This window comes from Miscanthus floridulus, chromosome 2 (genome assembly GCF_019320115.1).
Source record: "Miscanthus floridulus cultivar M001 chromosome 2, ASM1932011v1, whole genome shotgun sequence".
In the NCBI taxonomy this organism is placed as follows: domain Eukaryota; kingdom Viridiplantae; phylum Streptophyta; class Magnoliopsida; order Poales; family Poaceae; genus Miscanthus; species Miscanthus floridulus.
The window spans coordinates 47273964-47344547 of record NC_089581.1 but is presented as its reverse complement, the minus strand read 5'-3'; the positions used below and the strand labels follow the sequence as shown (position 1 = coordinate 47344547).

The 70584-nt window shown below is 46.8% G+C and overlaps 4 protein-coding genes, 1 long non-coding RNA gene and 3 pseudogenes across 6 annotated transcripts; 3 read left to right on the top strand and 5 right to left on the bottom strand.

Annotated features, from left to right (window-relative positions):
• LOC136538691 (cyclin-B2-1-like) overlaps positions 1-390 on the bottom strand; it is a 3631-nt pseudogene extending 3241 nt beyond the window's left edge.
• A 2619-nt stretch (positions 391-3009) lies between these two features.
• On the bottom strand, positions 3010-4804 carry LOC136538690 (lecithin-cholesterol acyltransferase-like 1). Its single transcript, XM_066530650.1, has 2 exons — positions 3963-4804; positions 3010-3876 (listed from the first exon to the last, which is right to left on the bottom strand). Exons 1-2 carry the CDS (start codon positions 4565-4567, stop codon positions 3060-3062), a joined length of 1422 nt encoding a protein of 473 aa, XP_066386747.1. The 5' UTR covers positions 4568-4804; the 3' UTR covers positions 3010-3059.
• Positions 4805-20171: 15367 nt separating this feature from the next.
• Positions 20172-23147, bottom strand: LOC136523327 (uncharacterized). Of its 2 annotated transcripts, none has more exons than XM_066517048.1 (4): positions 22910-23147; positions 22236-22373; positions 20642-20736; positions 20172-20467 (listed from the first exon to the last, which is right to left on the bottom strand). In XM_066517048.1, the coding sequence occupies exons 1-3, from the start codon at positions 23000-23002 to the stop codon at positions 20680-20682; spliced, it is 288 nt and encodes a 95-aa protein (XP_066373145.1). In that variant the 5' UTR covers positions 23003-23147; the 3' UTR covers positions 20172-20467; positions 20642-20679. The 2 variants fall into 2 exon arrangements, with proteins under 2 accessions (XP_066373145.1, XP_066373149.1); XM_066517052.1 differs by having other exon boundaries at positions 22916-23147.
• Positions 23148-23297: 150 nt separating this feature from the next.
• On the top strand, positions 23298-25460 carry LOC136523319 (BTB/POZ and MATH domain-containing protein 1-like). The gene has a single exon (XM_066517039.1). The coding sequence runs from the start codon at positions 23518-23520 to the stop codon at positions 24610-24612; it is 1095 nt and encodes a 364-aa protein (XP_066373136.1). The 5' UTR covers positions 23298-23517; the 3' UTR covers positions 24613-25460.
• Positions 25461-25942: 482 nt separating this feature from the next.
• LOC136523342 (uncharacterized) lies at positions 25943-26943 on the bottom strand. The gene is made up of 3 exons (XR_010776154.1): positions 26729-26943; positions 26525-26627; positions 25943-26316 (listed from the first exon to the last, which is right to left on the bottom strand). It is a non-coding gene; the product is annotated as an uncharacterized lncRNA (long non-coding RNA).
• Positions 26944-28854: 1911 nt separating this feature from the next.
• On the top strand, positions 28855-30244 carry LOC136536488 (BTB/POZ and MATH domain-containing protein 1-like; annotated as a pseudogene).
• A 14956-nt stretch (positions 30245-45200) lies between these two features.
• On the top strand, positions 45201-46369 carry LOC136536487 (BTB/POZ and MATH domain-containing protein 1-like; annotated as a pseudogene).
• Positions 46370-47302: 933 nt separating this feature from the next.
• LOC136538689 (QWRF motif-containing protein 7-like) lies at positions 47303-49725 on the bottom strand. Its single transcript, XM_066530649.1, has 5 exons — positions 48515-49725; positions 48289-48405; positions 47688-47777; positions 47474-47581; positions 47303-47371 (listed from the first exon to the last, which is right to left on the bottom strand). The coding sequence occupies exons 1-5, from the start codon at positions 49661-49663 to the stop codon at positions 47303-47305; spliced, it is 1533 nt and encodes a 510-aa protein (XP_066386746.1). The 5' UTR covers positions 49664-49725.
• Positions 49726-70584: the final 20859 nt, after the last annotated feature.

Here is a 70584-nt window from a genome sequence, read left to right as displayed (position 1 = left end):
CGTAGCCACTGGCCGGATCCGGGAGAGGGAGGGCCGGATCCGGCCGGGTGAAGAAGGGGGAGGGGAGGGGCACCCGCCGGGGAAGAAGGAGGGGGAGGGGAGGGGCGCCGGCGGGGGAGAAGAAGGGGGAGGGCGCGGATCTACTCGGTCGTCGGCGGCGGCGACGGATCCGGATGCGCTGCTCGGGTGAAGGGTGAAGAGGAAGACGGATCCGGCGTCGGGGGTGAAGGAGAGGGGCCGCGCCCGCCGCGTCGATGAAGAGGGAGAGGGAGGAGTGGCGGCGCTGCTCGGGGAGGGGAGGAGCCCCCGCGCTGAGTCGCAGAGGGAGGGGCGCGGCGCTGAAAGGAGAGAGTGAGTGAGGGGGCGCGGTCTATTGCGTGCGTGAGAGGGTGTTTGAGGGCGCGGCGGCCGACGGGTTAGGGTTTGGATTTGTTTGTGCGTGCACATGTTTTTTTGGGTGCGTTTTTAAAGAACCGACAGAATAAATTGTATTTTTCTGCGAGTGCTGATTTTTTCGTGTAATTTTTCTGTGGATTTTCGTATTTTTCTGTTGGGATATTTTGGAACCGACAGAAAAATCATAATTTTTCTGTGCGTACAAAAAAAAACGCACAGAAAAATTTATCACACGCAGAAAAAAGCGAGATTCGAGTAGTGTATGGATTGCATTCATCAGGATTCAGGAGCCGAGCAGGGGGATACGTTTGCCGAAGTGAGCGACGGTCTCCTCGACGGCGCGCCTCGACTGCTCGGTGTCGGAGACATCGGCGGGGAAGACGAGGACGTCGGGCGCGCCGCGCTCCAGGGCGGCGGCGGCCACGCCCTTGAGCGCCTGCTCCCTCCGCGCCACCAGCGCAAGGCACGCCCCTTCCTTCGCGTACTGGTAGGCAAGCTCCTGTCGTTCAATACGTATATGGGTGCGACTTTCTGTGGCCTATACAACATATATACATACAGTATAGAACTAATTCTGACCCAAAATACAAATATTTACGTGTTTCCTAAAAACACACATAGCCTGTTTTTCATCTGAAAGCATTGTGTTTATTTACGTCTCAAAGTGGAAATCCTTTTTGTCACAAGAATTTTGCAGTATTTTCGAATGCAAATCTACAACTATGACTACGTACGTACGTGTTTCAAACTAAATAATTCAGAATTCAGCCTAAAAGACGGCACTCAAGGATGTGGAAAGACGTACGACTGGGTAATCAGTTACTGAAACTCCGGTGTCCATCATTGTTGTCGGATGCTATGCAACGACGGCACCAATGCTGCAAAAATTGCCGTTGGATGCTATACAACGATGGCACCAATAACGTGTACTGAACAAGAGCCTACAATTGTTGTATCTTTATTTATTTATACTTTTCAACTCTGCTACACTAATGGTTGATACATGTACTGTCAAGGGACCCGTGCAAAGCATGATTAAGAAGCACACAAGAATATTAAAGGAAAAGCTTATGTTGCCACTAAAATGAAATGTAGATCACGTGAAGTTAGTTAGGTTCCACTTTCAGCTAACAAAAATTATTTCTCCTTTTGGGTTCTTATGTATTTATTTCCTGACACAATACATATATAAATATTTTGTAATCTCTATCCAATTGTGGTAGTCTCTATTTATCATGCCCACGTGGCACAGGCCCGTAGCCTTATAGTTCCAAAAGAGTACCCTTTTGGAGACCGCAATGATTTCCAAATAGCAGTATAGAAAGAATTTTATTGGCTATCAAGGAGAGAGATCAAATAGCTAGTCTAGCACGATCTCTCGAAATCATTTCTCTCATAGCTCACATAACTTTCCACTATAGTGTTCATTTTTTTATTATTCTTATGCCTCGTCTAGCTAGCTATTTGCCAATTGCCATTACGGACGCCATTGCTACCCTGTACTGCATCCTCGTTTGACCGCACCGCGCACAGCACAGCTTCCAGCACCGTCTCGTCTTCTCCTCTCCATGTGCGTGGTCCATGGGTGCAGCTGATTTTGTTGGCCCTGTGCGGCCAAATTTGGGACGGCCGATTTGATCGCCAAAATTTGGCCGGACAACACTTTGGCTGGGCACGGCAACGCTGAAACCCAAAAAGTCCCTAGTCGTCTCTCCCACGATGTGTGTTCCTCTTCCCTCGCTGTCTTTCTCTTTTCCATGGCCGCCGCTGCTGCTCTACTCACGCGCAGGGACACGGGCGCGTGCAGCACAGCCAGCAGCCAACGACTGCGGCCCAGTAGAAGTAGAAGCCGCGCCAGCTACTGCCCGGTGAGGAACAATGCGCGCGGCCAGCCTTCCTGGTGCGAGCGAGTAGGAAGAAAAACTAGTAGGAGTAGAATGCTAGATATAGTTGTAATTTTGTTTAAACGTGTGGCTTCAGTTTTTTTTAATCTAAATTTAATCCAAAATTCAATATATTAAGGATAGTAGCCTGTTTGATCCCGTAGTTAATAGTTATTAGTTGCTAAAAAATAGTTGAAGCCTGTTTAGATTGGTAGCTAATATGTCAACCGGTGTCTTGCCTACTACTCCCTAGGCAGCTTAAAATTAGCTGTTTACTCTAGCTAACATATCTAGCTCATAGCTAATATTTACTACCGGGTGTTTCTCTCTTGTAGAGTTGTTTCATGAGCTAATATTTAGCAGGTCTTTCCTAAGAAATCATATAAGGCAGGTCTGCCAAAGAGGACCCAGTTGTTTGGATCCAAACGGGTTTTAAATAACCATAGAGCTCTTACAGATGCAATTTCAGCTTAAGAATTGATGGGTAAACACTAATATCTACCAAGCCTTTCAAGCCTACCATTTTTTTAGAGATAAATGCACCGTAGGTTCATCAACTTTTTGTGCTGTGCCATTCAGGTCCATTAACTCTGAAAGTGCAGGTTTGAGTATATGAACTTTTAAGTTGTGCCATTTAGGTCCAAATCTGTCCGTTTAGGGATTAGATCCTACGTGGCAATGCATGACAATAGCCACCGTGCCCATAGGTCATGTGAGCAGCACGTGAAGGCCCTTTGCCAATCGTTTTTTTGCCAATAGCCCCATATACTTTCCATTCCCTCACTCTTCACCCCTTCCTCTCCCTTCCACCTCGACGACCTGCGTGGGCGAGTCGGACCACGCCTTGATCGGGCCCACGAGGCTGGCCAGGTTCATCGTCCCGTCCCCGTCGCCGTAGACCACCTCCTCGGGGTCCTCGTCGAAGCCGCCGTTGCCGTACACGAGGCTCTCCACCGTGTGGACGCCGGTGCCCACCAGGCACGTGACGGGCACGCCGGGCTCCGGCAGGGCCTCGACGAGCGGGCGTATCCGCGCGCGGTACGGCTCCACGCCTTCCTCGAAGCCGATGTCCCGGAGGAACTGCGTCATGTTCTTGGCGGAGTAGGAGCGGTTGTGGCTCCGCGACACCACCAGCGTGGTGTTGCCGAACACCTTGGGCGTCGGCAGCAGCCACAGGTTGCTTTCGGCGGTCCGCTGCTCGTCGCGGATGAGGGACGCGTCGACGAAGGGCACCCCGAGCGTGTTGCCGGAGGCAAAGGTGAGCATCTCCTGCACCGACCCGCCCCACGGCGTGGAGAGCGTTACAAGGCGCCGCACGTGCGCCGCGCGCCACTGCGGCGGGCTGCGCGCCAGCAGCTGCAGCGCGAACAGGCCGCCCAGGCTGTGCGCCACCAGGATCGCGGGCCACTGCAGGTACGCCGACTCCACCAGCAGCCTGAGCCGCTGCAGGTACGCGCTGCCCACCTGCGACGGGTGCCCCGGCCCGGCCAGCCCGTATCGAAAGTCGTACGGCGCGCCGAACAGGTCGCGGCCCTCCTCGTAGCCGGCCTTCTCCTCCAGCGTGGTCGCCAGAGTGTTCATGTACCCCGTCAGGAGCCTGCACATCACACGTCAAAGTGTTCATCATCACGTCACCGACGCGTCAACTGTGCGAATGGGAAATGCTTATCGGAGTACTCCTACTTGAGGTTGGGGTCGAGGTAGCGGAGGGTGGAGGTGGAGCCGAAGTCGGAGACCCTGGTCTCGACGCCGGGCGCGTTGCGGTAGTCGTCGGCATCGGCGTCGTAGGAGAGCGTCATCCGCTCGGCGAAGCACCTGGTGAGCGGTGCGACCAGCACGGAGGGGTCGAACCAGAGGCGGAACCAGCCGCCGCGGCCGCGCACGAGTGGCCACAGATGGCACACCAGGCTGGACGGCTTGTAGTCCTCCATCAGCCGCGCCTCCAGCTGGTTGCCGCCCGCGCCCGGGATCAGCACCACCGGGTGCCGCTGCTGCTCCGCCACAGCGCCAGCCGTCCCGGCGCCCGCCCTCGCCGCCGCCGACATGCACAAGGACGAGCTCAGCGACAGCATGACCACCATCGTGGTCGCCACTGCTGGCACGCGGGCCAGCCAAAGGCGCCTCCCCATGTCCATGCTCCGACGCTTGGATTTTTGTCTCCGACCTTTTTGCTTTTGGATCAGGTGGTCACTGCTCTTGTAACTTGTTGTGTGGTGACGACGGTGCTCTCGGAGCCTACTGACTGACGACGCTACTTGGATCCCTTGAGGCCGCTCAAGAAGGCCCATATGAGGGAGCGGTGACGGTAGTGGTTACGTCGTCCTAGCAGCAGTTCGCCGGGTCTAGGGCGCGAGGTTGTCTCCTATCGATCACACGATCCCGGCGGTTGGGAAGCGTGTACCGGAGCACGAACCGGCTGCCTTTGCTCGCCGGACACGATCGGGGCGGCGGACGCGTACCGCGTACGTACGTGTGCTTTGCATATAATTGCATCAATCATCGTCGCACGGATGACGGATCCAGCGGAGGGAGAGGAAGGGGTGAAGAGTGAGGGAATGAAAAAATATAGAGGGCTATCGGCAAAAAAACGATTAGCAAAGGGTCATCACGTGCTGCTCACATGACCTATGGACACAGTGGCTGCTGTCATGCATTGCCATGTAAGATCTAATCCCTAAATTGACAGATTTGGACCTAAATGGCACAACTTAAAAGTTCATGTACTCAAACCTGCACTTTCAGAGTTAATGGACCTGAATGACACATCACAAAAAGTTGATAGACCTACAGTGTATTTATTTTTTATTACTAGATCGATTGTGTTGTCCACTTTATTTGTGAGTGGAATACAGTTAACCGCCAGTACAAAGCTGTCTTATTTCTGTGGAAAAAAAACAATACATCTTTCTAATATGAATGCATGAACCAACTCAACGAGGTCAGGTGGTGGTGGTTGCACTACTACAGAATGGACCTGTTGTCCCGGGCGGTAACAGCCTTTAGTCCCGGTTACCGCGCCGGGACAACGATCCCGGGACTAAAGGTGGAACCTTCAGTCCCGGGTCATCGAGCCGGGATTAAAGAGGGACCTTTAGTCCCGGTTGGTAACACCAACCGGGACTAAAGGACCTCCAGCCGAGCGAACCTGGCGCACCCTTTAGTCCCGGTTGGGGTTACCAACCGGGACTAATGGTTCACCCTTTAGTCCCGGTTGGTAACCCCAACCGGGACTAACGGTTCCTTTTCTTTTTCTTTTTTTTTGTTTAATTTGTTTTCAGTTCAGTTACACGTATTTGTTTAATATATAATATGTTTTTATGTACGTATTCTACGTTACTAATATAAATACACACATGCATATAATTACATCTAATTCTCATCTTGAGCATTATTATATTCGAATAAAGTATGAAACTATATATATTATAGATATATATATATATATATGTGTATATACAACACTTTCATAATCTTGTTCTCGAAAATAACGATATCAATAAACATTTAATTTACATCATTTATTCCTTAAGATCAAAGTAGAACTCGCCGTTGGGATTTAGCACTTTTTCTAGAAGATATCCTGCTATTGACTCTTGAACTGCTTTCAGATGGTCTTTTTGCATGACCCTTCGTTTCAACCATTCAGTCTTGCATTTGAAATAAAAGGAAAAGTATTAATACACATATATGTATATATATTCTTTTAAAAATAAATAAATATTGATATATACGTACTCTGAGGACATCTTCAGGAGTTCTTCTTATGTGCGCAGTGATAAATTCACAAACGTAGTATCCACACAAGTTATTACCTGGTTCCTGCCGCAAACACCACTGTACGAGAAGAAGATTATTCTCATCATCTCACACGTAAATTGAAGTACGATATAGTAATTAAACACGTGGGGAAGTGTATATAGTACAACTTACTGGTATTTCAACTACATTAAGTGGTGCCTTGCAATCTTTGCGATGTTGCCGAATAAACTCTTTCCAAACCCTGTGCGACCAATAATGTACGATCGTTAATAAATTATGGCAAAGTCTATTCAATAATAGTTGTGCGCGAGAGATCGAAATTACCCCTGGATAATATCTATCATATCTTGGTATAGTGCCCGTTCTTTTCTCAACGAGTCAAAGATTAGTAACCGACTTGAGTTTAACTCAATGACAATGAGTATCCAGTGAAAACTGCATTGGTTTATACACACACGTACATGCATATAAGTTGTATTGATATTACATAAAATGTGTAGACTACATTATTATTAACACTTACTCAAAGTTGTACGGGAAAAGTATTGTTGTCTTGTCGTGCTGCTTCACGAAGAACTTCATGATATTCCTCTGTGCTTCAGATACCCAGTGGTCCTTGACAATAATATCGGTTTTGAATACGATATAAGGATCAATGAAGCCAACACTGGTGTCTTGTATTCTTTGGAGCTCTGACATCTGGAATCTATATATAAATATAAGTTACATGTGAGGATAATTATATACACGTACGCATGGAAGTGAGTTTATTAAATAAAAGTAAGAATCACTTACAAACAAAAGGAGCTCATGATTGATTTGTCCAGAGCGTCCAAGTGGAATAGTTGATGCAATTCTTCGAAACTAATATGTAAGATGTCATCGCCACGGAAGTAATGATGGTCTCTAAATCTGACAAAGATCCACTGCTCACCCCTGCCACACGCCTGCATGTACCACTTGTTGAGCAAGTACATTTGCGTACCCAATTCATTCAGAGCCGCAGGGTTGTACAGACTTTTGCCATATTTATAAGTCTTCCAGGTATCAACTTCCAGGTTCTGGATTGGAGCTTTGCCCGTCAATTGATCCAAGGTTAAACCAGTATCTTTAAAAAAAGCATTAAGGGCTTGAACCGACACTTCTCCAGAGTTGTCTGGTCGATAGACTTCTATGTTGGAACCATATTCATTAGCAACAACAAGATTTTGCATTGGTTGCTTCTGTTGTCCGAGCTGTGGGACATCCTTCCCTGATGCTCTTTTCCTTTTCTTATCTGCATCATGTGACTTCACGAGGGAGCGGTCATAGTCTGATAGTGGCGAAGGCTTACGAAGTTCAATCAACTTTTTCTTGTGAGCATCGACCTTCTGCCTCAGCACATCTCGTGGTATGTAAAAGTACGGCTTCTCCTTAAGCTTTGCTTGACTCTTGTTTTTGATATCTATAAAAAAATCTTTTACTTTTTTGTCTTCTTCAGCTGCTATTTGCTCATCAGTCTTTTCAGGAAGTATTTCTTGAGAAATAACTCTTTTTCTTGGGGTCTTCTTTGCCGCCGGGACCTTAGACGTCTTTGTAGTGCGTCGCTGTGGAGGGGGTGGGGGCGGTGTTGGAGATCGGCGTGGAGGCGATGAGGCCAGTGTTGGTGGAGACCGGCGTGGAGACGTTGGAGATCGTTGTGGAGGCGGTGGGGCCGGTGTAGGAGTTGGAGATCGTTGTGGAGGCGATGGGGCCGGTGTAGGAGTTGGAGATCGTTGTGGAGGCGATGGGGCCGGTGTAGGAGTTGGCGATCGCCGTGGGGATGAAGTCGTCTCGCCCCCCGCGACGCTGTGATGAGATGGGGAATGAATGATTAGGCTAGGCTGGGGAGAGACCCTGCTATAAAAACAATTTGTGTGTCAATTATTTTTGAAGCCAATAGAAAATTAATGGAAAATAATATTTCATTCACTTTCATTCGTACCTAGGGTGAGGTAGGGGAAGCGATGGCGCCCCAGGAATGATGATGAAGCGTTTGCGCCATTGAATAAATGTCTTCTCTGTTTCTCCTAGTGTCTTCTCCCCATCACCACCTTCAATGTCAAGAGGAACATTGCTGTAACCTTTGAGCACTCTATCGACCGAGACGCTAGCATATCCAGGTTGAATAACTGATCCATGGATTCTTGGTGTCTTCGTTCGGTCTATTGGAGATACAACCCCGACAGCCACCATGATTGATGCATTACCATCTGGAATGTGCAGCTCACATTTTGTTAGAGGCTCGGTAATGTCATCAACAGGGAAGCGCAACCCAGCGTCGTCTTGAATAACTGGCAGCTCCGTAGAAGCACAACTGCTTTTCATCTGACCAACGGGGCTAATGGTGACTCCCGGCGTTGATTGCGATTGCATTTGACTCATTGCTAGCTGCACTTGCCTCTTGATCTCCTCCTGCATTCTTGCCTCAAGAGATTTTTCTCGTTCACGTGATTCAAGCAATGCTTGTCGTGACTCATCAACAAATTGCTCCAATGCACGAATTCGTTCTGCCTCCTCATCCTTCTTTCTCTGGCGGCTTCTGTAGGTATCCTTGTCTGCTGGGAATGCGTGTAGCCACGGAACCGCCCCATAGCCTCTTGTTCGACCACCGTGTTCGGGATTCTCTAGGGCATATGTCAATTCATCCTTCTCTCTGTTGGGCTTGAAAACACCACTATCAGCTTCTTCCCTAGCACGAGCTAGTCTCTGTGTTGCTCTCTCAATTTTTTGGCCGAAAATTAGCTTGCCAGTGTCTGGGTCTAGGCTTCCCCCATGAGCGTAGAACCAATTCTTCGCGCGTTGAGGCCAGTTCTTTTCTATTGTTTCAGGTATGATTCCCTTGGCAGTAATCTCTGCTTCTAGGTTCTGCCACTTGGGAATAGCACTCCTATAACCACCTGATCCCATGCGATGATGGTATTGCTTCTGTCGGGCATTCTGCCGATTCCTCATCACACGTTCCTCACTGTCTTGAGATGTCTTGTATTCTACGAAGGCATCCCAATGGGACTCCAACTTGACAAACGCCTTAGCATTGAAATTCGGCGTAGCATTCTTCAAGATAAACTTTTTATACAATGTCTTCTTCCAACTCTGGAACAATGTTGCCATCTTCTTCATTGTCCAATCCCTCACTAGCTCCTTCAAAGCATCATCTGCTTGTAATGTGAAATGCTGAGTGATATCTCTCCAAGCTAGGTTCTTATCACGATCAGATACAAAACTAACATTAGGAGCGGATATCTTCTGCTTCCATTCACGAGCACTAACTGGGATCCTATCCCTTACAATGAACCCACATTGATTGACATATGTCTGAGCATGTGGTCCCAATGGTTTGCCGGTGTCGGTGTCGAATTCTGATATTATGAAACGGCCCTCTAATGGCTTTTTTGGCCCTCGGACTTTCCTACTTTTGTCGGTGGTTGATGTAGATCCAGAGACCGGCTACATGAGTAGAAACACAACGATTAACAACAAATATACGTACGCATGCATCTATAAGAGATGATAGATAATCGAATATACCTCGCCAGTATTTTCTTGCGCGACAATTTGTTGATCTTCAACCACCGGCATATTCAGGATATCCTCATAATCAGCAAAGTACTGACTCGTGTCATCTACATCCACATTGGTGCCGGCGTTGATAATATCCGCCATTATGTCATCACTCAAGTTATCATCCGGAGCAGCCATTTGTATCTTCAAGATAACACATAGATAGAATTATTATGGTACATAACATAAGTACATGTGATAACACATATAGAATTACTAAATCCAATTAAATATAATAACACATAATATTTCATAAGGATAAACAATAATAAGGTATAGGCTTTGGAATCGAATCAAAAACACTTTCGATCCAAAAACATGGAAATAAGTACATGTATATATATACACATAGAATGATACAATATATTTTCTCTCTCTCTCAACACATAGAAATAAGTGCATATGTCTATATCTCTAGATATGCATGTGATAACACATTGAATGTCTCTCTAGATACAATTTTCTCTCTCTCTCAACACATGAAAATAAGTACATGTATATATACATATAGAAATAATTAAGTACATATGTATACCATATAGAATCTCTCTCTAGATATATATAAGAGATAGAATATATAATTACTAAATCCAATTAAATAAATCCAACATGAAATTAGATAAACTAGTAATAGATAATACATTTTAAAAAATCTAACTAACTAAAAAATTACCTAAAAAACTAACATATATCACCTAACAATCTAACTAACATATATCAATTATCTAATAAATCTAACTAACTAAAAATCTAACTAACATATATCAATTATCTAATAAATCTAACTAACTAAAAAATCTAACTAACATATATCAAAAACTATCTAAAAAACTAACTAAAAAACTAAATAACTACTAAATATTGTTTATTAGTATTATCTAAAAAAACAATGAAAAATCCAACATTATAATCGATCGACGACGGCAGTGAGGCCGGGCGGGCGGGCGAGTTCGACGACGAGGCCGGGCGGGCGGGGCTCGACGACGGTAGACGAGGCCGGGCGGGCGAGGCTCGACGACGGCAGCCGATCGAGAGCGCAGTAGAGATCGAGTTCGACGGCGGTGGGCGCGCGGGAAGCCTCGGCGACGGAGGGTGGGATCGGGTGCAGCGGCGGAGACGGGATGCGGCGCGATGCGGGCCGGGAGAATGGCGCGGCCGGGTGGGGGTAGACGACGACGGCGGCGCGGCAGGACGAGCTCGACGACGGCGGATGGCGCGGCCGAGACGAGATCGAAGATGAACAGAACAGACGTTCGATATATATAGGCCGGGACCCTTTAGTCCCGGCTAGTAACACCAACCGGGACTAAAAACCCTTTAGTCCCGGCTGGTATTACCAGCCGGGACTAAAGGCCCAACCCTTTAGTCCCGGCTCGCCTTACAAGCCGGGACTAAAGGCTTTTAGTCCCGGTTGGTTTGACCAGCCGGGACTAAAGGTATTTTTGGGCGCGCAACGAAATTGCCGCCCACCCTTTAGTCCCGGTTCTTAGTCTGGGCCGGGACTGAAGGCCTAAAAGTTTTGGCAACCCGCCAGCGTAATTGGCCTGGGGTTTTGATTTTGTTTAATACTAGGTTAAACAATTAATTCCATATCAACTTCAATACTTTGCAATATTTATTTTAAAAAATACTATTGATTAACTAATTATTTATTGTAAATAGGAAAATTTTGTAACCTAAAGTTTTTAATTTCTTTTATGAATATAGAATATAAATGTTACTAATACTAAGTATTTTGTTAATGCAAAAATATATTTGTAACTTAAAATTAATAAAACTAATATTATTCGATAGGAAATTTATTATCACATTATTGTAACGTCAATGTTTCAATTTTTTTTCGGTTTTTGACCAAAATTGACAGGAAATTTTTGTTAAACCTATAAAAATAAAGAAAATATAGTATTTTTTGTTGTACAACTTTTTCAAATGAAAAAATGGCCTATATAAGGATTGTTGTTTTTTCAATTCGACCAAAATTAACAAACTTGGTATTCAAAACTTTTCAATTCGAAGTCATTTAGAGTCCATAATACTAGGGACAAAGTGTTGTTTTTTCATTTGATCAAATTTGACTTGGTCAAACTTGCTCAAATGAGACACTAAATGACCTCAGATGAAAAAACTCTGAATACCAAGTTTGATCATCTCAGCAAGATCTACAATTGTTACATAGATCATTTTCCCATTTGAGAAATTTTTATCAAACACTAGTCACAATTTTCCTTATCTCTTATAGACTTTCTAAAACTATGTCACACACTTGTGAAAATTGAACTACATTTTGTTCAAGCTTTTTCAAATGAAAAAATGGTCTATATAAGGATTGTAGATATTGATGATATGAACAAACTTGGTATTCAAAACTTTTCAATTTTAGACAATCTAGGGTTCCGAAAACTAGTTTGTAGGCGTCGAAATTTAAAAATCATAAATTTGAACCGTCCAAACTTTCTCAAATGGAAAGTTGACCAAAACAACAATTGTAGATCTTTTTGAGTTTAACAAACTTGGTATTCAAAACTTTTCAATTCGAAGTCATTTAGAGTCCATAATACTAGGGTCAAAGTGTTGTTTTTTCATTTGACCAAATTTGACTTGGTCAAACTTGCTCAAATGAGACACTAAATGACCTCAGATGAAAAAACTCTGAATACCAAGTTTGATCATCTCAGCAAGATCTACAATTGTTACATAGATCATTTTCCCATTTGAGAAATTTTTATCAAACACTAGTCACAATTTTCTTTATCTCTTATAGACTTTCTAAAACTATGTCACACACTTGTGAAAATTGAACTACATTTTATTCAAGCTTTCTCAAATGAAAAAATGGTCTATATAAGGATTGTAGATATTGATGATATGAACAAACTTGGTATTCAAAACTTTTCAATTTTAGACAATCTAGGGTTCCGAAAACATATTACATAATATCCGTCTCTAAAACATAATATATTAAACATGCATCGTTGTATCATGCGGGCACAACAGTGAATTTCTTCTTGACGTATGACCCTTGGTTATGATCTTGTCGTAACCATGGAGTGTCTTCATCATTTAACATGATGCTTGGATCTTTCTTCACTATGAAGGGTGGAATTCGGACATTTCTTTCGTAATCTTCGGACATGTCTGACTTGTCTTCAATTCCTACTATATTTATTTTCCCAGAAAGAATTATGTGGCGCTTTGGCTCATTGATCATTGAGTTGATGTCTTCGTTTTTTCCTCTCTTTGATTTTGTAGACATGTCTTTCACATAGAACACCTGACTCACATCGGCAGCAAGGACGAATGGTTCCTCTTTGTATCCAATATTGTTGAGGTCCACTGTTGTCATTCCATACTCTTTGTCGACTGTTACCCCTCCTCCGGTCAGCTTCACCCATTGGCACCGGAACAAAGGGACTTTAAAATTAGGTGCGTAGTCTAGTTCCCATATCTCTTCTATGCGGCCATAATATATTTGTATATTCCCATTTGGATCTGTGCCATCTATGCGAACACCACTATTTTGATTGGTGCTCCTTTTATCTTGGGCAACTGTGTAAAATGTATTCCCATTTATCTCGTACCCTTGGTACGTGAGGATATGCCACGATGGCTGCCTAGCCAACAAATACAGTTGCTCATCAATATTGTCATCGCCTTGACATTCTTTTCGCAACCAACCACTGAAACTTTTCATGTGCTGACGCCTAATCCAAGCTTCAGTCTTCCCTGGAAACTTGGATCGTAAGAACTCCTTATGTATCTCGATGTACGGATGCACCAATGACGAGTTCTGAAGAACTGTGTAGTGTGCTTTATTGAAATAATCGTCTTCCATGCCAATATATGTTTTCTTCCCTAAAGTTCCTTTACCACTGAGTCTCCCCTCATGTCGTGATTCGGGAACGCCAATCGGAGCAATGTCAGGAATAAAGTCAACACAGAACTCAATGACCTCCTCTGTTCCATAGCCCTGGGCGATGCTTCCTTCAGGCTTAGAACGGACTTTCACATATTTCTTCAAGACTCCCATAAACCTCTCGAAGGGGAACATGTTATGTAAGAACACAGGTCCAAGAATACTAATCTCCTTCACCAAATGAACTAGGATGTGTGTCATGATATTAAAGAAGGATGGAGGGAACACCAACTCAAAGCTGACAAGACATTGAACCACATCGTTCTGTAGAGTAGCTAGTTCCACTGGATTGATTGCCTTCTGAGAAATTGCATTGAGAAATGCACATAGCTTCACGGTGGCTAGACGTACATGTGGAGGTAGAATTCCTCTTAAAGCAACTGGAAGCAATTGCGTCATAAGCACGTGGCAGTCGTGGGACTTTAAGTTTAGGAATTTTTTATCTGGCACATTTATTATACCCTTTATATTGGAGGAGAATCCCGATGGGACCTTGATGCTGCTTAGACATTCGAACATGCTGTCCCTCTCTTCTTTGCTAAGCGTGTAGCTAGCAGGACTTAAGTAATGACGTCCATCACCTGTCTTCTCTGGATGAAGGTTGTCTCGTTCTTTCATGCACTGCAAGTCCTGGCGTGCTTCAAGTGAATCCTTTGGCTTCCCGTACACACCCATGAATCCTAACAGGTTCACACAAAGATTCTTTGTCAGGTGCATCACGTCGATTGCGTTGCGGACCTCTAGGACTTGCCACTAGGGTAGCTCCCAAAAGATGGACTTCTTCTTCCACATGGGTGCATGTCCATTAGCATCTTTGGGAACAGATTCACTGCCTTGTCCCTTTCCAAATACTACTTTCACATCCTTGACCATTGCGAGTACATCTTCCCCGGTTCGGTTATGAGGCTTCTTCCGGTGGTCTGGCTTACCTTTAAAATGCTTCCCTTTCTTTCTTACTTGGTGGTTCAAAGGAAGGAATCGACGATGGCCAAGGTACACGACCTTTCGACATCTTTTCAAATATATACTGTCAAGGTCATCAAAACAATGTGTGCATGCATTATATCCTTTATTTGTCTGACCTGAAAGATTACTTAAAGCAGGCCAATCATTGATGGTTACAAACAACATTGCTCGTAGGTCAAAGTGTTCTTGTTTGTACTCATCCCAGACACGTACACCTGGTTTGTTCCATAAAACTAGAAGTTCTTCAACTAATAGCTTCAGATATACATCAATATCGTTGCCAGGTTGCCTCGGACCTTGGATGAGGATCGGCATCATAATGAACTTCCGCTTCATGCATAACCATGGAGGAAGGTTGTAGATACATAGAGTAACTGGCCAAGTGCTATGACTAGTGCTCTGCTGTCCAAAAGGATTCATACCATCTGTACTTAAGGCGAACCTTAAGTTTCTAACCTCATTTGCAAACTCTGAAAATTCTCTATCTATCGCTCTCCACTGGGACCCATCAGCTGGGTGTCTCAGCATATTGTCTACCTTACGGTCTTCTTTATACCACCGCAACAACTTTGTGTGGTCTTTATTTCTGAACAAACGTTTTAAGCGTGGTATTATAGGAGCATACCACATAACCTTGGCAGGGATTTTCTTTCTAGGACGTTGTTCACCCTCGACGTCACCAGGATCATCGCGCCTGATCTTATACCGCGATGCTTTACATACCGGGCATTCATCCAAATTCTCGTATTCATTGCCATGGTAGAGGATACAGTCATTAGGACATGCATGTATCTTCTGGATTTTTAATCCCAAAGGGCAGACAACCTTTTTTGCTTCGTACGTAGTGGTGGGCAATTCATTTGGCTTCGGAAGCATCTTCTTTATGAGGTTTAATAAATTCCCAAATGCCTTATCGGATACACCATTCTTTGCCTTCCACTGTAGCAATTCCAGTGTTGTACCCAGCTTTTTTTGCCCCTCTTCGGCCATCGGGTATAGCAACTTCCTATGATCCTCAAGCATGCGCTCCAACTTAACTTTCTCTTTTTCACTTTCCCATTCTTGTTGTGCATCACGAATGGCATCGCCAAGAGCATCACCGAGATCATCTTCTACCGCTACCTCTTCTTCATCTCCCCCCATTGTAGTATCATCAAAGGCACCATACTGAGCAATAATGTCATCAATGTCTAAATCTTCTCCTTCACCTTCTTCCATCATGACCCCGCTTTCTCCATGCTTAGTCCAACATATATAGTTTGACATGAAACCTGACTTAAGCAAATGTGAATGAAGACTCATTGAGCTTGAATATTCCTTTAAATTCTTACATAGGGCACATGGACAGCATATGAAACCATCCCGCTTATTTGCCTCGGCCACACCTAAGAAATAGTGCAAGCCCTCTATAAAGTCTTGGGAGCGACGATCGGCATTGTACATCCAATGGCGTGACATAATCTGTATTACACGACAAATTATGAAAATCTTGAACATAATTAAGTATTTTATTACACAACATAAATGACACACACACGGTTGATTAATTAACTAAGCCTGGCTACAACGTAAGCAATCCCAACTATCACTAAACAAACTAAAACTACAATGCACTTCAGTAACATAATTATTTTGTGATCGTACGCAACTAAAACAGACAAATCATTCTTCTGTTGAATATCAATAAGCTTCTCCTGCTGGCTCACTGCCTCATCAGCAGCATCCGCTACCTCAAGCGCACCCAAATTCTGCACGTATGTAGCATAATCTTCCTCCCAGTACCAACCATCGCATCCATTGCCCTCCCACTGAAATTAAAGCCAAAAAATATTTAGTCAAAAATATTCAAGAAAAGCAGGTCAATTAGCCATAATTATAAAATGCGTAAGAAACTCACATCGCGATCCGAGCACTTGTAGAAAACACGACCCTTGTTGGGTCCCTGTCTCTTGACTCGGTACTCCATCACAATCTTCTGCTTACACTTGCCGCAGATAATGAGAGGGAGTTCTGGCCTCAGTCGTTTCGCAACCGAACGAGAGGCCGAGGATCCAGTAACAGTTGTCATCTACTTTCTATACTTATTTTTGCAAACTAGTGTAAATTTCATATTTTCAAATATTCATCAAATTATAGCTCAAAAATATGTTTCAATAAATAACCATCCGTACTAGTTGACCTTGCTTACGTGATCATCTCGACGAGCATTTCTCCACTGGACGGCACCGTACTTGGCCAAGGAAGAGCTCCGATTCTACGAGAAAGGGAACACGGTCTTCCACGACCGTTGCCGCTCTCCCTCGTAGAATCAAAGCTCCTCCTTGACGTCCGTTACCGCTCGGCAGAGAACATGCTCGCCGACATGAACACGGTCCGCAAGTTCAACTAGTGCGGATTTTCTACAATTTTCTAACAATTTTCTAAGTTTTTCATTTCATGGAAAAATTAATTCTAAGATCACGTAAGCCACCGGGGACGAGAATGGCGCGTGCTCCAGCGAGGACGAGCGAGGCGTGATTTTGATGAACTAATTTAACTTTTGTTTATCCAAACATATATGCAAATCATCATGTGATTTTGAGCTAAAAATGACATATAAAATCATAATAAAGTCCAACATATAAAATTACACATGCATCTACATCGCAAAATGAGATAAGCTACTGATAAAACATAAGAGGATTAAGTTTGTTACCTCCAAAATCGAAGAGCAACACCAATGGAGGGGGAGAGTGCAAGAACAACAGCAAGCTGAAGAACAGAGGCAGTGAGTTTGAATAATGGAATGGCTCGGGCTCGGGGAGGAAGAATTGAGCAGAATTATAGGCCGGGATAATTAGTCCCGGTTAGGGGTCCAAACCGGGACTAAATATTAATCTTTATTCCCGGGGCATAACCCAAACCGGGACTAAAAGCTTTAGTCCCGGCTGGTAATACCAGCCGGGACTAAAGATCCCTGCCCCGCGGACGACCGTTGGGCAGGGACCTTTAGTCCCGGTTGGTAATACCAACCGGGACTAAAGGGTCCTTTAGTCCCGGGGGCAAAAAATGCCGAGGCTAATGCTAAATTGGGACATCGTTCTAAAGTCTGTTCTCTAGTAGTGTTGTGCATGCGTATATAGGATAGTCGTCGATAGATAGATAGATAGATAGATAGATAGATGTTATTATATGCCGTACTGACCTCGCCGATGCCGGAGGAGGCGCCGGTGATGAGCACGACCTTCCCTCTCAGGTCCTCCTTCCTGAGCGGCTTCACGAACGCCCGCACCAACAGCTTCACCGGAACGGAGAGCGGGATGTAGACCAGGATCACCAACGCAGCTGTGATATGCATCACCACGCTGTGAAGCAGGAGGTAAAGCTCCATCTCTGTCTATCCTTTGCGACGATAATGTCGACGTGAGAGCTAGCTGCTATAGCGCGCGCACAGCCTGCAGGCGATGGACTCATCCATATATGGTGGCGCGGACTGCGGAGGCACGCCCCAATCATCTTGGAGTCACCGCTTTGCTTCCCCACTAGGCCACTACGGCAGATGTTGTCTTTTATCTTGCATTTTTTTTTAATCTTTCAGGCCCTGCCCCGGATGTCGTTGCTGGCTTGATGCATCCGCTGCCTCTTGCTTTAGCTGTGATCCCAATAACGTGCGTCCATGTATTTTTGTGCGTGTATGTGTGGAATCAGATGCTGCAAGGAATATAAAACATAGAAAGGAAAAAAATGCAGGGATTGGATGTGAATGTACTAGTAAAACCGAGGATCGGGAAAAATGGAGGATTTCCGCTGACCATGGTGTTTGGAACACAGGAACGAAACACACAGAAATCGGTGAAAAATAGAAAATAAACACATACTATTATATGTACAACAAAAATGTTAATGTTCACTGAAGAGGTCAAAAAAAAAAAAAAAAACAGGTCCTGCCGGTCATGTGCAGTGATGGGGTAGGAATTAGCGTTCTCTTCATGCATGCTTCGGATTGTTGCCTCGAGCTTCCACGAATCGATTAGGTCCGACTGCATGTTTCAGTTGTGAAATTGATGAATATGCAACCTTTTCCTCTGTTTTACTGTTTGCATTTCTTTTGTTCCAAACGGTCATCTGTCAAACCTTTCCAAAGGAATTAGTTCCATTGAAATTCGGAATTCCTTTGAACCAAACTGGGCCTAGAATTTTTAACCATTGCTTCACATAATCAAGGTTAAACTTTGCCCAAAAGATCTCCTGAAAATATAATGTCTTTACCATGAATTTCATGGATTTTGGCAAAACCATAAAGAAGGGAATGAACTCAAGAAAAAACTGAAATTGGAGATGCTCGTGGGATTGTTGTGGGATCACTCTATAGATGTTTGTCTACGTCCTAGCATCCTGAACTAGTATTCCACTAAGAAATTGCACCAAAACTGAAGAACAAAATTCACCACAATAGAGAGAAAGAATTTAGAAAAAAAAAACATGAAGTTGGTTTCGTATTTTTTCAAGCTACAACAAAATATCTGTAAATTTTCTAGATTAAATCTAGATTTTGGATTTTTAATTGCACACTTTTTCCAAAATATATTTTGATAATTTTCTTGAAAAAAATTCTAAATCCCAATGAATATTTGAACTAGCCTGATTTACCTCTTGCGGTTGACATGATGCCACATAAAATGGTTAACATATGTCCGATTTACCTCTCTTGGCGCCATATTGTGGGTGATGTGGTGTCACACAAGACAGCAAACATCTGATTTACCTCTCATGGTTGATGTGATGCCACGTAAAATGGCTAACATGGCACCATGTAAGATAGTTGATATGGCACTACGCCAGTCAAAAACGATGAGGGGAGAGAACCGCGCTGGTAGGGGCCGGTGGCTGGCTTCCTACCGGCCAGTGTTCGAGTCCTACTCGGCATTGGTCTCTCACCGGGGTTTTTCCCCACTTTCTTGTTGCAGGATCTTAGGCGCCTATGGACCACAATGGGAGGCGACACGCCCGTCGCTTGCGAAGCTAATTCTTCATAAATCTCTTGTAGGCTTATGCGTATGGTAGTATAAGGTTCTAGGTCTAGCGTACACCTTAAGTGGTGTGTGTCGAGTGTGTGCGTGCGTGTGTTGTACGTTCAGATACTATAACTTGTACTACCAGATCTGAGGAATAAAAAAAAACCCTTGAGGGAGAAAATTCAGATGGTTTCAAAAACTGAGGGGGCAAATTTAGATGGTTTGAAAAGCTGGAGGTCAGAAAATAGATGATTTTTCAGTTGGAAGAGTTAAATCGGACTTTGATAAAAGTTATGAAGGTCAAATGGACTTTTTCGAAGTTATTGCCGATTGTTCCCCAAAGCATTGTGAATGAACTAATTAAAATAAATTGACTTTCAAATTTCTACCAAAACTATCACTACGGAAAAAGCCATTTAATTTGAACACTGCCCCACAAAATAATGGTCATTGCTCAGGAAACATACTGCATTTGAATTTCACATGAATAGTTCACTCTTTTTATTTTTCGAAGGATGAATCCTTCACTCTTAGTTGTGATATCTTGCGCTGCATGACCTTTTAACTCGTTTTGGCTCTAGACTAAATAGTCCCATTATAGGAAGGATGAACCATGTTTACCACCAGATATTAGACCCAGCACTTTCCTAATAAAAAAAAGAAGGGTATCAAATCCAATGAGCCAACAAACAATACCATGGTTATTTGGCTAAGTATATAATTCTTGTCCGTGACAGCAAGTTCACTTATGGTTACAACGGTCCATTCGCATACAATACAATACTAAGTTTTTTTTTTCACCATTCCACATCGTCCAGGTCCAGAGGAGCAGAGCACGCAACATCCTCACACAAAGTTTGTCAGGAACCTATGATACAGAGAAGTAACGGGATCTCCTTGCACTTCAAAACTATAGGAAGCACGTTATGGGAGCTAACGACAGAATAGTAGATACGTCAGAACAGTGGGCTCCCCTGCACATAAATACAATCACTCGCAAGTAAATACTTAGATGATAATTTTGGCCTGAATGAAACAAAATTAGACATATAAAAATGAGAAGCAACCCGGTCTGCAGAACCAAAAGGCTCCGTACATTCAGAACTGTATAGGGATGAAAAAAGACGCATTATCAAAATTCAAGTTACCTAGCAGGGTTAAAATACTGGCTTGTCAAGGATACACTTTAGATCGAAAGGCTTGCAAAAAGAAGTTCAAGCTCCTCATCTTGAGATGTAGTCCTCTGCATTGGAGAATGTAAGAAGTGAAAAAGAGAATTGTCAAACGAACTTGATAAACAATCAAAAAACAGGGACAAAACTTTCTCATCACCAGAAGTTGAAAGTGATGTTTCAGATCGTAGGGCTAGATAAGCAGATTCTATGCTATTTAAGTTTTTGGTTATAACTATTATAAGTTTCGTTGCATAATAATGGAAAAACCGAAAACATGGAAATGGCTTTAGCAATTTTGAGTTTTGGGGAAACAAGTCAAAAAGGTTTAAAAAAATCTGCTCTTGTTAAAGGGAAAACCTAAAGAGTGCAATAATAATGCTCAAAAGAAACCATATTCTATTCATGTGTGCAAATAGGGCAACTGGTTTTTTTCTAATCCAACATTTATCGCACTGTACAGAGCTAGAATTTAGTGAGTTAAAACTAAATCTTTTTGGCGCAATACAAGATCGGTACTCATGGAATACATTTAGTCAATTCGATGATTCGATCATGTTTCCATGATACATCAACCATATTTCCACCACTAACACGACACAGGCTACAAGCCCACAATCACAAAAAACCTGATGTATGAACATGCTCAAACGAGGTGATTAAAACATCACAATTTATCTATTAATATGTTGGATGTGCTATTTTGCAGCCTATAACACAGGAAAGAACTAGGTAGAATACAGAAATTACGTGAGGCTTCTAGTTGCCTCCGTCCCCAACTGGTCTAGCTGATATATTTTGATGTGGAACACTCTGACCCAAGCTTATTGTAATTTCAGCCCTATCCTCACTAATCTAAACAAGGCTAATGAGGACAGCATATACTAAAATGCCATGCTTACACTTCTAATCATAAGTTTGCCACTTGGCTGACAGAAAATACAATTATTAAACATTGGCCATCCCCTTGTTACATCCAATTGGTTTCTTTATATATTCGTTGAGGCCAGACGTATTACCATGAAAGAAAATGGGTAGCACAACTATGGTAAATTTCAATAACCACTACTGGGCATGAGACATTTTCATTTGTAGGATGGTTGAAAATTCTGAGGTCTGTATTCGTTCCTCGGTCTCGCTCTTCTGTGATCATAGACTTCATGTTTATATTATGATCTGTGATCATAACTTCATGAGAAACAGAACATAAAGATGCTTCCAGTTCTACAAAAAACATATGCAAATGTAATGTTGATGCTCATCACTGTGATCAACTTCATGAGAAACAGAACACAAAGATGCTTCCAGTTCTACAAAAAACATATAAATGTAATGTTGATGCTCACCAATTAATCACGATATTTACTGCATTTTACCAACATTCAACTCTTTGAAAACTAGGATACATGAAACAGCAGGTTGAACTATGTGCTATACTGATGAGATGGGCACATTTAGTAAGACAATGGCACATACCACCAGCACAGAGTTGTTAAAAGGAAGTATGAAATTACAACAACATTTGCAAGAATTACTGAAAATCTCTCGTTCAGAAAGCAGATTGGCTCACCTTGATGGATATCAGATGGCGAAGTTTGTTTAGCACCTTCATGCGGTGTATCGCGTAGGAACTATGAGCTGGTAGGTTGTTAACCCTCGCTATCTCGGCATCGATGGCAGCCTCCCTATCCCCTTTCTGTGCCCCATTCTGCTCGCTAGCAAAATCAGCTTTTGGTCAGTGAACTAAAAGACAGACCCACCAGCTGAAATTAGATGCAGTAATATGCAGTTGTGTGCTTAGAAATTCACACAGCCCAGCAAAAAATCCTATGGGCACAAAAAATTCAAGCCACACAGGATATATAAACTTAACCTTACCCTCCAGAATCTCTCTCACATAAGTTTACAAACAATTTTACAAATGGAAGCATAAATGAAAAACAGAACCGAGATTTCACTCAGAGTAACCGTAGTGCCCCTTTTGCAGTTTTATTATTATGTATTAACAATAACGGCTCATGTCTCGATCCACAGTTGCTTGAGTCCCCAAAAGCTAGAGGGGTGGAATAAGCAACGGCGCAGAGCCATACTGCATAGCAACAAGAGATTTCCCTAGGAATACAGGCATACAGCGAGGCAAAGAGCACAAAGACCTAGATTCCAGAAAACCCGTTGCGACGAGGCAACAAACTCACATCATGGAGATTGGGGCTAGAGAGTAGAGAAGGCAAGGAAGAGGAATACCGCAGCCGCAGCCGCAGCAGCAGCAGAAGGGTTGGTGGCGAGGGTCGTGGTGTTGCCGTGGTAGAAGGGCGTGGTGCTACCCCCTCCTTCCATGATTCGATTCTCTGTGAGCGGTCGAGTTGCCTTGCCTGTGGTGCGCGCAACGAGGAAGGGTGAGGCGAAGGGACGCAGGAGGAACTCGGAAGGCTCTAGAGTCCCGCCGCCGCCGCTGGAATCGCGATTCCCGAGTCCGAGGCTCCGAGCTAGACGAGCTGGACGAAACAGAGGACGGGGCGAGCCTGATCGACGTGGCCCATCTTTTGGCCCAATAATTCAAACTGGGCTGCACTTGTGTACTATGTAAATCGGCCTAGAAAAAAAGAGCCCAACAGGCAACAGCAGCGGTAGGAAGAGGACTGGAGGAGTCAAGCCGGCGACGACCCATCGCCTCCTTCACCGTTCTGTCTTCCCCTTTCCCCGCCGCCGCTTCGTGCCAAACCCTACAAAATGCAGTGGCGCCTAAGCTGAAATCAGTGAATCGTGGGCCGCGGCGAAGAGAGAACTCAACAGGATTTCTGGGGGGAGGAGGGGAGCTGGGTCAGAAAGGGAGAGAGATAATCAGGTTTACCATGTCCTCCATGCCTGGCGGCGGCGCGCCGTCGCGGTCTGCCTCCACCATCGTCGCCAACATCGCCAGTGGGTACCACATCCTCAAGATCGATGGCTACTCCCGCACCCTTGCGACCCCCACAGGAAAGTACATCGCTTCCCTCCCGTTCACCGTGGGCGGCCATCGCTGGTACATTCGCTACTACCCCAACGGCAAGAAGTCAGACGACAAAGAGTACATCTCGCTCTTTCTTTATCTCCACGACAACGTCACCAAGCCAGTGGAGGCGCAGTACAAGTACCGATTCGTCGGCGTCGTGGCGAAGCAGCCGTTGACACTGGGAGAACTGCATAGCTTCAGCTTCGATAGCGGTTGGGGGTACTCTCAGTTCATCAAAAGGGAAGACCTGGAACAGTCGAAGCATCTCCGGGACGATTCATTTGCCATTCGGTGCGATGTGGTCGTCGTCACCAACGAATTGCGTGTCGAGGAGGCAACGGAAGCCACTGCTGCGGCCGATATGATCACCGTGCCCCCATCTGACCTGCACCAGCATCTTGGCAGTCTCCTGCGGACCGAGAAGGGAGCCGATGTGGTGTTCGACGTCGCCGGTGAGACGTTCGCTGCACACCGGTACGTGCTCGCAGCCCGTTCCCCTGTCTTCAGTGCAGAGTTCTTTGGTGCGATGAAAGAGAGCAACACCGGAGGTGTGGTGCACATAGAGGACATGGAACCTCGTGTGTTCAAGGCTTTGCTCTACTTCGTTTACACCGACTTATTCCCAAAGATGAAACAAGTGGAAGAGGGAGACGTAGGCGACGACGATGAAGACGTTTTGTCTCAGCACCTACTGGTCGCTGCGGACAAATACAACTTGGAGAGGCTGAAACTGTTATGTGAAAAGAAGTTGTGTGAGTATATCAATGCAGGCAATGTGGCAACCATCCTGGCGCTAGCCGAGCAACACCATTGCCATGGACTGAAGAAGGTGTGCTTCCATTTTCTCAGCTCTCCTGCAAATTTGAGGGCAGTCGTGGCCAGAGACGGCTTTAAGCATCTGAGCAGAAGCTGCCCCTCTGTTATGGAGGAGTTGGTTGCCATGCTCAGCAATTAATGTAGATCTCCATCTAAGCACTAACTGCAGTTGGTGTTTTTCTGGATCGACTTGTATTGTCAAGCGGTTTTGAAAAATGCTACTAGTTCATGTTTTCCACTTTCAGTAGTTGTGCATCCGAAGTTTCAAGGAGATTATGAAGTAGTTGAATCTGTTAGTGCTTTTGTTAGTTGACTGCATCTGTGCAGCTCTACCAATTCGCAGCGGATGATTTTGTTATCTGCTAGCTTTGAATCTCCACTAGAAATCCGTCTATGTGCTTGACATATAATTCTCAGAAGTTGGAATGCAATGGTTCTTGTTTTTTTTGTTAAGTTAAGTTACCGACCAGAACTCGTTTACTTCTATGCTTGTTAGGGGGGGTGTTTAGGTTCATTCTAAACTTTAGTCGTTATCCCATCAGATGTTTGGACATATATACGGAGTATTAAATATAGACTAATTACGAAACTAAATGCACAGATTGAGACTGTTTTGCGAGACGAATTTTTTAAGTCTAATTAGTCTATGATTTGACAATGTGGTGCTACAGTAAAAAAAGGTACAAATGACGGATTAATTAGGCTTAATAAATTCATCTCGCGGATTACTGATAGATTCTGTAATTTGTTTTTTTATTAGTATCCGAACACCCCCCTCCTAAACTTTAATCGCTGCATCCAAACACCCCCTTAATCCAGATGTATATATACATTGTTGTCAGATCATCATATATACAGTATCACGTTGAAGTTGGTTGTGGTGTGTCCTTCAGTCGAGGTTGCCTATGGAGATGGAGATCTATGGCATGTTCGTTTCGCCGAAAAAACAAGCTGAAACACTGTTCTGGCTGATTTGTTGTAAGAGGAAAACACTGTTCTGATTAAAAATAAAAAATACGAATTATAAGAGAAGTGAACAGGCCTACACTGGTTTCGCTGCAACATCTTCGCTTTTGATGTATTTCTGATTGTAACACTGAATATGCATGCTGCAGTAAAATTGAAATATATATTCAATCAAAACAATGTCAAATCATATGCATGGCATGGACCATGTTTAAAAGATATTTTGCTGTGGAGAATGACGATTCCAATCAATCTTAAATCTGATTTTCCATGTCATTGTGAGTATCTTTTTTTCTAACTATAGATATTATTATAGGTGTTGATGGTCAAGATTTTATTTACTGTGTAAGCATGGTAAATTTAGGAAGATTTTAAGACTTGTAAGCATGGTAAATTTAGGAAGATTTTAAGACTTCAAGGGTAATTCGATCTTAGCCTTCTACCTAAACTGCTAAACATATATGGCTATGATTGTATTCTAGCTAGTTTTAGCGCGCGTTTAGTTCGCGAAAAGTGCGAAATTTGGTTACTGTAGCAATTTCGTTTTTATTTGGCAATTAGTGTTCAATCATGGACTAATTAGGCTCAAAACGTTCGTCTCGCAATTTCCAATCAAACTGTGCAATTAGTTTTTATTTTCGTCTACATTTAATGCTCCATGCACGTACCGCAAGATTCGATGTGACGAATACTGTAGCACTTTTTGAGAAAACTTTTCGCGCACTAAACAAGGGCTTACTGGAAAAGTCGAGCACGTTTGCAGCTGGTCCTGCAACCAAAATGCCTGTGTACAAGCGCTTGCCTCCACTATTTCACGATCACAGCAATAATTGATGTCGACTGCAGTAGATGGCTGCTCTAAGTTCTGTTCCTCCACCTGCAGATTGTTATCAAATACTGTCGAGTCTCGTTCGGCTGGTAGGTTAAACAGTAAATTTTAGATTATTTTGGATAATTTAATAGTGTTCTGTGAGAGAAAATAAACCGAAACAAGCTGGAATAAGCGAAAAGTAGTACAGCCGGACGCCCTGAATGAGAGTCGGCAGGAGCCCGTGCTACCATGTAAACCCAAGGCATGCTATTACCTGCAGTGGAGAGACCTGGCCAAGCAGCTGGACACACTCCTGCAACATAACTTGCTCGTCTCTTGCCACACACACCAGCCTTAAATATTAGTAACGCCGTGTCCTGAGCCCGGAGGGAAAGATAAAGCTCCATTAATTAGAGCAATGCATATGAGTCAGCATAGGTAAAATTATGAGCTTATTCTCACATATTTAGTCTGTTACCATCGGACTGAATTATCTCTTGTCATTGTCTTGGCCGTCAACGTGAGCACGAGAGCTTGCTGAAGAATGCTTGCCAACGGCGCTAGGGATGCCATCATGGGCATCGAGGTCTAGGATAGCTGGACCTCGGCTACGCACCTCGTAGCCTCGATCTGTAGGGTTGGGTCAAGGTTTTCCTCTCGGCGCCATATTCTTGAAGGGGTTGAGATTAGGAAGAAGAAAGCAGTTTAGGAATAGACATATTGTTATTGTGTGACCCAAACCGAGTGTGTTATGAAGTATAAATAGGCTCACGGCCTCTACATCATGCGCGGCCAGTAACAACCTGGAGATGGAACTACATGCGCAGCCACCAGAGATGAAAAGATTCCTAAGGCCTCGTTTGGCAGGGATTCTCTACCAACTTCAGGAGTTGTTTGGAGATGTTTTCTGCCAAACGGAGTAAAGTGAAATGACTTACTGGTGAAGCCCCTAAAAACATACTCTCACATGGGTTTTGGGTGGGATGAAACAAAAAAAAAAAGCTTCTCCTGGCTTCTTCTCTAGGCCCATGCGCCAATACCCTTAGGATTTGACGAAATTACGCAATCTGCCACTGGGAAAAAGAGCCGCGCCTGAAGTTCTGTTCGGCAGTCTATACGGGCATATTTCTGTTCGTCTTCCGTGAATACGCGCATTTGCATATTTGCATGGGCATATTAGTTGCCAATACTTCATGTTATCTTTAATTATTAATTTTAATTTTTAATTTTGAAAATTTAATTTGCTCGAATGAAAAAATATAAAGAAACGTACAGCTGCAAATGTTACTGCACATGTATGTCTCAAGACTATCTTGGACAATTGATTTCTCTCGGCCATGTATGACTGACAAGTGAAGCTATTTTACCGATCGATTTACTAAAATAGCTTCAGCTCCACCGGTAGAGCCATTAAATTTAGCTTTGTGCATGGTCTTCTCTTGCCTGGTCTCGCGTGGTGATCGCGTCCAGCCGCATGCATGGCCTTGCCCGCTCTTGCCTGGTCTCCGCATGCATTCTGGTGAGCGCGTCCAGCCCGCTTTTGCCTGGTTCGCATGTGTGATCTTCCATTGCCCTCTTCTCGCGTGGCATCATCTTCGCCTCTTCGCTGCCATGGCCCCATATGACAATACCTGGGTGGAATTGCATGTTTCATGTTACTGTCTGTTGAAATTATTTTTAGAGGAACAAGCATATTCCTTGTACACTTGATGCAAATATTCACCGGCACGTACATATGTATCGAAGACAATAAGAAATCCATTGCTGAAATGCATTCAAATACCTTAATTGGCACCATTGATGACAGGAAGCCTGCAAACGGCTGCTCGGGCGCAAGCGCAACCCACTGTTGAGGTCAGGGTGGAGTCATGTCCGGTTTCGGCTGAGAGTAAAGATCTTTCTTTGGCTGGCGTTCTGGGACGACACTGGGACGAGTGACCGGCGAGCAAGACACGGCCCGGAAGCGAGAGAAGAATGCTACTTATGTGACCAGGCACCAGAAACGATCGACCACTTCATCTCTTGCTTGCTGCCCCTTATCTGTCAGGCTTGGCTGACAGTTACCGACGGCGGAACACTCGGTGATCGGCTGGTGGCGATGCTTGAGAGCCGCTTGGCATGGGTTGCAGAAAGACGACATCGATTCACTGTTTGCCCTAGTCTCTTGGCAACTATGGAAGGAACTGAATGGTCGCTGCTTCATGGAAGCCTCAATCGCTGATCCCTTGTAACATACAACTTCTTCATTCTTAATACAAAGATGCGCAAGCCTCCTTGGTATTCGAGAAAAAAAAAAATCTTTGCACCGTCGAGGAGCTGCACAGAGGAGATGAGAGGCCGAGCCTGTTCGATGGGGCCATCTTTCGGCCCAATTTAGAAACTGGGCTGCTCTTGTGTAAACCGGACTGGAAAAAAAGAGCCCAGCAGAAGGAAGGCGGCGAGAGGCAACAACTCCAGTGGCTTCGGCCCCTTCGCCATCCTGTCTTTCCCTTTCCGCGCCGCCGGTTCGTGCTAAACGCCCAAACCCTACGAAAAGCAGTGGCGGTGGCGGTGGAGGCTAAAGCTGAAATCAGTGAATCGTGCGCCGCGGCGAAGAGTTTGGCCTCCATGGCTGGCTGCGGCAAGCCGTCGCGGTCTGCCTCCACCATCGTCGCCAACATCACGCGTGGGTACCACATCCTCAGCGAAGCTCGAAAAAAATTTAGAAGGGGCTGAAAAAAAAAAACGGAGCCTTTTTCATCTTCTTTTAACTTTAACCTCTCATATCTAATATATATATATATATATATATATATATATATATATATATATATATATAATTTTAAAAAAGAGCTGAGAGAGGCTACGCGGGTCCAGGATCGGTAGTGGAGCTAGAGCACCCTAGCCCACCGCTGGCTTCGTCAATGTTGGTGGCTACTCCTGTACCTTGGCGACGACGCCCACAGGAGAGCACCTGACGTCGCTCCCGTTCACCGTGGGTGGCCATCGCTGGTACATTCGCTTATACTTCTACCCCAACGGCTGCACGTCGGAGGTCAAAGATTACATCTCGCTTTTTCTTTATCTCCACGACAGCGTCGCCAGTGAAGGCGCAGTTCGATTTCCGTTTCGTCGGCGACGTGGCGGAGCAGCCGTTGGAACTGGGAGGACCGCATAACTTTACGGAGTATTGTGGGTACCCCAAGTTCATCAAAAAGAAAGATTTGGAAGAGTCGAAGCATCTCCGGGACGATTCCTTTGCCATTCGGCGTATTCACCAACGAATTCCATGTGGAGGAGGCGCCGGAAGCCACTGCTGCGGCCGCTAGGATCTCCGTGCCCCCATCTGACCTGCACCAGCATCTCGGCAGTCTCCTGCTGTCCGAGAAGGGCGCCGATGTGGTGTTCGACGTCGCCGGTGCGACGTTCGCCGCACACCGGTGCGTGCTCGCAGCACGTTCGCCTGTCTTCACTGCAGAGCTCTTTGGTGCGATGAAAGAGAGCGACACCGGAGGTGTGGTACACATAGAGGACATGGAACCTCGGGTGTCCAAGGCTTTGCTCTACTTCGTTTACACCGACTTATTCCCAATGACAAAGACAGCGAAAGAAGTGGAAGAGGTAGACTTAGATGTAGATGACGATGACGACGAAGAAGGCGTTTTTTTCTCAGCACCTACTGACGAAAGAAGCGGAGGAGGGAGGCATAGACGACGATGAAGACGTTTTGTCTCAGCACCTCCTGGTGGCTGCGGACAAATACAGCTTGGAGAGGCTGAAATTGTTATGTGAAAGCAAGCTGTGTGAGTACATCGATGTGGGCACGGTAGCAACCGTCCTGGCGCTAGCCGAGCAACACCATTGCCATGGACTGAAGAAGGTGTGTTTCCATTTTCTCAGCTCTCCTGCAAATTTGAGGGCAGCCGTGGCCAGCGACGGCTTTGAGCATCTGAGCAGAAGCTGTCCCTCTGTTATGGTGGAGTTGGTTGCCATCCTCGGCAACTTAGTTCCATGATGCCTGGTTTCGTTTAGCAACTGTAGTTGATGAGTTCTTGGGTCGACTTATGTTGTCAAGCGGCTTTGAAAATTGCTAGTTGATGTGTCCCATCTTCTGTAATCAGTAGTTGTGAATCCTAACTCCCAATTGTCAAGGAGATCCTAAACTAGTTTAATTTGTTAGTTGACTGCGTCTGTGCAACTCTACCAATTCGCAACGGTTGATTTTGTTATCTGCTACCTAAATTTGCAAACGGATGATTTTGTTATCTGCTACCTTTGAATCTCTACTATGTCCGTCTATGTGCTTGACATATAATTCTCAGAAGTTGGAATGCAATAGCTCTTTTATTTTAGTTATGTTACCTAAAACTCGTTTACTTCTCTGCTTGTTAATCAAGATACCAGATGCATATATACTTCTCTTTATTGATTGAGAATAGTTACATCATTTGATAAGAAAGTAATAATAAAACTAGGGGGATCATCGTCCCAAATATAATTCTTTTTTATAAGCATAGCTCGCCTAGCTAATTCATGTGCCACCTGGTTTGCTTTCCTGCTTGAATGCTCAATTCATGTGCCACCTGGTTTGCTTTCCTGCTTGAATGCTCAAAGAAATCTCCTGGAGTCCGCCCCAAACAATGTCTTCATCATATATTGCAGCAGCTGAATTAGCAGTGAATCATTCATTCATCATAATTTCAATCACTTCCATACAGTCGGTGTCGGTGCAGAAAATGACCAACTAGTAAATATTTGTAGTTTTGCTGTACGTTGTGATCGGAGGTGGCCTAGCACTCAATGACACAGGATCTATACTGGTTCGGGCAACGTGCCCTACGTCCAGTTTGGGTCGGTCGGTGACTATATTCCTGAGCCCAGGTGCTCGAAATCTGTAGTGGGGTTACAAATGAGAAGGAGAAAGAAGGGGTGTTCAAGAGGTCCGGTCGGCTCCGACCGGAAGGGTTGCGGTCGGAACTTGGAGGTCCTGCGGTTGTGAGCTATCGATCTAGTGAGTCTGAACTTGAAGTAGTCCGTCCCCCTCGTAGGAGGGGGCGCATCCCCTTTTATAGATGAAGGGGATGACTTTATAGGTGAGAGGGAGAGAGTACGGATGTTTCTAAGCCTTGTTGCCCACGCTGATGAAAACTGGATAATGGTAGGCGCCCTCAACACTGTTGATGTCGCTGTAGAATGTCAGATGCGCACGGGAGGTCGAGCTATCTTCTTCAGGAAGGATGGACGTCGGTACCTGCAAATACTTGATGCCTAGTGGCATGTGAGGAGCCGCGCTATGTTCACCCGGTATGGCAAATCCTGAAACCCATACTGCGATCGATGTCCAGAGACACGCGGGGGGGGGGGCTTACCGTATGGGAGTTTTTAGCGGCCCCTACAATACTTTGTGTCAGGGTGGCTGCAGAACACTGTTTCGTGCAGGGTATGGTCCCTGGTATAGTGGTTTTGACTTGTGAGCCATGCCTTGCCTTTCTCCGCACGTCTTCTGGTTCCTTCCGAACGAGGTGTCCCCGGTCGGACGGCTCCAGTCGGCTCTCAGTGCGCCGGTCAGAGAAGAGCGATGAGCAGGGTTCCCATGAGCCCCGGTCGCGGGGTCGGAGTAGGAAGCAGTGTTTTGGGCCAGGCCTTCCGATTGGAGAGACTGCTTGGAGATGGCTGGTGCCTGAAGCGAGTGCTCCGGTGGAGAGGTGGGCCGAAGAAGTTGACGAGCAGGCGCTTGTTCTTTTGGGTAGACCTTCCGGTCGGCGATCGGACTACCCTTTCGGCCCGCTGTGTTTTAGATTTTTGGGCCGGCCCATAAACTATATGTTTGTTTTTCTGGGCCGAGCCCGGGCGTGGGAGCCGGTCCTCGAGGGACCCCGGGTTTATGAACCCGACAGGAGCCCCCGAGCCCCCGGGCGATTTGAGCCGAATCATCCGGGGGATTTTTTGTCTTGCTGGCGGGTGCGTGCGAGCGCACCCGCGGGTGTAGCCCCTGAGCCCCCGGGTGGTTCGGGCGGAACCGGATGGGGGGTTCTTTGTGTTGTGTCTGTGGGTGCGCGTGTTTTTATTTTTGAGATGGAATTTTGTTTAACCATGGCGTCGTTGTGCAGCCGAGGTGTTTTTAAGTGTGGGGATTGGATTGAGACAGAACTTACTGATCCCGGCGTCGGTGCGCGCCGGGGATCGGGCGAGGAAGTTTAGTTTGAGACAAACCCTGGCGTCGGTGCGCGCCGTGAACGGAGATAGCTTAGTTTGGACGTGACAGAGCCTACTGATCTTTGGCGTCGATGCGCGCCGTGGGGTCGGGTGAGGCAGAATCGTGAGTAGACCCAGGCGTCGGTGCGTGCCGTGGGATCGAGAGAGTTAGTTTTAGTTAGTGAAGCCGTTACGCGAGTTCGGAGTCGCGGTCCCAAGAGCCGTAGCCGGATGTCACCGATCCAGTCGACGCGAGTTCTGAGTCACGGTCCCAAGAGCCGTAGCCGGATGTCACCGATCCAGTCGACGCGTGTTTGGAGTCGCGGTCCCAAGAGCCATAGCCGAATGTCACCGATCCAGTCGACGCGAGTTCAGAGTCGCGGTCCCTTGGCATTTGAGCCCTCGAGCCTTGTCGGGCCTTCGTGGGGGTTGGTGTGAGTCGTTTTGCGCTACCTCATTCGGTTACTCACAATGGGTGTGATCAAGCGGAATCCGGGTCCATCGTTTGTGACGGGGTCGGCATAGCCCTCTTATGGCATTCCACTACTCCTTTACCTGTAGCCCGGTAGATGTCTAGGTCGTTCCGGAGACCAACCCGGATGGCCTAATGGCCTCCCCTCGATGGAGATTCTGTGGGCTTGGCAAGAGGTTTAGGATCGAACGAGAAGGTTGAGATGACCCGGTTTGCCAGACCGGGCGAAGGCCGCACAGTGCTCATCTCTGGTTTTCTCCCCTGGCTCTGTTTGGTTGCTCATATCGAATGAGGCAAGCCGCCGCTTCGTGGCGCAACACGGAGCGTTCTGGTGCATTTCGTTGCACGTGCGATGCTTAGTTCTCGAGCCCCCGGGCGGTTCATGCCTAACCGTCCGGGGGGTTCAGGCGTATGAGATGAATGCGCGTATGGATGTATGAATGATTTGTAATGAAATAGAGGGGGTTTTGGTAACATTTACCTTGACGACTGGAGTGACGGGGCTTGGAGGGCTTCAGTCGGAAAAGTCTGACTGGGACCTTGTCGACCTGAGTGACGAGGTTCGGAGAGCTTCAGTCGGAAATGTCCGACCAGGACCCGTGCTCGTCGTCCGCGACGGAGTCGACGTGGCCTACATGGGGCGCCCCTTCGCTTCCTTACGTGTCAGTTGGTGTCTATCCTTACCTGTCATTCGGGTTCCTTTAGGTCTGGCCTGGGGAAGTGGGGAGCTACCCGCGTGCGGTGGCGCTTCGATTCCTGTGCCCGTCGTGTGGTAGTGGTTGATCGTGTGGTAGTGGTGGGCCACGGCCAGGCCACATCCCGTCCGATCAGGAGCCATTCCATCGAACAGGGCGTGTCTTATCTGCATTAAATGAAAGAAAGAGAAAATCTCGCCCCGTTGTTTCGGCTTCCTCGATCGGTGCGTCCCTCCGTAACCGCTGCTCCCTTTTCCTTAAGTAGAAGAGGGGAGAGGGTTTTCGTTCCGCTCTTTTGCCTTTTCTTCGTCTGCCGCCGCCTTCTCTCCTCCTCTTTGCCGTGAGCGTTCCTGAGAGCCATGGAGGTTTCTAGGAAAGAAGGGGAGAGAGCAAGGAAGAAGAGAGGAACTCACCGAAATGTCGGACTGGAGGTCATCCACCGTGAGGGCGTCGGTGCTGGAGGCGTTCATCGCGAAGGGGTTCCTGCCGCCGCAGGAGGTGGCGCACTAGAGGGTCCCCGGGAAGGAGGAGTTCCCGCAACCTTGTCCTGATGAGATGGTTTCTTTCTTTACCTTCCACGAGCGTGGATTAGGATACCCCACGCACTGGTTCCTGCGCGGGCTCCTCAACAAGTGGGGTCTGGAACTGTAGCACCTCAATCCGACGGGGGTGCAGCACATCGCTGGCTTCGTCACCGTCTGCGAGGCTTTCCTCGGGATGGACCCACACGTGGACCTCTTCCGGCTCTTCTTCTCTGGGAGAGCTATGGCGGACTGGAGTTCGGCCGAGATCGCTCCGGTCGGAGGCTTCGCCCTACAGAGGAAGCCACACGCGAGAGGCTCGTATCCCACGTACTCGCCATGTGACTCCAACCGGGGATGGCATGGGGAGTGGTTCTACATTAGGAATCTGGTGGGGGCGCCGTTTCTGCCGTTTACCGGTGGGATGTCGGTGAAGTAGAAGAGTTGGTCGTGGGGCTGCGCCCACGCGGAGAAGCACAAGGTGGAGGCCATTAAGGAGGAGCTCTGGAAGCTCGTAAGGGGCGGCCTCGACGAGGTGCGGGTGTTCCACACCCTTTACCGCCGCCGGGTCGCGCCGTTGGCGAAGAGGACGCACCTGATGTGGAAGTACGGCGGCCGGTCGGATCCAGACCATGCGTCGCCGGAGGAGCTGCCGGACGACGAGATCTGGAGTCGCGTCGGCCGAGTGCGGCAGCTAAGGCCCAAAGAGACGGTGGTGGAAAAACCCATACCGTTTAATGCCTCGATCGTGCACTCGCTGGTATGCTCCCTTACTTTGCTCGTGCTTTTTCCTCTGCCCCTCTTCTTTTTTGATTTTGGTTCATTCGTTCCGTAGGGACTTGGGAGGTACAAGTCCTGGCCGCACCTTCCCAAGGGGCCGGCGGGCCGAGCCCGACAGGCCACCCAGAAGGAGGCGGCAGACGCCCGGAAGAAGAAGAAAACCAAGGAGGTTTATCGGAAAGAAGAGAAGAAGAAAGAGGTCGCCCGACGCATGAGAGCCGGGGAACGTGCGAGCGACGTCGAGTTGGAACTCGCGTCGGATGATCCTACGGATCTGGACGCCATGGTCTTCTCCGACAAGGAGGGTCGGGAGGTCGTTGCGACCTCGGCGGTACGTCGCGACCCTACGGCGACGTCCGCTGGTGAGGAGCAGGAGGCCGCACGACGTGCGGAGGTTCCTTCATCGAGGAAGCGTGCTACGAGTGCGGATGCCGTCGGTGAACGGGTGGCGAAGCGAACACGGTCCTTGCGCCCCTCGGCAGCGTTGCCAGCTCTGTCGTCGCCTATGGCGGACGTGGCTGGACGAGCTAGGTAGTCCGAGGAGCGGACCGACGTTCGTGCAGCGACAGAACCGGTGGCAACGCCGGACTTACGGCCGGAGGAGGCCCTGCCTGCCATGGCTGTGGCCGAGCAGTCCTTGCGGTTTGAGGGGCAGACTGGCGCTTGGTCGACGCGCGACTCGCAGTCAGGGAACGCCCCGCCCGTTGCTCTAGTTGGGGAGCCCTGAGCCGGAGGTCGTGGCGACCCGCAGGCTGGGCAGGAGCGGGTTGGGACGACTCCAACCCCATCTGAAGTGAGTGGGCACGGGTCACTGTCCGGGAGCGGTCCTCGTCCTGTGGGCCCGTTGTCGTCGGAGCCTGTCTTCAGGGTAGTGCCGCTCGCCACCCGGTATGTTTCCTTTCGTTGCCTCTTCGACTCTTGGTGGTTGAGTCTTTTTGGAGTGTGGCTTACCCACAATTTTTGTCAGCGGACGGGGTTGAGCATCGCCTCGGCCTCCGTGCAGGAGGTTTGGAGGCTCACTCTGTAGCGTGCTATGGTGAGCGAAGGGGGCAGCAGGGCGGTGGCGAAGCCTTCCCTCCCAGGGGTGGTGCCCCCCGGGGCAGCTGCTGATAACGTGACAGCGGCGGCGACGTTGTTGGCAGCGATTCCGATGCCGATGGCGGAGGTGGCGTCGGAGGTAACCCTTGCGGCCCCTCCTCCACCGGTTGCGGTGGAGGAGACGAGGTGGGGGGGGCGAGCTCCCCATCTCGCCGGGTGGAGGGATGCATGACCCAACCTTGCCGTCGGGGCCGAAGTCGCGGGAGGGAAGCGTGGCCGGGACGGAGTTGGGACGCCTGGCGGCGTCCCATGCGAACGCGGTGGTGGAGATCCCGTCTGACGACGAGGTGGACACCGTGGCGGACCCGCCGGTGTCGCCGTAGGAGCTGGCGGTGTCGCCACGGGAGCTGGTGGTGGTCCGATTGGAGGCTAGGCCCTTCGGTGGTTCATCGAAGGGTGACCTAGAGTGGCCCTTCCCCGAGGACCCGTCGAAGGCGAGGTTCGTCCTCCGGGATTCCTGGGAGCACCAGCTCTGGGAAATTTTTGGGGGGCAAGGGCATGCCGCGGTGTCCGAGCTCACCAAGTTGTCCACGAAGCTAGAGAGCGCCCGAAAGCAGGCTCAGTTTGCCCGGCAGCTGGTTGAGGTCGACCTACAGCTCGCCATGGAGGTGAGTTTCTGGTACTTCTTGCCCTTTGAATGTTTCATCGGTTGTTTTTATAGTGCCTGTTTTCCACAGGAAATAAGGAAGGTGTCGTCCCGCAAGTCCTACTTCCTCCGGGCGGAACATGCCCGAATGGCCGAGCTTGAGCACCGGGTGGAGTCCGCTTGCCGCGAGTCCCAGGTCTGGGCGGCCAAGGCAGCCGCGGCGCAGGCGGAGGAGCAGCGTGTGGCAAAGCGAGCGACTGCTGCCAAGCGAGGGCTCGAGGCGGCAAAGGTCCGCCAGGCGGAGATGGAGGCGGGGCTACGGACGTCCCTGGCGAACACCGAGGCGGCGCTCCAAGAGGCCTTGGCAGCCCTTGAGCTGGAGCAAGCCGCCCTGGAGTCGGCACAGAAGGCCCTAGAGGCGAAGCAGAGGGCCCGGTCAGAAGCGGATCGGGAGGTGCTCACGCTCTGGGACCAGGTGATGGGGATGGAGGACGTGAGTGCCTAGCTACACGAGCAGGCGGCTCAGTAGGCAGAGGATCTCTCCACCCTTGAGGCCTCTCGCATCGGTGCGTACCTTTTTGTTTTCTCGTGGTGTTGATTTCTTTTCCCCCTAGCCTGTTTCTGAGGTTGTCGCCCTTCTTGCAGAGCTGGGTGAAAAGGTGAAGGCGCTGGAGCAAGACCTGGAGACGACCAAGGCGAACTTCAGCCGGAATGTCGAGGAACTGGCCAAGTCCCGTGAAGAGCGACGCGCTCTCGAAGGGGAGCTTGGCCAGATCCGCAACGCTGCCCAGCTCATCGTCTCGGAAGTCTTCGGGTCAGCGCCAAGTACCAGTGCGCCCGCGGTTCAGCTGGCGAAGGTCCCGAACATAGTTAAGGACCTTGTCAGGAGAGGGCTATTTTATGGAGCATCGGGGGTGCTGACCTCGGTGGCGATGTACCACCCGAATATGGACTTCGCCACTATCTGCGGCGGGTATGCTGAAGGCCTGAGCATGGAGGACATCCAGTCAATCGGGGTGAGCCTGCTACCGCACACGCGGTCGGTGTTAGAGCAAGTCTCCGCTGAGTGGGTGATGGATGTTCGCCGTCAAGACATGGCCCGAAGCATGCGTGGAGAGGATGCCTCCGAGCCTGCAGATAGCATGGAGCCTGGTTCGGGGGGGGGGGGGGGAACGTCGCCTCGGCCCTGATCGAGTCAAACGTCATGTTGCCAGGGAGCGAGCAGCCTGCGCCTTCGTCGGTCGCGCCATCAGCAGATGCCGCCGGGCCGGTTTAATACCTTTTTAAATATAAGTAGTGTTAGTAAATGTAAGAAGTTTAAGTTCATGGGGGGGAGAACCCCTGTGTAAAACGTTCGTGTGTGTTTTAATGACTACAATCGGTTTTTGTTTTTGTGATGGAGTTGCTCTATTCAGGGAAGCTTGTTCCCTTTCGTTCCTTAGTTCTCCCTTAGCATAATTTTGTTTTTAATTTCTTTCTCTCTCGTACCTGCCCATTTGTTCCGTGGGCTGCAACTTCGCAAGCCCAGGGCGTGGCCCACGAGGCTTGGCCGGTCGTAGCCGTAGGAAAAGGCGGAGTGCGATTAGTCAGAATGTTCTAAAGTAGAGTTACGTAAGGTAAATCAAAGGAACGAACTGCCCTTTCGTTCGGGTAGGAAGGAATTTCTCCATACAAAAGTAAAAAGAGTACTTTAAGGAAAAAACAAAAACAGAGGGGTAGTAGAGCCCCCTAGTGGAGCCCCCGAGCGCCCCGAGCCGAAGAGTGTTCGGGTCGGGGTGCTCTTATAGGAGCGTTCGCTAAGTAAAGGTAAGACTGAAACTTAGGAAAAGAAGAAAAGACATAGCTGTTCCAAGGTCCTCGGAGAGAGCGTCGTCGTCGTCCTTCAGTCGGTAGGCTTTCGGTCAGATCACTTCAGTCTTCTAGATCCTTGCCCGCTGCGCCCCCTTCTTCGGTCGCGGCCTCCTCGCCTTTTTCTTCCGTTACCCTGCCAGCCTACCTCAGTAGGCGCTTGAGGAGCTGGCAGTCCTTGTAGAGGTGCTTGACGGGGTAGTCGTGGTTGGTGCACGGGCTCTTCATGAGATCGTGGAAGTGGCTCGGAGGGTCTTGCTGGGGCTGCGTGCCTGCGTGATCGGCCGCGGCGACCGACGCGAAGTTAGCCAGTTGGCGGCGATCCTTTCTGTTCGTTTTCCCCTCTACGTGGAGGGGCCCTCGTCTTGATCCTGGCGCTTGGCCTTACCTTTGTCACGGCCCTTGTTGAAGCGCGGCGGAAAAGGCGCTTGCTGGGGGTGTTGGACAAAGGTTCGTGGTTCCAGGCTGTTAGGGCTGGGACTCCGGTCGATGCTGCGTGCGTCTCGGTTCGGCCCGAGCTGCGCGTAGATAGGCGGTCAGCATGGGGCAGTCGTCAAGTCAAGATGAGGTGCGATTGCGACTTCTTGTGCCGCAATCAGTGGTTGTGGCGGTGATAGGGTGTAGTGCCCCATCTGCTGTGTCCCTGTTCCCCGGACGGGGAGCGAGGTCACGAGTCGACGTCGCGATATGGAGCACTCCGCTTGTTGAATGGCGGCGGTCTCCACCAGTGCCTGGAGGTTCCGGTGGATCGCCTGTTCGCGAGGGTCGTTTGGCTCGGATAGGCTGCGTAGGAGCATTGCCGCTGCGGCAATGTTCTGACTGGCCCGAGCGAACTGTGGGGGTCGATCCCCCGAAATGGGGCGTTGTGCTGGGGCTGACGGGCGTGACCCCAAGCACCGCTCGCCGGTCTATGCGCACGGGGCACAGTGTGGTGCGCCGAGCGCGTTGGTGCAGTTGGTGTTTGATGCGGCCACTGTCGTCGTAGGCCCTCCCCGTGCTCTCGTGTGAGCTCAGGGGTCTCCACGTGAGGGCCCGCGCGGGGCGTGGGTCCGGAAGGACTCCGTTATCCCTAGCGGCTGTTTCAGGGCGTCTGCCACAGCGTACTCCCAGGACCGACGGTGGCTAGGCGCCATGTCTCCAATGCTGGAGCCGTCACTCCCGATGTTGTCATCCATGATGTCGAGGAAATAGGTGGGAGCATAGCTCGCCATCCCCACAAACTCAGATGTGAGAGGGTACGGCGCCAGCACCTTTTGGAGTCCCCAGGCGTATGCGTCTGCGGAAGACACAAGGCCATAGGGGAACCGGCCGTATGGCGGCTGCGACGGGGACAATGGTAACCCACCGGGTATTTGGCGGAAGATAGAGCGTAGTAAGTAAACAACAGCATGTGTATTACTCACAGCGGGGTTTGAGCAGAGAGTTTGCTTGGAATGAAGCGCAGATGCCGCGTCGTCGAAGTCACGTGTCCTGGAGTCGACGGAGGACGTCCCTTCGACGGGTGCCGGGTCGCGAGTCTCCTCGCGGTGGTGGAGTACGCCGAGCCGGTTGGTGACGAAGTCCAGGCTCCCGAAGCGGAAGGCCTAGGATGGCTCAAAGACGGGTGGAACCTGCATCCCGGCGGGCGAGAGTGCGGGGAACTCCAGCGAGCCGAAACGAATCGTATCGCCCGAGCCCGCGACGGCGGGGGTGGCAGAAAAATGGGTCATCCGATGACCAAAAGAGTGTTGAACATACAACGTCTTCCCCACAGACGGCGCCAACTGTCGGTGCAGAAAATGACCAACTAGTACATATTGTAGTTTTGCTGTACGTTGTGATCGAAGGTGGCCTAGCACTCAATGACATAGGATCTATACTGGTTCGGGCAACGTGCCCTACGTCCAGTTTGGGTCGGTCGGTGACTTTATTCCTAAGCCAGGTGCTCGAAGTCTGTAGTGGGGTTACAAACGAGAAGGAGAAAGGAGGGGTGTTCAAGAGGTCCGGTCAGCTCCGACCGGAAGGGTTGCGGTCGGAACTTGGAGGTCCTGCGGTTGTGAGCTATCGATCTAGTGAGTTTGAATTTGAAGTAGTCTGTCCCCCTCGTAGGAGGGAGCGCATCCCCTTTTATAGATGAAGGGGATGGCTTTACAAGTGAAAGGGAGAGAGTACGGATGTTTCTAAGCCTTGTTGCCCACGCTGATGAAGACTGGATAATGGTAGGCGCCCTCAACACTGTTGATGTCGCTGTAGAATGTCAGATGCGCACGGGAGGTCGAGCTGTCTTCTTCAGGAAGGATGGACGCCGGTACCTGCAAATATTTCTTGATGCCTAGTGGCATGTGAGGAGCCGCGCTATGTTCACCCGGTATGGCAAATCCTGGAGCCCATACTATGATCGATGTCCAGAGACACGCGGGGGGCTTACCGTATGAGAGTTTTTAGCGGCCCCTACAATACTGTGTCAGGGTGGCTGCAGAGCACTGTTTCGTGCAGGGTATGGTCCCTGGTACAGTGGTTTTGACTTGTGAGCCATGCCTTTCCTTTCTCCGCACGTCTTCTGGTTCCTTCCGAACGAGGTGTCCCCGGTTGGACGACTCTAGTCGGCTCTCAGTATGCCGGTCGGAGAAGAGCGGTGAGCAGGGTTCCCATGAGCCCCGGTCGCGGGGTCGGAGTAGGAAGCAGCGTTTTGGGCTAGGCCTTCCGATTGGAGAGACTGCTTGGAGACGGCTGGTGCCTGAAGCGAGTGCTCCGGTCGGAGAGGTTGGCCGAAGAAGTTGACGGGCGGGCGCTTGTTCTTTTGGGTAGACCTTCTGGTCGACGTCCGGACTACCCTTCTAGCCCGCTGTGTTTTAGATTTTTGGGCCGGCCCATGAACTATAAGTTTGTTTTCCTGGGCCGAGCCCGAGCGTGGGAGCCAGTCCTCGAGGGATCCCGGGTTTATGAACCCAACAGTCGGATTGAACAATTAGACGGTTGCCTCCAATATGTTGGGCTAACATCAACCCTTACTTTAGAGCATGCCGGATTGAACAATTAGACGGTTGCCTCTAATATGTTGGGCTAACATCAACCCTTACTTTAGAGCATGCGCTTCCGGCATTGGAGCATCTACCTGGTTGAGGGATCTTATTATTATTGTTATAATAATCCACATCTCATCAGGGAAAACAAATATTATTGAGGCAGAGTCCGAGCTAGACAGAAGAGAGGGTCGGAGCCTGTTCGACGGGCCCATCTTTCGGACCAATAATACAAACTGGGCTGCTCTTGTGTTTTTGGAGAAAAAAGTCTACATTACTCCTCTCAACTTTTGCGAAAGTCCGCTTTTCTTTCCTGAAATTCAAAATCGAGCAAAACACCTACCTCAATTTTTAAAACCGTTCATCTTACCTCCCTGACCCTGTTATAAGCAGTTTTAAAGTTGGTTTTGTCTTTTTCTTTTTTTTTATTTATTTTGGCTGAATCTTTGAAAAATCATAGTAAATCATAGAAAAATCATAAAATCGAAAATCTAATTTTGTTGGACTCCACATGATTAGATCTACACAGTGAACATATAATATGGTATGCTTTAGTATAAAATTTTTGTTGTGGTTTTAGATCTATGCTTTTGTGTAATTAGTTGGAATAATTTATAGCTGCAGTTTCTATGGTCCAATTGTAATGAAATTTTTATGATGGGCTAATTATTGTCTGATTCAACTGTAGTAAAAATTTCATACTCATTCGATCATGTATAGCTTAGTTATAGATTTATTTATATTTAACAAGCATAAACATAAATAAAATATATAACTAAGTTATACATGATCCAATGAGTATATAAATTTTTACTATAGTTTAAGCATACAATAATTAGTCCACCATAAAAATTTCACCATAATTAGACCATAGAAACTACAGCTATGAATTATTCCATTTAATTACATAAAAGCATAGATCTAAAGCCACAACAAAAACTTTATATTAAAGCATACCATATTATATGTTTACTGTGTAGATCTAATCATGTAGAATCCAATAAAATTAGATTTTCTATTTTATGATTTTTCTGTGATTTACTATGATTTTTTAAAGATTCGGTCGAAATAAATAAAAAAGAAAAAGATAAAACCGCCCTCAAAACTACTTATAACAGGGCCAAGGAGGCAAGATGAACGGTTTTAAAAGTTGAGTGAGGTGTTTTGTCCGGTTTTAGAGTTTGGGAAGGAAAAACGGACTTTCGTGAAAGTTGGGAGGTAATGTGGACCTTTTCTTTTTTGGAAAGAACTATATAAGTCGGCCTAAAAAAAAAGAGCCCAACAGTCAACAACAGCGCTAGGAAGCACTCAAGCCGGCGACGACCCATCGCCTCCTTCGCCATTTTGTCTTACCCTTTCCGCGCCGCCGGTTTGTGCCAAACCCTACTCCCTACAAGATGCAGTGGCGGTGGCGCCTAAGCTGAAATCAGTGCGTGCGCCGCGACGAAGAGAGAACTCGATAGGACTTGTGGGGGAGAAGACGTCTCGTCGGTGTCCAAAGACGTCTCGTCGGTGTCCAAGTGGTATTCCCATGATCAGTTCAAGCCTGAAAACCAAGTTAAAAATGTCCCATCACGGGGTTCTGAGGAGGCCGTCAGTAGCAAACTTCACCAAATTGCAAAGCAGTATCCAAATGTTGATGCCATCGAATGGTCAAAGGATTGCCCGAAAAAATATGAAAGAGGCAAGCCCTTCCTACCAAACCGGGACATCCAGCGCCTACCACTTGGAATGAGAAGGTTTCATGATTGGTACTTGCGTGTTCTCCCAACGAGCATAGATATCATATAAGCATGCTTTCCCACCGGCACATTTGGAAGCCCAGCCGGGAAAATTGTCTTTGACTTCAATGACATGCACACATGCTTTCACCTGGGAGAAATGGAGATGAATCTAATTCGCACGTGGTGCCTGTAAGTCCTTGTCCTTCCGATATGATATGAATGTAATCTTTGAATTTTGTTGTAACTAACCCACGCCGTGATTTGTAGAATGCAAGTGCACATTGTCAAACAAATGCCAAGTGTGAAAGCCGGGTATGTAGACCCTCAAGCTATAGCCCAAACAAATTTTAATTACCCTAAACGGTGGACACTGGATGCCAAAGAGCTAGCAGCTGCAAAGACTCTTCGGGAGAAAGAGCGCATCCGTAGTGCGAAGCTAAGGGAAGAGTCCCTTAAGGTTGCGGCATACATTGCTCTGGCTTTCAAAAATCTCCAACAACACTCTACTATATGGCTACCATACAACTTCGAGTAAGTTCAACTATAACTTAAAGCTATGTTCGATATATTTTATTCGATGTAAAAGAGCTTATCTAGTTCTATGATTAAATCCATGCAGCAACCACTGGATTTGTATAGCCGTCGATGTCGGGAAGAGCATGGCATGTGTCTTTGATTCAATAGATAAGGACCCGGCGACATACAAAGACTTCATATCGATTCTCAAGACGTATACATATCGACAATCCTCATTAGCTTATATGTCTGTATACATACTTGTAACGTTCACTTATGCATACTAACAAGTTGTATTTGCTAAAATAATTCGAACAGGGCATTTAGGTTCTATGTCTCGCATCATCACGGAAGGCATGATCCAGCGAGGAAGGAAAAGCTGGCTATAAAAACACTATGTGCGGTAAGTGTAACTTACTTCTTCAGTACTCCGTTACATGGCTGTTAAAAGCATTACCTAATATTTTCATATGCAAAACACACAGTGCCCCAAGCAGAGGCCTGGGAGTGTACATTGTGGATACTATATATGTTCTATGATGAGTAACACCGGTGCCTACAGGAGACACCCCTTAAGGGTAAGTTTGAACCTCTTCACCCGTAGTATAAAAACTTTATAAATGGTATGAAATACTAAACTGAAACTTGTTTTCTTGTAGTGGAGAGAAGAGAAAGGAATGAAAAGAGACCCATACAAGGATGACCAACTCTTAGAGCTCGTCGGCGACCTTTGCAACTTCATATTGGACCAGATTGTACACGTCAGAGGCGCCTACCATGATCGAGAGTCTGACTTAGGTACAAATCCTCAGTACCAACACCTTCGTGAGACTGAAAGGCTAGCTCTAGGACGTTGATAACAATGTGTATGAAATTTGTATATTTAATGATGGATTGTATATATATATCATTACGAATTGGACTTGTAATTGTACTTTATATAGTCGCGTTCGGAACGTTGGTCGCGTGGCGTTCGGCAACGCGAACGCAGTTTGGAACGTTGGTCGCGGGCCGTTTGGCAATGCGGATGCTGGATGGAATACGCAGAAATAAACAGTTCTGGTCGAATTTGAATTGTAAATTTGAATTTTTTTTTTGCGAGAAAATGTACTGTAGGGGCGGTTCTAGATTGAACCGCCCCTACAAACAGGTATTATAGAGGCGGCTGGCACTACAGCCGCCCCTACAAATAGATTTGTAGGGGCGGTTCGTAATACCAGCCGCCCCTATAAATCTATTTTTAGGGGCGGCTCAATAACCAACCGCCCCTACAAATAGATTTGTAGGGGCGGTTCGTAATACCAGCCGCCCCTACAAATCTATTTTTAGGGGCGGCTCAATAACCAACCGCCCCTACAATTTGTAGGGGCGGCCTGGGAACCGCCCCTACAAATGCACGATTTGTAGAGACGGTTCGGTAGGGGCGGCTGGCCAAACCGCCCCTACAAAGGATTATCAGCCGCCCCTAAAAATGGTTTTTGTAGTAGTGAGGGGAGCGGGGGGTCAGAGAGAAATAGAGATCATCAGGTTTGCCATGTCCTCGATGGCTGGCGGCGGCGAGCCGTCGCGGTCTGAATCCACCATCGTCGCCAACACCGCGAGTGGGTACCATATCCTCAAGATCGATGGCTACTCCCGCACCATTGCGAAACCCACAGGAAAGTACATCGCGTCCATCCCGTTCACCATGGGCGGCCATCGCTGGTACATTCGCTACTACCCCAACGGCAACAAGTTGGAGGCCAAAGATTACATCTCGCTTTATCTTCATCTCTACGACAATGTCGCCAAGTCAGCGAAGGCGCAGTAAGTTCCGTTTCGTCGGCGACGTGGCGGAGCAGCCGTTGGCACTGAGAGGAGTACATATCTTCGATGACCAGAGTGGATGGGGACGCTCTGAGTTCATCAAAAGGGAAGATTTTGAAGCGTCGAAGCATCTCCGGGACGATTCTTTTGCCATTCGGTGCGATGTGGTCGTCACCACCGAATTCTGGACGGCGGAGGTGCCGGAAGCCACCACTCCGGCCGATAGTATCTCCGTGCCCCCATCTGACCTGCACCAGCATCTTGGCGGTCTTCTGCTGACTGAGAAGGGCGCCGATGTGGTGTTCGAGGTCGCCGGTGAGACGTTCGCTGCACACCGGTGCGTGCGCGCAGCCCGTTCGCCTGTCTTCAGTGCAGAGCTCTTTGGTGCAATGAAAGAGAGCGACACCCGAGGCGGTGTGGTGCACATAGAGGACATGGAATCTCGGGTGTTAAGGCTTTGCTCTACTTCGTTTACACAGACTTGTTATTCCCAAAGACAAAGACGATGCAACAACTGGAAGACGACGATGAAGACGTTTTGTCTCTGCACCTACTGGTCGCTGCGGACAAATACAACTTGGAGAGGCTGAAACTGTTATGTGAAAAAAGAAGTTGTGTGAGTACATCAATGCAGGCAATGTGGCAACCATCCTGGCGCTAGCCGAGCAACACCACTGCCATGGACTCAAGAAGGTGTGCTTCCATTTTCTCAACTCTCCTGCAAATTTGAGGGCTGCCGTGGCCATCGACGGCTTTAAGCGTCTGAGCAGAAGCTGCCCCTCTGTTATGGTGGAGTTTGCCATGCTCGGCAACTTAATTCCATGCTGGCTGGTTTCGTTCATAGCAACTGCAGTTGATGATTTTTTTGGGTCGACTTCTGTTGTCAAGAGGCTATGAAAAATTCAAGTTGATGTTTCCCACTTTCAGTAGTTGGTGAATCCTAACTTCTAAGTGTCAAGGAGAGTGCTTTTGTTAGGTGACTGCGTCTGGGCAACTCTACCAATTCGCAACGGATGATTTTGTTATCTGCTAGCTTTGAATCTCCACTAGAAATCCGTCTATGTGCTTGACATATAATTCTCAGAATGCAATAGCTCTTTTTTTAGCTATGTTACCTTTTTTTTTTCCTTGACCGTACCACGAGGTACATATTTCTTTAAGAGGAAGTAGAGTTGTTAAAGTACATACCTAGAACTCGTTTACTTCTCTGCTCGTTAATCCAGATGCATATGTACATTGTAATCAGAGCATCATACAGTATCACGTTGAACTTGGTTGTGTTATCCTTTAGTCAAGGTTGCCTATGGAGATGGGAGATCTACACTGGTTTTGCTGCAACATCTTCGCTTTTTATGTATTTCTGATTGTAACACTGAATATGCATGCTGCAGTAAACAATGTCAAATCATATGCATCGACCATGTTTGAAAGATACTTTGATGTGGAGAATGTTGATTCCAGTCAATCTCAAGTCAGATTTCCATGTCAAAGAAGTGATATTTCAATACCATGTCAAAGATGTGATCTCTCTAGACCTGAGTAGCTTTTTCTACCTACAGATATCTTGATAGATGTTGAATTGTTGATGGTTAAGATTATTTACTATGTCTTACCATAGCTTGTAAGCATAGTAAATTTAGGACGATTTTAAGAGTTCAAGATCATTCTCATTCAGCACCAATGTGCTCACATGACACATCCTTTTGTTTCTAATTTGATCTTACCCTTCTACCTAAAGTCGTAAACTGCTAAATGTATAATGATTCTATTCTAGCTAGTTTTACTGGAGCAGTCTGTTGCTAAATGCCTGTGTACAAGCGCTCGCCTCCACTATTTCACGATCACAGCACTAAGCGATGCCAACTGGACTAGATGGCTGCGCAAGCTCTGTTCCTCCACCTGCAGGTTGTGATCAAAACAGTGACACTTCGTAGGAGTCGGAGCTACCATAATAAGCGCAAGGCATTTGATCAATGAAAGAAAATATCGATGCTATTATACCTGCAGTGCAGAGACCAGCCTAAGCAGCTCGACACACTCCTGCAACATAGCCTGCTCTTCTCTTGCCACACGCACCAGCTTCGAGATCAGTAACGCTGTTTCCTGAGCCTAAAGAGAAAGATAAAGCTCCACTAATCAGAGAACAATCCATACAAGTCAGCACAAGTGAAATTATGAGCTTGTTTTCACATAGGAGTATTTCGTCTGTCATTACCATCGGATTGAATGATCTCGTCATTGCCTTGGCTGTCAACGTGAGCTCGAGAGCTTGGTGCAGAATGGTGGCCAATGGCGCTAGGGATACCTGTGTCGAATTCAAGGTTTTTTTTATCGGCCGATATTCACCGAAATTTCCGAAATTTCCTTTCTATCCACAGGGTCCGATAAAATTTGACATAGGCCAAATTTTTCCCTTTTTTCCTGCTCTCACACAGACAACCCAAATTCAGCCGTGCGACGGTCCCACACTATAATGTTTTATTCTTGTTTTTATCGGTAAACAAGTGATGTTTAATAGCTTAGGAATAGTTTCAAGTCAAATTCTACGAAATTTTTTTAAAACAATTTGAATTTTTTTTTGAATTTGGTCCGATATTTCCGATATATCCTGCTTATCCTGTTTATCCATGACCTCCGATAAATTTTTATTTCCGATAATGAAAACCTTGGTCGAATTGCATGTTTTATGTTGTTGAAATTATTTTTGGAGGCAAGCAAGCATATTCCTTATACACTTGAGGCAAATATTCACCACCACATATATATGTATATATTGAAGACAAAAAGAAATTCATTGCTGAAATGCATCTGAATACCTTGGCACCATTGGTGAGAGGAAGCCTGCAAACGGCTGCCCGGGTGCAGTTCACTGTTGAGGCCAGGGCGGAGTCATGTCCGGTTTGCAGCTGCCCCCAGCTCTCCAAATCTTTCATCTGCAGGTTTGTGTTTATCCACCATCTCATCATAAACAAAAATACCAAGGCAGAGTCTTTTTAAATTCTATATACAAAATTGCAAACTTAAAATTGTAAGTAACTGAACCTGGAAAGACAGCACGGTGTTTAGTTTAATCTTCTGCTTCTCCTTCTCAAGCTGCACTAGCTTCCTGGCCACCTTCCCTCTCATCTCCGACACCCTTGCCCATGTACCCATCAAGTCCAGCTCGGCGCTGGCCATCTTCCTCTCGCGGACGGCGTCCGCCTTAGCGTTGGCGAAGCGCCACTGCAGGAGCCGGCAATGCGCCATCCTCATGTGGTGGCCGGCCTCCCCGCCGCCTCCGCTGCTGCGCGACGGCACCGGCGAGGACAGCAAGGTGGCCGTGACAGCGGCGATGGACGCGTCCTCGGCCGCGTGCTTCCGCCGGTGGAAGATGTGGCCCCACCCGAGGCTGATCAGGCTCTTCTTGCCTTTGCTCTCCGGCACCGTGGGCAGCATCGTCGTCGCCTTGAGCGGCGGCGAGCCGCTGCGCCGCCCTGGCGAGAGCGCCCACTGCGTATTGCTCGACCCGAGCAGGCGGACGGAGCCCGTGCGCGGGAGCAACGGAGAGTGCGGCTTGGAGGCCGTCGTCCTCGGCGTGGTGGTGGCGGAGCCCCTGGAGGCGTCGCTGCACTCCGAGCCGGAGCTGGCGACGTCGGCGGCGGCGTCGAGGGACGCGGCGTTGGCAAGCCTGCGGAGGTCCGACGGCGCGACGCGGCCCGGCGTGAGCGTCACGCCCGCGGGCCTTGTGGACGGGAGGAAGCGCATGGAGCGACCGAACGCGTGGCCGGCGACGCCCTTCGTCCCCGACGGCTTCCCGATCTTCCTGGCCTCCGCGTCCGCGTCGGCGAAGCGCGGCAGCTCGATGCAGCTGCGCTGCCCGGAGAGAGCCCGTGGCGCGTCATCTCTGACGAGGTGGTCCGCGAGCGTGGCCACGGACGGCGACGACGGCGGCGGCGGTGGCGCGGGGGACAAGGGAGACGGCGCAGGCGGGGCCTTGCTCTTGCCACTCTTGTTGCCGGTGGAGGAGGAGGAAGGCCAGAGCGAGCGAGCGATCGAGACGGCGACGGGGGATGTTGTCGTGGCGGGTTCCGATCGGGAGACTGAGCGCCGGGCACTCTGGCGGACTGGCGAGAGCGCGGAGGCGGGGAGGAGCGACGACCGGCCCGGCAGCTCCGTGCCGGAGATGGACGTCCACCGCTTCGACGACGACATGGCCGCGTGACGCGATGGCCAGGCCAGCTAGAGCTCGCCACGTCCAGTATGCGCGTTGGATAAGTTACGACATATATGATGCTTTCGCGTTGGACGTAGGCATTAGCACTTTGGCCGTTTGGCGTAGCAACGGCCGGCCGGCCGCTAGCGGTCGAGAGCGAGGCCGGCCGGCGTCCGAGGCGAACGAGTCAGCTGCGTTTTCCGCCGTGCAGGACAGCGGACGACGCCGTCGCCGCGTGATGACTGATGAGAGATAAATGGAAGAGCTTCGGCGACGTAATATAATCTGGATGGAAGATGGCGTATGCGGCGGCCGCGTTTACAAGGCGCTATCCACGAACACAAAGAAGTGGCATCCTTGATGGCTCGACGAGACGACGACGCTTGGAGCTCTGTACGCCGAGACGTCGACACCAGAATCGAAGCAATCAAGTGAACAGGAGATTCGACGACTGACGGAAAGGGAAACAAATCATATTTCAATCAACATGCTCTGATATGATATCTGTAATTTGTAATTTGATATGCGTGTGTATATAGTTTCTATATATATTGTGCTGCAGCCCATGGACTTCGAGATCAGATCATGTATCCCACATGAAGTTACACTTATTGTTAATTTAATTTTTAGAAGTACGTGCTAGATGTATTGCAGTTTTGTTTATAGATAGAATTGTTAAATTATGAAGAAAATTAGAGACATTATTGCATATTGTTTTAGGAACACATGGCAAATAATTAAGTAGTATTACAAGCTTTTTTAATTCATAATATTTCAAACTCAACGTAAAAAAAATATTTCAAACTATTAGTATATTGGAACGCTTTTCTAGAGTATCGGTCACCATATACCTTAATTCTCGTGTACTCCCATCCAGCTGACACCACTCCGTCCATTCTTATGCACTCAATTTATCATCCCGTGCGGACCCGTATATCATCCTCTCTCCTCTCCTTTCCCCTTCGTCTTCCAGAGCACGAACGCAAGAGCTTTCTGCTCGCATGAGCGCAAATTCTGGGCTGCTGCCCATGGCCGTCGCCGTTGCACGGTTTCTCCAAAGAAAATAGCGCCGCTTGCCTTCTTCATCGCAGGGGCCGCCTGTGAGACCCAGCTCATGGCCGGTTGGGCTGGGCTACTGTAGTTGTAGCGCTGAACTGGGCCAGGCTGAATTCGGGTCACTATATGTAGCTGCGGAAAACATCGTGCAACCAGAAGTTTAGTACCATACCGTGAATTCTGAGTTTACCGAACCAGCTTAAATAGCCAGGCCAAGGATGCGTAGTAACTTTTGGTTAACCATTTTACGCGAAGCAAGGACGAAAGCGCAAGCGGGTTGCTACGTAGGTGGGACCCACCCCTCGGCAGAGTGGGCCTTTGGGCCGTGTGCTGGGCCTGGGATGTTACAAATGGTATTCAGAGTCAACTCTCGCGGTTTCACGGTGCGTATGGTCTGGAAGCTTGGATAGGCTGTGCATGGCTCTAGAGAGGACATGATACCTAGGCTGAGTCAATCATGAGCATTTATCCCATATGGGTAAGCTGGTTCGATACCTCGATGAGAACGTCGAACCCATTGAGGGTGGGTGGATATGAGACCCAGCTCATGGGCCGAATTGCGGTTGGGTCGGCCTATTGTAGCGGTAGCGCTGAATTGGGCTGTAACGCCGAGTACTGTAGCTACGGAAAACACTGTGCAACAAGAAGTTTAGTACCATACCGTGAATTCTGAGCTCACCGAACCAGCTTAAACAGCCAAGCCAAGGACGCGTAGTAACTTTCGGTTAACCGTTTTGCGCAAAGCGAGGACGAAAGCGCAAGCGGGTTTCTACGTAGGTGGGGCCCACCCCTCGACAGAGTGAGCCTGGTCCATGTGCCGGGCCTAGGGTGTTACACCACCCTTCGCGGCCTTCTCCAACACGGCGGCGCTGCACCCCGTACTGCTCCGTGCACCCACGCCGCGCCACCATCGACCTTGCCCGTCGCAGTAGGGGAGGTAGGGGAGGCCTGCGCCCCCATCCACCTCGCGCTGTCGACAGGAAGGGGAGGCCCGCGCCACCGCAGTTCCCCACAAAGGTAGGCCATGGACGCGTGGCGACGCTGTGTTTCAGGCGTTTTCAGACATGTTGCAAGCATATGTTTCAAGTATTTCAGTTGTTTTAGATGTATATTACAAAAGTAGATCAGGATATTACATATGTTGTAATGGTTGTATAAGTATGTTATAAGTGTGTTTATCTGGATGTTGCATATGTTTTACACATACGTTGCAAGTGTTTAATCTGGATGTTGTGTATGTTTGCAATGGTTTTGAGTGTTTTTAGGTGTTTTTGTAAGTATTTCAAACACATGTTTCAAGTGTTTCATGTATCTTCTTTTGTATATTTTAAGTGTTGCATCTGAATATTTCAAAAGTAGATCGGGTGTTGCGTGTGGGAAGTGTGTGGGAAGTGGGAGGGGCGTGAGCAGTCCTCAGGCGTGGTCTAACAAAGTGAACGACGTCTAGGGCGGCGCGGTCCTGCTGCTGGGGTGCTCGCTCGCAAGTCCAATGCTACTAGGGCTCTCGCTCGCTCATTGGACGAGCACCGTCAGATGCTATTGCCTCGGATCGAAAGTTTCGACGCTAGCAAGTCCGTATTAGTATATTGTACATGTGCTATTTTGTCTATTGTAATATTGTAATAGAGATGCATCAAACTTAATTGTTACGACGTGGCGGCCGCATCGAGGCGCCGAGCGCCGAGGAGCACAACACCTATAAGAACGTCATCACGGCGTCCGCGAACCGCTGATCGTATCGTCATCTGCGCCGGCGCCGACGTCAACCTTGCTTTGTCGTGTTTGACGTTCAATCGCAAGCAGAAGATCGGGTTGGGAATTTTGAAACGGCAACTCGATCGATCATGCACTCCAGTCGACGGGGTATCCACGAGCACGCTTTCGCGGTGTATCTCCCTCCGACACTGCTCTCCCTCTCCCAAGTCCAACAAGGCAAAATAACCCTACTTAATCTGTTTTTAAAAAAATCCTACATAATCTTTTCTTATTATATACTACATCCGTACTAAAAAAATAAAGTCGTTTTGACAGGACTTGGGTTAAACATTGGGAATATAAATCATGAATAACTTTTAAGTTGTTGAGTTTGGAAATATGAAAGCCATATAAATAGATTTGTCTTGAAAAATATTTTTAAAAAAAATATACATATATCACTTTTTGATAAATATTTTTGTAAAAACAAGGAGTCAACGTAATACTTTAGAGACCGTGTCGCTGTCCTCTAAAGATAGTGTTGTCTTCCTGAAATCTTCTCTGATCTTCGGAGATATTTTCCTCGGGCGAGCCAACAGTGATCCAAAACACTTTCATAGCCTCTAGCCATAGCGTGGCCTGAACTCGCCACCTCTTAAAATGCACACCAGAAAACTTTTCCAGCCTCGGCGCGTCAGTGAAACCAGCCATACTTAAATCAGGAAAAAGCCAAAAATAAGGTTTTTGGATTGTTAAATAATTAGGAAGTTTCTAGATTACAAACAGAATATAAATCATGACAAATTCAAGAACTAGATTAAGCATAACTTGTATACTAGCATGATTTAACAGTAGCATAAACATAACTACTGGTGTAAGCATAGCTCGTACAACAGTCAGATTAAATAGCTGAAAGAAAGACATCGGATCACGAGATGTGTACCTTTCGACTATAGCAGGAGACAATGTCATCGGTGATGGAGATGCAGATGGTGGTGGCGCGAGGTCGTCGATGAGCGGCAGAGGAAGAGCTCGAAGTAGTTGACGATGGATACGCTAGGATGTAGTGCTGTTTGACTTGGATGGAAGATGACCCGTCGTGGAAGTTGGGAGCAGTCGCGTAAAAAGCGCTTCCCAAAAATCTTATTCGTCCTCTCTTGGTGTAGGATCGCAAGGACGAGGGTTTCGGAGACCTGCTCTCCCAAACGCTGGTGCACGCAAACAATCAGGATGGGGAAACTACGGTGGCAGCGCAGTAGCGAGAAGAGAAAAATTCTATTTGACTACCTTAGGATTTTTCAACTGGAACTCCCAATAGTAATTTTTGATGTATCTTTTCCTAGGAGGATTGGTACATATATATAGGAAGAAAAACTCACTACCTCCACATCAATTAGCAATATGGTACTAATAGATGTTGCACCTCCCACCTCTACTTAAGGGTTTAAACATTAAAGCCCATTAGGGAACACAGGTATTGGGCCTTTGAAATTTATTAGAATTCTTCATATGGATTTAGGGAACTATCCATACAAATTCTTACAGTATAACCATTGCAACATGTGCAACATCATAATCTATTTTTGCAACATCCATATGAAACACTTGCAACATACCTCTGAAGCATCTAAAACATACTCTTGCAACATGCGCTTTCAACGTAACATCTCCTTATTGCTTGGCAGAATAGAGGCTCGTCGGTGTGTGGTGTTTCCCGGAGGCAGCGGCCCGTCGGCGCTTGTAGGTGGCAGGCCGGCGGCAGTGGCTGCACGTCGTGGAAGGGTGGCATCGGCCACATGAGCGGCGGGGAGGCCGTGGCCACATGATTTGGAGACGACAGCAGCGCGCCACGCCTGGCAGGGCTGGCAACCGAGCGCTAGTGGCTGAGTGGTTCGCCTCGGAGGCAGCCACGTGCTGCGCCTTAGAGGGCCTGCGGCCGTGCGCTCGGAGGCGGCAGGCAAGCAGGTAAAAGCGATAGGAAGAGGAACGCGTGGATACGACGAATAAGTGGACGAGCAGTTTTTTTTTGAGAAACAAAGGAGCATAGGTTGTTGAGCTGGCGTCGTGGCCCAGCAATGGAGCGTTCGGGCAGATGGACTCCCGATTTAGAGCATTACCGTTATTATTATCAGAGATGCTCCAGAACACCATCTATGCTCTTCCTCAATATGTGGGACCTATCCGTCAGAATACAATTATTTATTTTCTTTTCTTTTTTCCTTTATTTCCTTTCCTCTTCCCTCGTCTCATCTTCTCCCACACATCGCATGGACCCCACTGCCACCTTGCGAGAGCATCGACCCCGCCCTAGTCCCCACACCTCGTGAGAGCATAGCCCACCTCGCACAAATCCCAACCCATCGTTGCCTACTCCGGTAGCATCAGCCTCGCCCTTCACCGCCCCGGCCTCGAATCCAGCCACAACGTCTGGCCTATCGTTATTGTCCCTAGACGAAGTCCCCTGGCGGGGCACGAGTGGCTCCAAACAGGGGGTTGTGGTGCGATGAGCTAGGGCACAACGGCGTGTAGGCTCAGCTGGCATGGCACGCAGTCCTGGCCACCTCCCGAGCATGCCCGACGCCATGGCTGCAACCGGTGATCGAAGCGGGGAAAGGCACGAGGGAGAAGGGCGATGGAGAATAGTAGTTGGGGTGGACCTCAGCTTATTGGGGGAGATAAACTTCCCCTTTATTTAAGGGGAGATAGGGTAGATATTGGTGGCCACAAAAAAATAGGAAGCTATTTGGGATTTGCTGGAGCAAGAATAAAAGAATATCATGCCCAATATAATATAGTTTTATGGGGATGATGAATCATATTGGGGAACGGTTGAAGATGCTATAACAAACACGACAAGTTTGGGCCAATACTGTGCATTCTGCAACTAGTTTAATTGCACACTTGTCACTTCAACCTACATCCGTGCAACCAGATATTTCATCAAAAAAGTCGTAACTCGCCTAGGGCATAGCCGAGGCCACCACCTCCGCCTCCACCACCGCTGGTCCCCCTCCCTTCCCTCTCTGGCAACTCACCGGAGGCCGGAGGGAGTGGGGAGCCATCTCTCTAGTAAGTTTTCCAATAGATCAAGTCCTGTTAGGGTTAGGGTCTCTTCATGCCAACTTTCTTGGTATTGGGGATTTGTCTTATCCTCCTCCTTTTCGGCAACGATGAAGAGATATGGTGGATTTGGTTTCTCCATGATGACTCTAATGAAGATGAGGACGACAACTATGACATCAACAACTTCCTCGGTATGACGACATGGAGAATTAGGTTTTCGGACAGCGACATCAAAGCGTTGATGATGTGCCACCATGGAATAACTTACTCCGGTCTCTTCTTCATTTTATTGTGGTTAGATCTGACCACGATAAAGGACTAGTGATAATAAGTCTGCCCCTCAAGATGATTATTGGTATTGAGTTGGGAAGATTCAGGCACTACTACATAAAACTTAATGGAGGTGGTCATTTTTTATTTTTGGAGGCGGGCATTGCAACCGCCTCCAACCAAAGATCACGATAAATGCGAATTAATGGAGGCGGTTGCTTTGCCTGCCTCTGGAAATCAATTAAAATAAACAAAAAAAGAAAAAGCCTGCACTAGCCTGGATTTGGGCCGCATGGGCCTGGATCCGCTCACCACGCCGCTGCGGTCGATCCTCTCACCCTGATCCGCCGCCTAGATCTGGGCCTCGAGAGCGCCGCTAGGAGGACGGAGCTGGGTGGGAAGGAGAAGGCGATCAGATCCACCACCGGGGAAGATGGGGCTAGATCCATGGCCGAGGAGGAGGAGGCCAGATCCACCGCCGGTAAGGAAGAGGGGGCCATATCCGCCGCCGGTGAGGATGAGGGGGACAGATCCAACGCCGAGTAGGAGGATGGGACTAGATCCACCACCGGCCCTGTGCTTCATGCGTGAGAGAGTGCGTGAGGGAGGTAGAGGCGCGCCGGCCGCCGCGTCCACCCCGCGCGAGCCAGCTGCCGCGCTCCACCACACGCTTTGGCCGCCATGTCCGCCCCGAGAGAGAGAGAGGGCAGAGAGAGAGACGCAGCCGAGGGGACGCGAGGGCCGAGGGTGAGGGAGTTCAGTGCTGCCTCCATGGATGCAGAGGAGAGGGAGCCAGTTGCTTAGGGAGGGAGAGGGAGCCGGTGGTTGAGAAATGAGAGGTGAAAACCCTAAGTCCGAGTTTTTATACGCGAACACAGCTATCGGGCCTCGCCTGGGCCTGTTGGGCCTCGGTCTTTTTGGCGGTGGGTGTTATAGCGTGCCCGCCTATGAAAATATATTTACGGAGGCGGGCATACTGCCTCTGAAAATAGACGATTAACGGAGCTGCCCGCCTTCATAAATAAAATGACCGTCTCGGTTAATCGATTTTGCGAGGCGGTTATTTTTTGGTGCCTCGGTAAATAAAACGACCGCCTCCGTTAATCGCCAGGCATTAACAAAGGCGGTTGGATTTTATGACCGCCTCGGTTAATAAAAGAGCACTACCTCACAAAATCATTTATGTAGTAGTGAGATCAGTTTTCCTTATTCTTTGGTGGCAAAAGGAAGAAGAATGAAGAGACAAGAAAGAAGAAGTTTACGCTCAATTCTGCCTACAGGAATATTGGCCGTTGTTCATTGGGCACCTGTTCTCAGGCCTTTTGCGAAATGTTTGCATGTGTGGTCATCCATATGAATCGTCATACATGTTTGGGATTGAGATTTAGAGCTATGCGAAGCGTGGGTACAATATAGATGAAGAATAATTTCTGGGTATACGCATTGTATTATAGAGTGCTTGTAACACGATGATGTACTCAACTATATTTTAATATATCATCTAAAAAACCTACATCCACGCAACTACTAAATTTCTTTCCTTCCTCTCCTGCAGCATGCAAACGACTACTTTTCTTCTTCGCAGCCACCAACAAGAGCGCCTACTTACAAAGCTTTTCGACAACTTCTCTAATAATATTAACTTTAGCGCATAACTTATAATAAGGAAAGTCTCATGTAGCAACCTCACATGATCTTTAAGTGTGTACATGAGACTAATATAAAAAGCCCCACGTAACAACCTCCCGTGATCTTTAAGTGTGTACATGAGACTGACTCTTAATCGAGAAATAGCTTTTATCTCTCTTTTGTTAAAATGAAATAATATGCCTAGCTCATAATACTGACCTACATGGCATTTCTCCTACGAAAGAGCCTCTAGCCTAATGGTTACAAGAGACAGTGAGGCGGCCGGGTATGAAGCTACGTGACACAAAACTCTAAGTGCCATCATTAATTGCCTCAAATTCTTAAGGAAATGCGTCATCCTCCTTGCAGGAGCGCGCCGGGCATTAAGCTTGTCACACCAAACTCTAAGTGTCATCATTCATTGCCTCAGATTCTTAAGGAAATGCGCCGTCCTCCTTGCAGGAGCGCCAGCGGCTTTCTTCGCCGAGCTTGACGTTGCAGAACAACTACCTTGTGACGCTGGCGAGGGTGGACTTCCCGCACAATAGTGTTGACGTTACTACCCAGGGCATGTGGCCACCGGGGGATCGGACTTCCCGCACAATGGCCTCAACTACCCAGCGCATGTGGCCATCACCCGGGAGATTCAGCAACAGCTGCAGCTTCGTCGACTTCCTTGATAGAATAATGTTTGAGACGAATATGCATGCTCCCGATGCCCCTGAAAAGCTTCTCATGACGTGAAATGAAAAGGAAGTTATTAATCTCACAATTATTGTAGGACTTTTCTGAAAAATGAGTTTGAATCCCAACTTTTTTTTATCTGAGTACGTATTTTTATGCATTATAGATGTGCCAAGTTTTAAAATTTTTCAAATGATCAACACTATGCCAGAAAAAGCTTATTAGTGACGCGTCCAGACGGTCATTAGTGATGCGGAAAACACGCGTCACTTACATTGCGTCTGTGATGTGAAAAGATCAGTGACATGTAAAAGTGTGTCACTATGGATGGTCCACAGTGACGCGTATAGCCGAAACGCGTCTCTAATGTGAATTATCAGTGACGCGTATAGCCAAAACGCGTCTCCAATGTGAGTGACCAGTGACGCGTATGGACAAAACTTGACTCTGAGGAAGCTCTCATCAGAGACGTATTTTGGTTAGACGCGTCACTGATGAAAATTTACAAAAAAAAAAAAAAAACCCTCCACTGGGGTCCTACATACATAAGTCATGTTTCATCCATTCCATTAATCAAATTCTTTATACAATCTTTACATACAAAGCAATCAAACTCTTTATACAAACAAGTACACTTGAGGAGCTAAGAAATCACATCCACCTAGCAACAAAAGCAGTAGTGCAGACTGTACAGTAGTTACAAGAGAAAGCATTAATTTCCCTGGGTTCAAATTCAGTGCAGCCCCATAGGATGGTTCTTTGACTTGGCCTTCCTTGCTAGATCATAATCGGCATTGCTGACACTCAGCTATTATTTGCTGCAAGCCGATACACGCAAACACCAAGAGCATAATTAAAAGATGAAGGGAGAGAGCATAACATTATTCAAAAATTGCAGACTGTTTCTACTGACATGTACACAATGCTAGAAATAACAATAGCAGTTACTATTTCGGTATTTCCTCATGACAATTGGGTATGTACACAGATGCTGCAATCATTAGCTGACTTTTCTAAACTCAGTATAGCAAAGTGATACAACTAATTACACAATAACAGCAGATGTACACTATTCAGCCAAACGTTGCTATTTTGACTACTGATGAGAGGATCCAATGATCCATAGTTGCAGACTAAAGGGAAAAAGGGGAGTACAAGTGGAAGGCATCAGATAGAACACATTTTCAAATACATTATTAATAATTTAATACTCAACTTCATTTTTAAGAGCAAAGTTCTATTTTTCGTTGTTAGATGTACAGAATACTAGATCTCAGTAGTGGTAATATATATAGGCAAGGAAAAATGACTTAAAAAACGATAAAAGGATAGAGTACACAACAATCAAATTACTTGCAAGAAGAGTTAACATGGTACTTGCCCATCTGCAATTATCAATAGGTCGTGATATATATTGCCCACCACTTTGCAGCCCTCATCCTCATTGCCCAACTCAATGGATTTGTCTCCCCTGCCACAAATAACTAGTTAACCACCATGAAGATAAAATGCAACTATCAACTTTTTTTAACACAGCAACTATCATATATTAGATTGATAACCCACTACCCAGAAGGGTAATTTTCTGTGTCACCATACAACAGACTGGAAGGGTAGTTTTTTTCTTTACCTAGCATCATATTGAGCAAAATTTCAGTTGTACCAGTGAAATATATACCCTTTAAAAAAGCACATGACATAAAACTCAACTTGGGACATGCTCCTGTACTAGACCTTCCATTCCAGGTACGAATCAAGCTGAAACTCCAAGTATTTAACCAAACATCTGGAGAAACAGAAGAAAGTTTTCAGAAAAAGATTTCTGAACTCGAACCAGCAATTACAAAAAACAGGAGTTCTTATAGCATTATGTTTCATCCTCAAAACAAGCTGCTTATAGAACATGATAAATAAGTTACCAGATCGCTGCCACTAATTAATGTGAGCCAATTTACATTCAAGCATATTAGTAGCTCTGAACATGTAGTCTATACTCAAAACTACTAATTCAGATCATACTTTAATCTGTCATGACAGTTCTAGGTGCCACTGTAAAGCAACACAGCAAAAAGATAGTGCTAGGTGCCACTGTAAAACAACACAACAAAAAGATAGTGCACCAACTATGAAGGTTTGCAGCAGTACTAAAGCACTGGCCATAGCATACACATGAATTTAATCCAGGCTATCTAAGAACCCAAGTCCAAGATTAGAAGTACCTGAGTAATTGGGGTCGAAGCAAATCGATGAGTAGGTACAGACCTGCAACATCTGTAGCATATATCAATAGACACATAAAATAGATAGATTTGGGTCTAGTTTCCATTTGAAGGGCACAATTACAATAGAAGGGTTCATGAAGTAGCATACCTACAGCAATCACTCCTAGGTCCTAGTGGCTTAGCCAAACCAGAGCCTGCTGCCATATAAATGCCCAATGTTTGCTGTTATATTTGAAAACATAAAGTGTTACCTACTTAAAAAGAGGTCCAATAAATACAAGGATGATTAAAATATTTTGTTCAAGCATTACAAACAAAACAAGGAAATGTTAGCTAGCGTTTGCCTTCTTTCTAATGAAAGATAACTTCAGAATTTGCTGCGTAGTGCACCATCTATAATTAGCTCAAGTTCTCAACTTGTACAGCATGTCTCACGAATTCATGGCAGATTTGAACTGATGATATATTAGGATTTATTTTAAACTTTTTGCCCACAAATTAGATATATTCAACACTAGATTCATCTATGAAGGTTGCTGAGAAAAATAAATTTCATTCACCAGATATGATAAGTATATCAGAGATTCAGTGACTATATGCTTAAGCATCATGTGAAACTGAATTTGTTCTCTATAATTTGCACTAATAAGTAGGTGAATAATCTGTACTAAAAATACAATACCAAGCCAATGGCGAACCTGTAAACTAATTGACTTCAGTGCACATCCAATTGCAGTGTTCCAAAGACTAGCGTTAGAGAAGCTGTGACAATGGAAAAATAGGTATGAATGGAGTTACTGTGAAGTTTATGGTAGTCAGTACATTAACCTTGTCAGCAAGGATGTCAATTGTGCCTCAAATTGTAGTCAAATCAACAGAAACAATAAGAGGGGGCAACTGAAACTGCACTCATTCAGAAGAATATAACAGTCACAGAGCAAAATAATAGAATAGGCAACAACTGCAGATTTACATTATGGTCAACTAAAAATTTAAAACACTTGAGCACATCCAGAAAATACTGCTAAAAAGTATCATTTATAGTCAGTCACTCGATCTGTTATAACATTTGAGGATAGGACAGATAGATATTTTTTTATACTTGGAGGTACTGCCAGATAAACATTTGAGGATAGGACAGAACTATCACTTTTCACTCTTAATTAAAAAGTTGCCCTTTTCACGAAATTCTGGGTTCAGTACAGTTTCAACACATTTCCACTAATATTCTACATCAGAACTAATTTGATGGTTCCATCATTTCTTTTTCTAGCCAAACAGAAATTATAGTTGACAATCTATTTGGCTTTACAAATTTGAGCAAGTGATCATATAGACTCCTCGATGTCAGTACTATACATCTTTTTATAGCTAGTTGTAGAAATACAAATTCCTTTTAAATAGGAGTTTGCTGAATGAAATGATGCTTACATGGTTGATCTATTGCTGTGAAGTGTCAATGCATCAGCTAAAGAAAGAAGCCTGCCAGTAACTTGTTATGAACGACGTATAGGAATATGAAGTAAAGAATCAAGCCACAGAGGAGACATACGATTTAACGTGGAAAACCCCTCCGATGTGAAGGGGAAAAACCACGGGCACCAGCCAGCAACAATCTCACTATCTCAAGAGTTTTGGGTTACACGCCTATGGCGGCTTACAAGAGAATCAAATCTCCACGAAACCCTAGCAAGGGTGTATATACCCAAGCCTCCGGCGACGGGCCTCCGCTTCGCTCCGTCAGAAGCCCGGCCTATATCCTGGAGTGAATTTGGAACAACTCCAACAAACTCCACCTTGAGACAAATTCATCTTGTATCATAAATCAACCCTTCATCCTGAACATAACAAAGATAGAAAACCACTGGTGCCAACAATAGTCTCTTGGACTATCCAATTAAATCAACTAAGCTTGAGCACAGCTCAAACTTAGCAACAGGAACAGGCTTTGTCATCATATCAGCAGGATTATCATGAGTACTAATCTTGCATACCTTCAGCTTACCTTCTTCAATCACATCACGCACAAAATGATACTTGATATCTATGTGCTTAGTTCTCTCATGGAACATCTGATCTTTAGTGAGGTAAATTGCACTTTGACTGTCACAGTGCAAACTTATGCAAGATTCAACTCCACAAAGCTCAGCGTATAATCCTTTCAGCTAAATTAATTCTTTGCACGCTTCACAAATAGCCATATATTCTGCTTCAGTAGTAGACAAAGCAACAACTGACTGTAAAGTAGCCCTCCAACTCACAGCACAACCGCCAACAGTAAACACATAACCTGTAAGTGATCTTCGCCTGTCCAGATCAGCAGCATAATCAGAATCCACATAGCCAATAAGACCCTTATCAGTTCTTCCAAACTTTAAACAGGAATCTGCTGTGCCTCTGAGGTACCTGAAAATCCACTGAACTGCCCTCCAATGTTCTTTGCCAGGATTAGACATATATCTACTAACAAGACTCATAGTATATAACAAATCTGGACGAGAGCAAATCATGGCATACATCAAAGACCCAACAGCACTAGAATAAGGAACCCTTGACATGTATTCAATCTCTGCATCTGTACTAGGACACTGAGCAGCTGACAACTTAAAGTGAGGTGCAATAGGGGTACTAACAGCCTTAGCATTTTGCATGTTGAAACACTGAAGAACTTTCTTGATATAATTTTGTTGGCTAAGAAATAGCAAACCAGATTTTCTGTCTCTACTAATTTCCATACCAAGAATTTTCTTAGCACTACCAAGATCTTTCATATCAAAACCACTACTCAATAGCTTCTTTAACTTAGTGATTTCAATCTTACTCTTGGCAGCAATCAGCATATCATCAACATATAACAGCAAATATATAGGTGATCCATTAACATGCTTGATGTAAACACAACTATCATACTTAGATCTTTTAAAACTGTGTGCTAACATAAATGAATCAAACCTCTTGTTCCACTGATGAGGGGACTATTTCAAACCATACAAGGATCTCTTCAACTTGCACACATATTTTTCCTTGCCATGCACTATGAACCCTTCTGGTTGGTCCATGTATATGTCCTCCTCAAGCTCTCCATGCAAAAACGCAGTCTTCACATCTAACTGCTCAAGCTCAAGATCATGTGAAGCAACAATACTAAGGAAAGTACGAATTGAACTGTGTTTTACCACTGGAGAGAACACATCATTGTAGTCAACACCCGGAATTTGACTGTAGCCTTTAGCAACTAACCTTGCCTTATACTTTGGAGGCTCGTTTGGAGATAAACCCTCCTTTCTCTTGAAGATCCATTTGCAGCTGATGGTCTTCTTATTCTTAGGCAAAGGTACAATCTCCCATGTACTGTTCTTCTCAAGAGACTGCATCTCCTCATGCATAGCAGAAATCCAATTCTCAGTATCACCACAACGAATAGCTTCTTTATAGGTTGCTGGCTCATGAACATTCTCCACCTGTTCAGCACAACTCAAAGCATAGTAAGACAAATTACACTCTTCAATAAGACGCTTAGGAGGTGCAATTGTCCTTTTTGACTTGCGTTGAGCAATAGGTAAATCCTCCTCTAACTGCAAAATAGGAGGAGTTTGCTGAACATCATCATGAGCATCATCCTTAGCAACATCATTATCATGGTCACCATGCTCATCAACAGGCTCCACCTGCACACCTGTATCATCATCATCATGCTCCACCTGCATGCGCATACGCTGCAGCTCTTTTTCTGGAACATGATCTGAGGGCAAACTGTCAGTAAGTATCACAGATTCATTGAAAACAACACTCCTGCTCATAAAAGTCTTTTCTGTTTCAGGATTCCACAATTTATAGCCTTTGACTCCCGAACTATAACCAAGGAAAAGACACTTAACAGCTCTAGGCTCTAATTTTCCATTATCAACATGAGCATAAGCAGTGCATCCAAAAACTTTCAACTGTGAATAATCAGCAGGCGTACCAGACCATACCTCAATGGGAGTTCTTTTATTTAGTGGAATAGAAGGCGACATGTTTATCAAGTAACAGGCAGTATTAGCAGCTTCAGCCCAAAAATGCTTGCTCATCCTAGCATTAGACAGCATGCAACGGGCCTTGGACATGATGGTTCTGTTCATGCGTTCGGCCACACCATTCTGTTGTGGAGTATGGGATATGGTGTGATGCCTAACAATGCCTTCCGATCTGCAATAATCATTAAATTCACGCGAACAAAATTCTCCACCATTATCAGTACGAAGCAATTTTACCTTCCTTTCAGTTTGCCTTTCTATCATTACTTTCCAGTCCTTAAAAGCAGCAAAAGTATCATCTTTCTGTTTCAGAAAATAAGGCCAAACCCTTCTACAGTAATCATCAATAATTGTAAGCATGTAACGAGCACCACCAAGTGAGGACTTACGGGAAGGACCCCATAAATCAGCATGAACATAATCAAGAGTACCTTTAGTGGTGTGAACAGAAGTGTTGAAATGTATCATTTTATGCTTCCTGAAAATACAATGCTCACAAAACTTTATTTTACTCGAAGTGCAGCCATCCAGCAGGTTTCTCTTCATCAATTCTGCCATACCATGGTGACTCATATATCCCAAACGCATATGCCAAAGGTTAGTTTTACTAGGTTCATCATTAGTAACAGCAGCAACAGCGGAATCAGAACCAGGTAAAGTACACCCTCTAAGGACATATAACTTTGCAGAATTAAGATCACCTTTCAAGCAAACAAGAGAACCTTTTGATACCTTCAGAACGCCATCTGAACCGAAATATTTGTAACCTTCTGCATCAAGCATGCTCAATAAGATAAGATTTCTAGACATCCCTGGTATATACCTGACGTTTTTCAGCGTGCGTGTCATGCCATCATCAGTCTTGATCTGAACTGATCCAATCCCCACAATGTCACACGGGTTATCATCTCCCATCCACACAACATCCCCTTTCTGCATAGGCTTATACGAGCTAAACCAATTTCTGTTAGTACAAATATGAAATGAACATGCAGAATCGAGAATCCATTCATCATGACCAGCAACACAACCAGCAAATACAACCAGACAATCTCCAGAATCATCATCAGACGCAGCAGCAGCAACAGAGACCTTACCAGCCGACTTATTTTTCCTCTTCTCCTTATTCTGTACTTTTCTGCAATCCTCAACATTATGATTTGTCAGCTTGCAATAAACACAGAACTTTTTATTACCATGCGGCTTGGACTTTGAACGGCCTCTCCTTTCGTAGTTCTTTCTACCATCATTGCCATCATTGGAGGATCTGTTTTCAGTTCTGCCTCTCACATGCAAAGCATCGCCCTTGGAGGACGACGTCCCGTCATTCTGCACCATGCCTCTCATCTTCTCCCTAGACTGGAGAGCCTCATAAACTTCCTTTAGGGTTAGTTCATCACGGCTCAAAAGTATGGTGTCATGAAAATTTGCATACGAATTTGGCAAAGAACATAGCAGTAAAAGACCTAAGTCCTCATCATCATACTTCACCTCCATCGACACTAGGTCGGCGACGATCTTCTTGAATTCAGCGATGTGGCTCATCACTGAATCATCCTCCTTCATCTTCAGGGTGAACAGCTTCATCTTCATCTGCATCTTACTGGTTAGATCCTTGGACATACAGATCGATTCCAGTTTCAGCCATAGTTCTACAGCAGTTTTCTCTTTTAGACACTCCTGCAAAATATCATTATGAAGATGCAACTGAATTAGGGCGAGCGCCTTCTGATCCTTGCGGATCTCTTCTGGAGTCCACTCGGCCTTCCTCTTTCCGAAACTATCCAGCGCCTCATCATAGTCATGAGTCTGTGCCAGAATCCCCCGCATCTTGACTTGCCATAGCGAGAACCGCGTGTCGTAGTTCAGCAGCGGAAGATCGAACTTCATCGACGTCGTCATGAACCCTAACAGCAGCCAAAGCTCCGGTACCACTTGTTATGAACGACGTATAGGAATATGAAGTAAAGAATCAAGCCACAGAGGAGACACACGATTTAACATGGAAAACCCCTCCGATGTGAAGGGGAAAAATCACGGGCACCAGCCAGCAACAATCTCACTATCTCAAGAGTTTTGGGTTACACGCCTATGGCGGCTTATAAGAGAATCAAATCTCCACGAAACCCTAGCAAGGGTGTATATACCCAAGCCTCCGGCGACGGGCCTCCACTTCGCTCCATCAGAAGCCCGGCCTATATCCTGGAGTGAATTTGGAACAACTCCAACATAACTAATGCTGCCCTCGATTGTATAACAGAATCAACTCAGGAAACACTGCACAAGGACCAAAAGAAAAGACAACATATAATAGCTGAAAACATAACAGATGGAAAAAAACAGAGTATACGTGAAAGTGACCCTATAAATTGGTTGGTAGAGGCAAGTTTCTTAGGATATGAACTCTGAGTCCAATAGAGCCTGTTTTGTAATGGTTTTTTAAAAAATGTGTACACTCATAACAAAACCATGCAACCTAAAATGAAATGAGTAGCTTTTTTGAGAATTGCTTATGTCCTATGATACTTTCTTGGACAGAACATCAGGAGTGAAGAAGAGCTGTAGAGGCCAGTCGACAGAATATTCAAGAACAATACTATCCCACCCATCAAGTACCAATGCTGATGTAGCTTTTCCTTGTGAAGGAAGCTCTGAAGCATTAGATTTTTGGAGATATTTCTGAGACGTGCTACTTTTCATACCATATGATAGCTCCTACAAGACATAAGCTTACAACGAGCCATGGTCTAACAATCCAAACTGACTACTCAGTGAACAGAAAGCACAGGCAGGTCGGTATCTTACTTTAATATAATGGCACAACATCTACCTGACTAACAAAGTTTTCAATGGCAACAAAAAGATCAGTGATATTGCTACTTGGCCAGATATACTAAGTAAAAAAACAGAGAAGCCAGTGATATGTATTTCAGTATGTGCCAACATGAAAAAAAAGAGAGGTTCACCCGATTATGTAGGTCTAGTGCAAATCTGCATGGTCTGATGTGTGATATTGCTTCTAGTACGATAAACTATCATCATTTAATAGATCAAAGGAAGTGACTGTCCAATTAGAGTGGATGTTGCAGTGTAGAACAGCCATCCAGCATTGGCAAATTGTGATCATGCCTATATCTAGGTACATGAAGTAAAGTTTTTATGTACAGATCACAGGTTCCTAATGACATTACTAGACATTTGTTGATTTTTTTCTCCATAGCAAGTGATGCACTGAATAAGTGATGAACCATTCCTAGACATGAAGAATGCAAAGTCTAGAACTCAAAATTATCACAACAAAATGTAGCAAGCAGTTAGTAACACCATGCCCAGTAGCCTAGCGCAGCATATTGGGAAACAGGGATAGGTCAAACAATAAATAGGAAATTAATAATCCTTAGCATGGGAAAACCCATGACAATTGAAAAGCACCAAAGACAGAAATTAGATCTGACACAAAAATTAAGGCTACCTACTAGCTAGGGAAGAGATGTTCTAATCACATCGTAAATTGGATGTTCCTAGCTCCACTGCTTGATCACCAACGCACGTCCCTGACAAGCTAAACTGAACCCAATTTAGTCACCTGCATCAAGCGAGGGGATCGAGCGGCCGGCCAAGTCAGGTGGTCTTGCCGTCATTGTGCCGAACACCTGCTAGGCATGCGCGCTGCAGACAGTGCGGCTCTAAGAAAGCATTCTGCGTCGGTGGTCTGGGTGACCCCACATGAGCAGAAGCTGCTGCTGGGAGGGGGGAGGGGAGGAGGAGGGTGCTCACCACCGCCGATGGATGGGGCCCACCCGTCGTCGCTGCTGGTAGGGTGTGCGCCATCGTTGGAGGGGGTTGTACACCATCAGCGATACGGGCCGGGGGCACACGCGCTGCCGCCGGTAAGAACCCCCACCGGTGTTGCCTGGAGCACCCCGCTTGCTCCGCCTAGAGCCGCCCCGGCATGCGCCAATTGTCCTTGCTACAAGGGAGGCAGCGGCTTCGGCCAGATCTAGAGGAGAGAGAGAGAGAGAGAGAGAGAGAGAGAGAGAGAGAGAGAGAGAGAGAGAGAGAGAGAGAGAGAGAGAGAGGCAGATGAGGAGTGGTGCCGGTGGAGGAAGAGATGAGAGAGGTGGCAGTGGCGGGCGGAGGAGGAGGGCGGACTGGGGGGAGGCGGGGCAGGGTACCGTGGCGGAGGCGAGCGAGAGAGGATGGGTGGGTGACGGGGTGAGGGCCTGAGGGGGCACGGCTGCACGGCCAAATGGGAGAGGACAGACGGAGCCAGACTCCACTCCTCAGCTTAGCGCGTTTGATAATTTTTCTAGGTCCGAGTTTTTTCAGGAGTGACACGTTTAGACCCAACGAGTCACCGATAATATCAGTGATGCATGATGTTATGAAGAGTCTCTAATAACTTATCATTAGTGACGCGTTTTGATTTCTGAGCATGGGCAACTTCTAATGAGTGACGCGTTCCATTTACACATGTCACTGATATGAAATTAGTGACGTGTTTTAATTGCAGGTCACTGATGAAGGTGTCTCCTTTTTGTTGTTTTGGCATAGTGCGAATTACTCTTTTTAAATTTAGTTTCTATGTTTCCACCTAGCAGGTGGTTTCCAGTGTATATTTTGGATATGTATGGGAAACGATATCCCTCTTAGGGTGGAGCCAGAAGTCAAGATCCCAATAAATCGAAACTTCTTTTTATTACTGGTGAAATAACTTCTTTTTTTTTACTTTGGCTCCACGAGTAGCTTCACTAATGTAGCTGAAGCTCTTTTAATTTATTAGAATGTTTGGTAAGATAGCTTCACTTGGTAGATAAAAAAGTGAAACAAACCACAATACCCTTCTCTTTTTATTATTTTTTATTCCTTCCTTTATTTATCTTCTTTTTTTCTGTCCTCTCTTATCCTCTATTTCTCTTCCTCATCGCATAGTGGAAAAAAATTGAGTGGGGACTATCCCCACCATGCATCCATGGGCACCTACCATGGATTCCTGCCACGTCTCCATGCATAATCATCCAACGGTGGATTGCTGCATAAATTAAGGAGAATTAGTTAGAATAAAAAAATCACACCTCGTTGCATAATTATGTACGGACATGTGGCATGAAATCACTGTGGGTGCCCATGGGTGCATTGGTGGCAATAGTCCCCATCCAGTTTTTCCACCATAGTCGGTTTTCCTCACCGAGCCCGAGTTGCCCAGAACCCGTGCAGGTGAGCGCGTCATCCGCACGGGGAGCCTGCCAGGCATCACACCTTGTGCCTCCATCCACCCAATTTTTCCACCAAAGTCAGTTTTTCTCACCAAGCCCGAGTTGCCCAGGACCTGTGCAGTTGAGCGCATTGTCTGCACGGGAGCCTGCTAGGCATCGCACCCTGTGCCTCCACCCCGTGGATGACATGGACGCGAGGTTGCAAGAGGAAATCAAATGGCAAGTGTCACTACATTTGAGTAGCCAAAGGCAGTCAACATCGGAGCATGGAGTCAACATTAGCCTCCCTCAGCTAAGAAGCAACTGCGCTTCCACTGAGCTCCCAAATCAAGATGACACATTGCAGCACTTCCTCGTGGATGACATCACTAAGAAGATGACACCATGTGAGCTGCACATTCCCATGGAGAATAGCACAGTCGTGGTGGCTACCGATATTGTTTCTCCTGTGGACCCTGAGAAGACACTAAGAAGCCGTGGGAATCCAATTTCACCTGGCTATTATAGCGTCAATGTGGATAGAGTTGTCAAAGACTATAGGGAAGTGGCTCTTGAATTTCCTGGAGGTGATGGGGAGCAGACCCTAGGACAAGCAAACATTCATTCATTGTATCGCATAAAGCGCTACATCATTATTCCTAGGGCGCCGGCTAGGGTACCATCGCCTCCTCCTCAACGACACATCATAGGTGCGGATGAAAGTGAACGAAACCATTTTTCAATAATCATTCTCAATTATTGGCTTCTTGCGTGAATAACCATTTGCTTTGAATCATTTTTGTACTCACAGATCTCCCAACCTAAGTCCAATTCTTCCATCCCCTGATCATCAGAGTGCTCTGGACGATGATGATGTGATCCATGGTACGGCTGCATCTCCATCTCCATCTCCTCCAAGGAGGTCTCCCCCACCTTTGCCTCCCCCTCCTCAGCCTCCCCGAGCCACAGAGGCATAAGAGGAGGTCCCCGCCCCCGGTGAAGAAGAAAGCTAGCCGTAAAACAAAGCCCCCTCCGGAGAAGCTACCTTATGTGAAGTCCGAAGAGGAATCAATAGGGGCGGCAAAAAAAA

Excerpts from the sequence above, each read along its gene's own strand:
- LOC136523319 (XM_066517039.1), top strand. The coding sequence starts at position 23,518 with ATGTCCTCCATGCCTGGCGGCGGCGCGCCGTCGCGGTCTGCCTCCACC.
- LOC136538690 (XM_066530650.1), bottom strand. The coding sequence starts at position 4,567 with ATGGGCCTTCTTGAGCGGCCTCAAGGGATCCAAGTAGCGTCGTCAGTC. Across the intron at positions 3,877-3,962 it reads TACCTCGACCCCAACCTCAA|GCTCCTGACGGGGTACATGA; the intron begins GTAGGAGTACTC and ends TGTGATGTGCAG.
- LOC136538689 (XM_066530649.1), bottom strand. The coding sequence starts at position 49,663 with ATGTCGTCGTCGAAGCGGTGGACGTCCATCTCCGGCACGGAGCTGCCG. Across the intron at positions 48,406-48,514 it reads ACACCGTGCTGTCTTTCCAG|ATGAAAGATTTGGAGAGCTG; the intron begins GTTCAGTTACTT and ends ACAAACCTGCAG. Across the intron at positions 47,778-48,288 it reads CTCTCACCAATGGTGCCAAG|GTATCCCTAGCGCCATTGGC; the intron begins GTATTCAGATGC and ends AATTCGACACAG.
- LOC136523327 (XM_066517048.1), bottom strand. The coding sequence starts at position 23,002 with ATGGAAGGAGGGGGTAGCACCACGCCCTTCTACCACGGCAACACCACG. Across the intron at positions 22,374-22,909 it reads CTGCTGCGGCTGCGGCTGCG|AATGGGGCACAGAAAGGGGA; the intron begins GTATTCCTCTTC and ends GCTAGCGAGCAG. Across the intron at positions 20,737-22,235 it reads GCCATCTGATATCCATCAAG|AGGACTACATCTCAAGATGA; the intron begins GTGAGCCAATCT and ends TCTCCAATGCAG.